At 43.2% G+C, this 72,089-nt stretch overlaps 3 protein-coding genes across 4 annotated transcripts; 2 read left to right on the top strand and 1 right to left on the bottom strand.

Moving 5' to 3' along the window:
• Window positions 1-24,643: 24,643 nt before the first annotated feature.
• Window positions 24,644-40,388, top strand: gpr171 (G protein-coupled receptor 171). Its single transcript, XM_034078988.2, has 6 exons — window positions 24,644-24,765; window positions 28,011-28,253; window positions 28,368-28,372; window positions 32,744-32,953; window positions 35,524-35,652; window positions 39,377-40,388. Exons 2-6 carry the CDS (start codon window positions 28,100-28,102, stop codon window positions 39,917-39,919), a joined length of 1,041 nt encoding a protein of 346 aa, XP_033934879.1. The 5' UTR covers window positions 24,644-24,765; window positions 28,011-28,099; the 3' UTR covers window positions 39,920-40,388.
• A 1,696-nt stretch (window positions 40,389-42,084) lies between these two features.
• Window positions 42,085-53,717, bottom strand: LOC117443041 (P2Y purinoceptor 14). 2 transcript variants are annotated; one of them, XM_034078986.2, is made up of 3 exons: window positions 53,618-53,717; window positions 44,117-44,522; window positions 42,085-43,638 (listed from the first exon to the last, which is right to left on the bottom strand). In XM_034078986.2, the coding sequence occupies exons 2-3, from the start codon at window positions 44,518-44,520 to the stop codon at window positions 42,984-42,986; spliced, it is 1,059 nt and encodes a 352-aa protein (XP_033934877.1). In that variant the 5' UTR covers window positions 44,521-44,522; window positions 53,618-53,717; the 3' UTR covers window positions 42,085-42,983. The 2 variants fall into 2 exon arrangements, with proteins under 2 accessions (XP_033934877.1, XP_033934878.1); XM_034078987.2 differs by lacking the exon at window positions 53,618-53,717 and adding an exon at window positions 53,146-53,227.
• A 9,584-nt stretch (window positions 53,718-63,301) lies between these two features.
• LOC117443040 (SH3KBP1-binding protein 1-like) lies at window positions 63,302-71,889 on the top strand (the record flags this gene model as incomplete). Its single annotated transcript, XM_034078985.1, has 6 exons — window positions 63,302-63,484; window positions 67,661-67,714; window positions 68,587-68,632; window positions 69,747-69,879; window positions 70,524-70,604; window positions 71,719-71,889. Coding segments are annotated over exons 1-6 (541 nt in total), but the record flags the coding sequence as incomplete, so codon positions are not given.
• Window positions 71,890-72,089: the final 200 nt, after the last annotated feature.

The following is a 72,089-nucleotide window of genomic DNA, read 5'->3' as shown; positions in this document are numbered from 1 at the left end:
GAGCCGCGAGCCGATTGGCTGCGAGGAAATCAGACGGTGTTTAAACGCTTGGCCCGTGGCTAATAATCCCATGTGATCACAGAGAGACACGACGAGTCATACACTTGATGTTCCTCTTTGAACTTTCAGGCGCCAAACTCTGCTGACACCGAGGGACTCTTTAAAGTAGAGACACTACGTACTGATATACACCTGAACATCAGCAGGAGAGGACTCTTTAAAGTAGAGACACTACGTACTGATATACACCTGAACATCAGCAGGAGAGGACTCTTTAAAGTAGAGACACTACGTACTGATATACACCTGAACATCAGCAGGAGAGGACTCTTTAAAGTAGAGACACTACGTACTGATATACACCTGAACATCAGCAGGAGAGGACTCTTTAAAGTAGAGACAATACGTACTGATATACACCTGAACATCAGCAGGAGAGGACTCTTTAAAGTAGAGACACTACGTACTGATATACACCTGAACATCAGCAGGAGAGGACTCTTTAAAGTAGAGACACTACGTACTGATATACACCTGAACATCAGCAGGAGAGGACTCTTTAAAGTAGAGACACTACATACTGATATACACCTGAACATCAGCAGGAGAGGACTCTTTAAAGTAGAGACACTACATACTGATATACACCTGAACATCAGCAGGAGAGGACTCTTTAAAGTAGAGACAATACATACTGATATACACCTGAACATCAGCAGGAGAGGACTCTTTAAAGTAGAGACAATACATACTGATATACACCTGAACATCAGCAGGAGAGGACTCTTTAAAGTAGAGACACTACATACTGATATACACCTGAACATCAGCTGGAGAGGACTCTTTAAAGTAGAGACACTGCATACTGATATACACCTGAACATCAGCAAAGAGGACTCTTTAAAGTAGAGACACTACATACTGATATACACCTGGACATCAGCAGGAGAGGACTCTTTAAAGTATAGACACTACATACTGATATACACCTGAACATCAGCAAAGAGGACTCTTTAAAGTAGAGACACTACATACTGATATACACCTGAACATCAGCAGGAGAGGACTCTTTAAAGTAGAGACACTACATACTGATATACACCTGAACATCAGCAGGAGAGGACTCTTTAAAGTAGAGACACCACATACTGATATACACCTGAACATCAGCAGGAGAGGACTCTTTAAAGTAGAGACACCACATACTGATATACACCTGAACATCAGCAGGTGAGGACTCTTTAAAGTAGAGACACCACATACTGATATACACCTGAACATCAGCAGGAGAGGACTCTTTAAAGTAGAGACACTTCATACTGATATACACCTGAACATCAGCCAGAGAGGACTCTTTAAAGTAGAGACACTACACACTGATATACACCTGAACATCAGCAGGAGAGGACTCTTTAAAGTAGAGACACTACATACTGATATACACCTGAACATCAGCAGGAGAGGACTCTTTAAAGTAGAGACACTACATACTGATATACACCTGAACATCAGCAGGAGAGGACTCTTTAAAGTAGAGACACTACATACTGATATACACCTGAACATCAGCAGGAGCGAACTCTTTAAAGTAGAGACACTACATACTGATATACACCTGAACATCAGCAGGAGAGGACTCTTTAAAGTAGAGACACTACATACTGATATACACCTGAACATCAGCAGGAGAGGACTCTTTAAAGTAGAGACACTACATACTGATATACACCTGAACATCAGCAGGAGAGGACTCTTTAAAGTAGAGACACTACATACTGATATACACCTGAACATCAGCAGGAGAGGACTCTTTAAAGTAGAGACACTACATACTGATATACACCTGAACATCAGCCAGAGAGGACTCTTTAAAGTAGAGACACTACACACTGATATACACCTGAACATCAGCAGGAGAGGACTCTTTAAAGTAGAGACACTACACACTGATATACACCTGAACATCATCAGGAGAGGACTCTTTAAAGTAGAGACACTACAGAGGACTCTTTAAAGTAGAGACACTACATACTGATGAATGCAATAAAGAACAGAGAGCATCTCAGTGAGGACACTTCGATGACTCAGTCCAGCAGATATCTGTCTCACCGAGGGTTAGTCACGGTGAAAGACGACAGACAGTCAGACTAAAGTATTTTCCATTTCAGCACTCTAATATTTCTCAGGCTCTTTATAGATAACAACACTGTGAACCACGCTCTTTCTTTCCATTCCTTTAAACTCCATCATCCTCTCTTTCTCCACATTTCCACTGTATTCTCTATCTTTAGCTCCATTTGATTTATTTCTGTCACCTAGGTTGCCTTATTTTAATGTCAAGCTCTCACGTCTGGCTGCTTTTCTGCCCATTTTGTTTGTCATTTCTCAAAATGTAATCCATCCGGACATTTTTTACATTTAAGACTTCTTGTCTTTTTCACAGTTTAAACCTATCATGCTATTTTTAGGCAATAGCATGGGTCTCAGATATATACACAAATATTAAAAACATATCTATGAAGTGTTTTGCTCCACCAAACAGATCATTCTAGCCACGCCTCATGTCCCTCTGTTTCACTTCCTGTTTCTAAAGTGCTGATTCTGGGTATAAACAGGTCTCTCTTGAGACCCTGTGTCTCAATGAGATTTTCACCTGGATAAATAAATGCTAATACAAATAAAAAAATAACGCTTTTCTTTTTTTTAACTGAAAAAAATAAGAGGGGGCGGAGCTTATGCCGGCTCATGCGGGACCTGGCAGATATTGTCTAAAATGCTGCGGTGATAAAACGCAAGGATTATTAGATCAAGGATTCTCTCTGAAACAGTCTGGAGCTCAAAGGCTTTCTCTCTTGCCAGTTAGACCACAAGGTGAGTCCCTTTTTACTTCCTGCTTCTTCACGCACATGCTCTCCAGCACAGGTTAGCTCTCAGTGTTAGCGATGCTAATGCAAACACCGACCATATTACGTCCAAAACAGTCGGGCATTGTTTCTGATAGCAACGTTTCTGATTGGGCCGTGGGTCCACATTTCAGATGTTACGTCATATCGGACGCAAATCTGGATCAGCTCCGTTGTTCCCCGTTTTTAGAGATGTGGGTACGGAGGAAAAGAGAGGGGGGTTATTTCCTGACGCTGCGTGAGTTCCCCGACACACCGGGGACACATCTTTATGTATAACAGACATCACAAAGTGCATTTTACATGATAGGCCCCCTTTAAGTTTCTTTGTGATGGTGTTACAGGTGAAGACAGATCTGATGGAGGCCAGTACGGTGGCCCTGAAGGTCAAAATACCTGAACATTTCACAAAACATGATTATTAAATTATTAAAAAATGACATTTCACAAAATGAAACTTCACAATAAGGCTTTTCACAAAACACAACATTTAAACAAAAAAACTAAACAATTCACCATACAACAATTTACAACAATAACAAATAAACTACACAAAAATATATAACTGTAATGTCTATTTCAACTTGACCCATTGATGGCTTAGCGTTCCAAAACGATATCTATTGATGCATTAAACATGATTTATTGTGTCCTTGTTCCAACTTTTAGCGACTGTGCTTTAAAATCCTGCTTTTATATATCAGAGTATAACAGTGGATTCATTGATTGTTTGATTGATTGATTCTGAAGGAACATTTCCAATGCAGGACAACAGTAACAGTACTCTCACTGAAGGATGAAAATACGTCCTCCAAACTAATCTGACACTGAAATCAAAATAAAAAGACGTCTCACAAAACGAAACTTCATTCAAAGCATTTCACAAAACATAAGAACATTTCTACTTAAACTTGACCCATTGGGGGTTAACCGCTCCAAAAAGAAAACCATTGATGCTTTAAACGTTATGTATTGTTTCCTTGATTCATGATAACATTTTGTAACTGTGCAGATACAAAATCCTGCTTTTACAATAGAGTATAACTATTATGTTGTACTTTTTAAATATGCTTTCTTGATTACTACAGACAACAACAGTAATAGTACTTTCACGAAAGGATCTAAAACATCAAATAAATAGTGTTTTATAATTATGTTTTATGTTTCCACCATGTATCCACCCTCTCTGTGTCTTTGAATATGCATTTTCTCCACACTAAGGCCACGTTTACACGGAGACGAAAACGAACGTAGTCGTTTTGCAAAAAAGTCTTCCGTCCACACGGAATCGGCTCAATAAACGCGTCCGTCCACACGAGAACGCTCGACCCGCTGGAAACGCTGTAGTACATATGCCCGGCCTGTAAGTGGCGCTGTACCACAAAATACACCAAAAGCAGCGAAGAAGACCCCCTGAGCATGGTTGCCATGGTTGCCCTTCTGGTTATTCTCCACGGGGGATTTAGCAACATGTAGTTCTTCATGTCCACTTGTTGCTGATGGTTGTGATCGAGGAGCTGTAGATTATGCACTAACATCTGTAGCATGGTCAGTAGCGTCTGGAGCACGAACGCAGCCCTGCGATCCGCCATTGTTGTTGTTGTTGTTGGCGAAACACATCAGCAATGACGCGGGGCTGAGCAGGAGAGGTGGGGAGAGGCGGGGCTATGGCGTCATCGTTATCAGGAAATGATCGTATAGGGCGTACACACGGAGCCGTTTGCCCCCCCAGAGCGTTTCGTCCGCAGATCTACCCACCTTGGGAGCCGTTATCGTGATCCACGTTTCCGTGTCGGCCTCGTGTGGCCGGACCGTCTATACCAGCGCCAGAGAGCATCATGGGAGGCGCAGCGTGAGAAGAAGAAAAACGAAACAGTGAAATCTAGCTGGTTAATTTCAGCTAACTTTATGCGAGCGGCAACATGCAGTGTGTGAAAAAGCACATGTCCGATCGTCCGGGACGTGTTATTTATAATATCGGACAAATACATATTTCCATTGATGTGTCCGACGGACAAGTGACGTTTTTCGCCCATAAATGTTAGTTTCGGTTCTGCTTGTCGATTCCTAAGGAAATGCATCTCACTGCTTTCTCTACTGTTAGACGGGGCGGGCGGGACATGTAGCGCAGCGGCAGGGCTGGGAAGCACAACTCGGTTTTTTGTCCGGTCCCGGTAATAATAAGAATTGTGAGGCCAGGAGGCGGAGCCCCGCGGACCGCAGCTCTCTCTCTCTCTCTCTCTCTCTCTCTCTCTCTCTCTCTCTCTCTCTCTCTCTCTCTCTTTCTACACCCAGCGGAGCCCCCGTTGAACAGCCTCATCTTTGTCAACCTTTCTTACGTTCTTTCTCTAACACATAATGAAGGTTATTAAGCGTTTTAGCAGGGTAAAGAAAGTCAATTATTCAAATGAAAATACTATGTATTTACATTTCCAAACAGTGAGCAGCTGCAGCTGTGTGTTGCAGGACATGTGCTGGACAGACAGAGTGTGGTCGGACTCTGTCTCGCAGGCAGTGTAACATCAGAGGAGACTGGGACTCAGCACGATAGATTCAAACACACACAGAGACGAGAGAGAGAAACAGTCAAAAAAGAGAAAGGTAGAAAGCGAAAACAGAGCATTTAATGACATGTTCTCTTCCTGGACCTCTTTGAAATGCAATTAAATACCCCTGTATTATAGCAACATCTACAACAACAATAATAATAGCAATAATAATTAGGAGGGGGCGCGGCTGTTCCCTCTCTGAGGGGAGAACCTTCCCACACTTTGAAGACCCCTGGTCTATAGATAGAGAGCTAACAGATACAACCCGTGTCGTCTCCGTGTAAACGTGGCCTACATCATCACAGCTCTCCACTTTAAACACAGTATATAGTATTTGTCATATTTTATTATATTAGACTGTACCCAGTTTCTCACATAATAATCTTTTTGTAAATATTGTTAATTTGTTATAATAGTCTTCAAATTGTTTTTTTAAAATAGCTGTCACAACAGTCCACTTGTATTTTGTCTTCCTACACATTCTTATTTCTGTGTCTTTGTATGCAGGCAACATATATATATATATATATATATATATATGTGTAAACTTGACATTAAACCTCTTCTGATTCTAAATACGTCCTCCAGACACCGTGATCTCTAAAGTATTCCACGTTTCAAATAAAAATACTGACAAATGATGAGTATCTTGAGAAATGCTTGATATGCTGTCATGGAACACAATGATGTAGAAAAGAGAGGAATATATTTCGTAAAATGGAGGAGGAGAGGGCAGACACCGAGGAGAAAGGAGACAGAAGTCGAAAGCAGTTTTTTCAGTTATTTTTTTAGCGCTGTTCCCACGACACCGGATGACCTCCATCTTCCTCTCTCTCGCTCTCTATAAATGGCCCGTCTGGTGGCATGTCGCGGACCCGTCAGACTTAAAAAGGACCGAAAATAACGGAGAAAGGGAGGGGAGACTGACGGGGAGAAAACAAGAAGAATTCAAAGAAATGGCGAGGAGGAGAGGAGGAGAGGAGGAGGAGAAACTGTTTTTGGAGCTTTTCTTTCTGACATGTTCTGATCTATATATGGTTTACATATGTCTGGGTTTCACTGCAGGTTAGCCTAGCTTAGCATAGTGACTGCTAACAGAGCGAAACAGCTAGCCTGTAACTACGTCCATTTATTTTACGTTTCTAAGGTACTTCACATGAGTTTTTCTACTGTAGCCTTCCTTATACTGTTCACCCTGCACTATCAGACAGTTGAACGTTTAGATACTTTGCAGATTGAGATTAAGTTTAATAATACTGAACTGCCAACAGAGCACTTATATACTAATAAAGGACTGGCTTATCTAAAGCCAGTTAAGTAGCACTTGAAATGTTTGGCTCTATGAAACCTGATGTACTTTATGATTCTGTTTTCTTCAAGGTTGTGTCTTCCTGGTCGAATGCACTTATTGTAAGTCGCTTTGGATAAAAGCGTCAGCTAAATGCAATGCAATGTAATGTAATACACATTATAAAGTATTTGTTCATGTATTATTTCAGGTTAAGATAAAACTGCATTGGTTCCTTCGTGCAATTCTGGCAGAATTTGAAGTGAAAAGGACCAAATAGCTGTTTTATATTATGTATCAGTGCACAGACTCCTCTAGTGGCACAGTTTGGTAAAGGGAAACAATTAGAGGAAGCATAATGTAATGGGTAAATAAGTTGGAGATGAACAGAATTAAAGACCTCCTCTATTTATGGACTTGATCTACAACGTTGGTTAAACTTCTTCTTTTTGTACACCCTGCGCACAAACTCCTTATTTCTACCAGGAATAGACATTTTTGACTATAAAAATGTTTTCTTGAGCATTTATTGATGAAATATGATTGGAAAGGCAATGACTGTCATGTATTTGATGTCATAGTCTTTATTAAACAAGGACCACGCATCAAAAACATTAATTCTAAAAGAGAAATGCCAGATTTAGCTAAAACTAATTTCCATCTGCAGCCACTGATATAAATCCATGTAGACGCAGGAAAGGGGATTACATATGAAATATGTCCAAAGAGAGCTTAACAAAAACATGTATTTGGATACACTTTATTACTTTATATCCCTCAAAGCTAATAACTGTAAATAAAAGTGATTATTAACCCTAACCCTATCCTTCTGCTAACATGTACAATATCACAAGCACCCATGAAACTATTGGAGGCATTCAGTTTAAACTGCATGTCTCCTGTATGAGGGTGAAAGACTGAAACAACGCTGACTCACTCTGAGCTAATATCAGAGTCAGGATCTAATTTTAGAGTTTTTTTATTGCAAAACCAACGCTGAGTGCACACACACACACACACACACACCACCACACACACACACACACACACACACACACACACACACACACACACACACACACACACACACACACACACACACACACACACACACACACACAGTCCAGATGTTTCATATTGAATGAACAGCTCACACACAACAGACAGCATCGTGATTCTTTAAAGATGTTTTACAAATAGTTTGGTTGTCGTTAACAAATATTATATGTTCAATGTTTTATTATGTGAAACAATAAACTGTAAATAGAAACTGTAGTAACGTAATCAAAAGTTAATATGTATTGTCTCCTGTCAGATGCCATACACACATATATGTATTTATGATAAGATTATGGAACAATTACAAAATAAAGCTTAACTTGTAATTCATAAAAACATATTAATCATCATCTAATTATTTGTTCATTTTGTTGTAAAATATGAAACACTGATCTCTGCTGCCACCTGCTGGTGAAACACAGACACGCGCACTGAGCTCCTTTTAATATTCATTTAATATATTAGGGATAAGGTGAGAGGTTCGGTCATCAGGGAGGGACTCGGAGTGGAGCCGCTCCTCCTTCGCGTCGAAAGGAGCCAGTTGAGGTGGTTCGGGTACCTAGTTAGGATGCCACCTGGGCGCCTCCCTAGGGAGGTGTTCCAGGCACGTCCAGCTGGGAAGAGACCAAGGGGTAGACCTAGGACCAGCTGGAGGGATTATATCTCTTCGCTGGCCTGGGAGCGCCTTGGGATCCCCCAGTCAGAGCTGGTTGATGAGGGAAAGGAAAGTTGGGGCTCTCTGCTGGAACTGCTACCCCCGAGACCCGACCACGGATAAGCGGGAGAAGATGGATGGATGGATGGATATCTGTGTTTGAATGAATCCTATACAAAAATACAGACAGTCTAAATATATGGAGGCATGTGGCGCAGTGGACTAGTGGACTAGTGCTTCACCCCAGATTGCTCCTGTGAGGATTGTCCACAGTATTGAGTATGTAAGTCGCTTTGGATAAAAGCGTCTAACAAGTGTCATGTGATGTCATGTGATGTGATGTCACGTGATGTCATGTGATGTCATGTGATGTGATGTCATGTGATGTCATGTGATGTAATATACAGATGAACTCTTGCAGAATTGGGTTGCTCTCATGAATCCAAGTCATTTGGTGCATTAAAAACATCTTAAAACGTGTTTTAGGAGACGTTGAAAGGCATTATTGTAGGTTTTCAGTCTCTCTAGCATAGTATCTCTTAATGAAATCAAAACAAAATGAATACCAACAACACCTATTCTAAAAGTAGAGCAGGAACGACTTAAAAAAATGTCTCGGGTGTTAAATAGTTTAAATTAAGTCTTCAAAATTCATTTTTAAACAATCAAAAATAAAATATAGAATGTTCTGTTATATCTTTACTGCTCTCTGGTGGTCACTGTGTGTATCGCATGATCAATTTAAACACGTGTGTAATTACAATAAAACAATAAAAACATGGCGTACAAAACAGCACAGAAACTTTCAAAAATAAAACTATAATGCAAATAAATTAATAAAAATGATTTATTATGTTCTTAATTTTTAAAAAATCAATAGAAATAAATAAAACTATGTTTATAAATTGAACAGAACATGTTAATCTTTCCTGCATCCACTTTGCATACATGGAAACAGCTGTGTGTGGTGTGTGGTGTGGTGTGGTGTGGTGTGTGTGTGTGTGTGTGTGTGGTGTGGTGTGTGGTGTGTGTGTGTGTGTGGTTGTGTGTGTGTGTGTGTGTGTGTGTGTGTGTGTGTGGTGTGTGTCCTGGGCCGGTAAGCAGAAGTCCAGCAGGTTGTTCTCATTAGCAGGAATCTCACAGCGACAGGTGAGTGCTGCAGGTATTTCTGCTCTGTGTACTTGTATGACAGACAGTAATACATGTAACCTTTATTATACTGTATAAATGTTATTTACATGTATAATCACAAACATAGGAGTTGTGTGTGTGTGTGTGTGTGTGTGTGTGTGTGTGGTGTGTTGTGTGTGTGTGTGTGTGTGGTGTGGTGTGTGTGTGTGTGTGTGTGTGTGTGTGTGTGTGGTGTCTATCTGCTGTGTTTACACCCATGTGGAAGTGTACAGATATTTTACTGAAGTATTTATACAGCAATGGAAATATACGACAAAACACTCAGAATAGTTCAATAAAATAAGTATTGTTGTGGAAAGGATTGAGAGGTAGCTTGTGTACACATGTGCACATCATTTGGAGGGTTGTGCAGAACAATACGTAAATGAAATAAATAAGTGTTTGCATCGTGTGCGTAAAGGGTTAAGTACCTAACGCAAGTACAGTCCTAAAAGTACCTCTTCACTCTTTACGTGATAGTGACACTAAGAAAAACATATACAATAAAGAAACATAAAGACTTAATAAGAACATTTAGAAGGAGATGTCTTGAATACAATTGTTAAATAAACAATATAAATATAAACCTCAATATAAAAATAAATAATAAATATATATAATAAAATAAAGTAATAACGTAAAAACTTAAGAATAATTGTAATACATGTTAATAATACACAAAACAATAGACACCATTTAAAAAGAGAGTGTTGCTAATACAACTGTTAAAAAACACAAGTGAAATATAAACCTATAATTAAATAAAACATTACAAAGACTAGCGTGACCTGGCGGAGCGTTTAATAGCGTCTGCGTGCACTGGGGTTTCCATACTTCCCTTATCAGCTCTCACCAGTTCCTGCATGGCATTTGAATAACTTCTCAGCACACGTTGTGTCCGTGTCTGTGACCCAGAAGCATGAGCGACCAGCTGAGAGCGGCCTTCAACCAGAGCTCAGGGAACGAGTCGACTGCCTGCGAGCCGGGGGACACGTCGGCACGCCTCTTCTTCCTGCTGGGACACAGCCTGGTGTTCCTGGTGAGTCCCTTTCCAAGTCTCATGTCATCCTTATTAGAAGACAGTAATATTCAATCAATCAATCAGTTTATTTATAGCCCAATATCACACATGTTACATTTGTCTCAGTGGACAGTGTGTGCAGAATATCAGTATGACAATATTGTCACGATTCTTGTGTGATGTCACGTTTTCTAGTTGTGTCTGTCTGGTAGTGGGTGTTTTGCTGTCATGTTGTCCTCCTCGTGTATCGTCCTGGTCCTTCTCCCTGTGTTTCCCTCCCTGCCGTTAGTTTACCTGGTGTGTCTGATTGTCTGATTGTGTTCACCTGTTGCCCTGTGTGTCTCCTGTGCTCATCAGTGTCAGCTGATTGTCCCCACCTGTGTCCCCCAGTGTTCACTGTCAGTTCGGCTTGCCTCTTGCGATGGTCAAGTCTATCGAGGTAGATCTTTTCTACTTCATGCTATCTGCACGATATCTGCACGCACGACATGTCACATGAAAGCTGAGATTCCACAGATTCTATTGTTATAAGCCTCATCACTGAGGCCTGAGAAATAGACCCAGGGCTTAACGGGGAGACGTCGTTGGGGTTTTTAAAGGTTTTTAAGAATAGTCGTTGGGTTTTGAAATAGTCGTTGGGTTTAGCGAAATGTCGTTGGGTTTTTTAGAAATATCGTTGGGTTTTGAGAATAGTCGTTGGGTTTTGCGAAATGTCGTTGATTTTGAGAATAGTCGTTGAGTTTTAAGAAATGTCGTTGGGTTTTGCGAAATGTCGTTGGGTTTTGCGAAATGTCGTTGGGTTTTGAGAATAGTCGTTGGGGTTAGCGAAATGTCGTTGGGTTTTGCGAAATGTCGGTGAGTTTTAAGAAATGTCGTTGGGTTTTGAGAATAGTCGTTGGGTTTTGCGAAATGTCGTTGGATTTTGAGACTAGTCGTTGAGTTTTAAGAAATGTCGTTGGGTTTTGCGAAATGTCGTTGGGTTTTGCGAAATGTCGTTGGGTTTTGAGAATAGTCGTTGGGTTTAGCGAAATGTCGTTGGGTTTTGAGAATAGTCGTTGGGTTTAGCGAAATGTCGTTGGGTTTTTTAGAAATATCGTTGGGTTTTGAGAATAGTCGTTGGGTTTTGTGAAATGTCGTTGGATTTTGAGAATAGTCGTTGAGTTTTAAGAAATGTCGTTGGGTTTTGCGAAATGTCGTTGGGTTTTGCGAAATGTCGTTGGGTTTTGAGAATAGTCGTTGGGTTTAGCGAAATGTCGTTGGGTTTTGCGAAATGTCGTTGAGTTTTAAGAAATGTCGTTGGGTTTTGAGAATAGTCGTTGGGTTTTGCGAAATGTCGTTGGATTTTGAGAATAGTCGTTGAGTTTTAAGAAATGTCGTTGGGTTTTGCGAAATGTCGTTGGGTTTTGCGAAATGTCGTTGGGTTTTGAGAATAGTCGTTGGGTTTAGCGAAATGTCGTTGGGTTTTGCGAAATGTCGTTGGGTTTTGCGAAATGTCGTTGGGTTTTGCGATGTTTTTGAGTTTGTGAAATGTGCAGTTTAGTTTTGTAGTTTTTGAATGTTGACATTTTGGGAAATCTCATGTTCTCTGAAATGTTCTCTTTCGCAAAATGTAATTTCTCTTTAGTGAAATGTCATGATATCGTGCACACATCGAGCGTTTCCCCCGCTCTCCTGCAGGTGGGGCTGCTCCTGAACGGCTTCACGCTGAAGGTGTATCTCTGCGCGCAGCAGCAGCAGTCCAGCAGCGTCACCGTCTACCTGAAGAACCTGGTGGCCGCAGACTTCCTGATCAGCCTCTGCCTGCCGCTCCGGATCCTGAACTACTCCAGCACCTCGGTCCACATCCACTTGGTCTACTGCAAGTTCGGGGCGTCCGCCTTCTACCTCAACATGTACGCCAGCATCCTGTTCATGGGCTACATCGCAGCCAACAGGTACGACTCAGCTTAGGGGCGTCACAATTATTTTAGTTCAGGTCCACATACAGACAAAGATGATGTACTGTTCGAATAAAGACGGTTCCAGCACCTCTCAATCTCACTAATGCCAGTTTTAAATGTCAGTGTGTTTCAGAATAAAAGTCGTTTGACCTACAGCTGAAGCACCGTAGTCATAACCAGGTGTTAAAGATATGTAAACGTTTCATCAAAGTAAAGAAGTGAACAGCACGTGGTTGGATGAGCTCTGCATGATATTGAGGTCAGGATACCACAGAGGTTATTCTGCCAGAACGACTGCTCTACTTTAGTTTAGCTGCTTCCTGATGTTGTCACTAAAACACTTTTGTCGTCAAAACAGTTCACGTAACAGAGGTTGAAGAAGCACTCTAATCCTTCACAGTCTCCATTACAGACAGTTACTCAAGTACTGAAGTCTTATCTCAAATAGCCCAGACTCTCACTTCTGTCTGGTGTGAAAGAAGACACGATAAAACTGATCCGAGACACTGACAGATTAGACTATAAAAAGGTGGTCTCGACAGCTGCACTGCGCATGCTTTGTTCATTATAAGGATGTAGGAGATGTATTTTTTAAGCTTCAGGATGTGGTTTTCTAAAGAAGACTATACATGCTACAGGAAGGAGATGCTTCGTTTAGCAGCCTGCAGTTTAAAGTCTGAGTCAGAGTTTCTCAGAGAAAGAGTTGTGCTAGTGCACGGTCACATGACTTCACGTCAGCACCGCTAAGCTAAAGGTGGCTAATGTTGGGCTATAAGGGAACTACAGCACGGTCACATGACTTCACGTCACCACCGCTAAGCTAAAGGTGGCTAATGTTGGGCTATAAAGGAACTAGAGCACGGTCACATGACTTCACGTCACCACCGCTAAGCTAAAGGTGGCTAATGTTGGGCTATAAGGGAACTACAGCACGGTCACATGACTTCACGTCACCACCGCTAAGCTAAAGGTGGCTAATGTTGGGCTATAAAGGAACTAGAGCACGGTCACATGACTTCACGTCACCACCGCTAAGCTAAAGGTGGCTAATGTTGGGCTATAAGGGAACTACAGCACGGTCACATGACTTCACGTCACCACCGCTAAGCTAAAGGTGGCTAATGTTGGGCTATAAAGGAACTACAGCACGGTCACATGACTTCACGCCACCACCGCTAAGCTAAAGGCGGCTAATGTTGGGCTATAAAGGAACTACAGCACGGTCACATGACTTCACGTCACCACCGCTAAGCTAAAGGTGGCTAATGTTGGGCTATAAGGGAACTACAACACGGTCACATGACTTCACGTCACCACCGCTAAGCTAAAGGTGGCTAATGTTGGGCTATAAAGGAACTACAGCACGGTCACATGACTTCACGTCACCACCGCTAAGCTAAAGGTGGCTAATGTTGGGCTATAAAGGAACTACAGCACGGTCACATGATTTCACGTCACCACCGCTAAGATAAAGGCGGCTAATGTTGGGCTATAAAGGAACTACAGCACGGTCACATGACTTCACGTCACCACCGCTAAGATAAAGGCGGCTAATGTTGGGCTATAAAGGAACTACAGCACGGTCACATGACTTCACGTCACCACCGCTAAGATAAAGGCGGCTAATGTTGGGCGTGATGACGTTTAGTCGTCTCATTTAGACACCTGTTAGCACCCACAGTTCACTTCCTGACGGACAGCAAAAAAGCCGGAGATTATATAATTAAACAAATAAATAAAAAGGATAACAGTGTGTTATTTATAAAAGAATAACAAATTAGTTTAATGTGAGAATGTTTTGGTTAAATTCACCTTGTGTCTCCAGGAATCTGAAGATCGTCCGTTCGTTGGGCGGTATTTACTGACGTGTTTTATCCTGAGAACTAAACGTTTAATCTAATGCTGTCAAAATTATCGCGTTAACGGCGGTAATTAATTTTTTGAATGAATTGCGTTAAAATATTTAACGCATTTAACGCATGTGCAGAATGGCCCGACCCATACGTGCCACCAGTGGCAGCGCCAGGGTATGGCTGGGGTAGGCTACACCCATACCAAGAAATGGCTTAGCCCCACCATGACACATGATGTTAAAGTAAGCAACATAAACTCTGCCAACTCGCGCGGAGTAAATCACACAGACAGCAGTTAGTAAGATTGATTTCAGTAGCCACGGTTTTGAAAACTTTTGTCACGTAGTGATCGTCTTCTCAATAGAACATCTTTGATAACGGCGTGGTGTTGTTGCAGGAAGTCCCGACGGAGAATACTCTTGCTGTAGTACAGGGGTGCACATAACTGGTACGCAGGTTATGTGCGTAATCTGAAATGCGTACCGTCACTTGTGTCACAAAGCGCATTTGCGTACCGACGTACTTGTGAAGCTTTTCCAGAAGGCGGTTAGATCACCGGACGACAGAGTCGGTCTCCGTGTGCACAGACAGGGCTGCTGTTAACGTCGGTCTGTATAACGGACTTGTGCCAAAACTACGCCAACCGGCTGCGGAGGGAGACCCCCCCCTTCACTGGAGAACTGCGCTAAAACAGCTGATCACAACGTTCACACTCTGTGGTCACGAAGTACTCCACTAGCCCCCCCCTCTGTCGACTTTCCTGAAGTACTCCCCGTTGATAGAAATCAACACGTAATGAATTCAGACCCCACGGTTTGATGATTGATAGGTGTGTGGGCTGTCTTTCATTTTGACACAGAGAGACGCAGAGATACATAGATACTGTATGTTAATGGATATATCCGCCTTCTTTCATTTATCTTTCCATTCCAACAATATACATAAATAAATGGCATATTTTGGACATAGTTCGAATGGTGATTAATCATGATTAATACATTTTTAAGCTGTGATTAATCTGATTAAAAATGTTAATCGTTTGACAGCCCTAGTTTAATCATCTTGTGTTAACCACAGACCTTATTTAAGGCTTCCAACCGAAGTACTCAAATACTGACTCCTGTCATGGCTTTAAAGTGTATTTATATGTGTTGTGTACAAGAAAGAAGCAAAAGTCCTTTAAGTTGACAAAACGGCTTTGTTTCAATGAAATAGCGTCAAAATCCCAAAGTGCCTTCAAGAGTCATATTCTTAACGAAAATGTACCCACGCAAAATACTTCATTTTCTAGTTTTTAGCTTGTATCCATAAAAGTGTATCTTTCAGTAACTTTGAGAGAATTAATCTGTCAAATGTTCAAAACTGCATTAAAAACACAAACTGCCAACAATGAAACGCTTCATATTCTACCAGTTGTAAAGTGTTGTATTAAAGTGTATTTATAAGTGTCGTGGACAAGAACGAAGCAAGCATCCTTTAAGACGTGTTGCTGCACTCTACATTGTTGGTTTTACGTGAGGATGTTTTGTGAAAGATTCATCTCGTGTCTCCAGGTATCTGAAGATCGTCCACCCGTTAGGAACCCACATCCTTCAGACGGTGCGCGCCGCCCGCATCGTCTCCACGCTCACCTGGCTCTTCCTCCTGGCCACGGTGATCGCCTACGCCACCCTCTCTCTCCTCAGCCGGGAACCCTCGTCCCCCGCCCCTCTGAGCCGGAGCTGCGACGCCCTGCACGGCCAACTGCTCAGCACCGTCTACAAGGTCATCCACTCCTGCTCCGTGGTGGTCTTCCTGCTCGTCCTCGTCTCGCTGGTCTTCTTCTACCACAGCACCTCCCGCCGTTTGTCTGAGGCGCAGAAGAGACAGCCGGCGTCCTCCAGGTAGAAGTGGGAAGTAGTGGAGTACAAACAGCCTCTGATCCATGTGTCTGGGATCCTCTCTGAAGGAAGGAGTCATCACATACAGAGACTAGTTCATGAGCAGTGTCCTTCACATGCTGATATCCAAGAGAGGGAGTCATCACATACAGAGACTAGTTCCTGAGCAGTGTCCTTCACATGCTGATATCCAAGAGAGGGAGTCATCACATACAGAGACTAGTTCCTGAGCAGTGTCCTTCACATGCTGATATCCAAGAGAGGGAGTCATCACATACAGAGACTAGTTCCTGAGCAGTGTCCTTCACATGCTGATATCCAAGAGAGGGAGTCATCACATACAGAGACTAGTTCCTGAGCAGTGTCCTTCACATGCTGATATCCAAGAGAGGGAGTCATCACATACAGAGACTAGTTCCTGAGCAGTGTCCTTCACATGCTGATATCCAAGAGAGGGAGTCATCACATACAGAGACTAGTTCCTGAGCAGTGTCCTTCACATGCTGATATCCAAGAGAGGGAGTCATCACATACAGAGACTAGTTCCTGAGCAGTGTCCTTCACATGCTGATATCAAGAGAGGCAGTCACACAGTCTCAAGATGGAGGAACAGAAAGCAGTATTCAATGTTTACTTCAGATTAGCTCCACGTCAGAAATGAGCATGCTTGATGTCTCTCTCCATAGAGGCTGAGTCATCATGTTCATCACATAGCTATCATCTGCCTCAAGCAGTCCTGATGCTCTTCTGGGTCATCACACATCCTGTCATGTTCACAGCTGCAGTTGATACCTTGTTAGCATGCTACTCTCAGGTTGTTGCCGTTGTTCAGCATGGAAACATTCATTAGCTAACGATGACATTATTGTTCTATTAATATAAAGGGAGGTCAGGTACTCTTTAAAACAGCTGCTAGTTATAGTACTTTTCACTTAAGTACACTTCAAAGCCTCTTTAGTTTCACTTGAGTAAAGACGTTTTGTCAGTACTTCTACTTTCACCATTTTTAAACACGAGTATGTACTTCTACTTGAGTAAAGGATGTGTGTGCTTTTGCCATCTCTGCCTCCAGCTCCAAGAAGCTGGCTAAGTCTCGCAGAAACATGCTGGTTCTGGTGAGCGTGTTCTGCGTCTGCTTCGTCCCGTACCACCTCGTGCGTCTTCCCTACGCCTTCCTGAGGAAGCGCTGCTCCTGGAGCCAGACCTTCTTCTACCTGAAGGAGGTGACCGTCCTGCTGTCGGTGCTCAACGTCTGCTTGGATCCGCTCATCTACTTCATCTTCTGCAAGGCCTTCAGGGCGCGGCTGAACCTGAAGAGGGCGTTCACCCTGACTCAGGCCCCGCCCAGAGGAGAAAACACCGGGAGGAGGAGCAGCAGATTCAACAGGAAGACGTCGCTCACAACCAGCACCAGGCAGAACAGCGTGCTGTAGCTTTCACCAGGGGTTCCCAAAAGGCCCAAGGCACCAAAGGACAAGTACACATCTCAAGGCACACCTGTTGTGCAAAACAGCCCTTATCACTCACTTATCGATGCTCTTATCTTTTGCTGTCCTGGCTCCAAGATGGTGGAATGAGCTCCCATTGACATCAGGACGGCAGAAAGCTCACACACCTTCCAGACTGAAACTCATCTCCTTCGACTCCACCTCGAGCGATAGAATTACTATCAGACCACTTATATACTAATAAAGGACTGGCTTATCTAAAGCCAGTTGAGTAGCACTTGAAATGCTTGGCTCTATGAAGCCTGATGTACTTTATGATTCTGTTTTCTTCAAGGTTGTGTCTTCCTGGTCGAATGCACTTATTGCTTTGGATAAAAGCCTCAGCTAAATGTAATGTAATGTAATGTTATGTTATGTTATCACTCATATCATGTAAAATATCTGTAAATGTGCATAATTATTTACTAATGCCAAATAAAATGTGACAAAGACAACTATATTACAAATTAATTTGAAACGTTATCAAATTAGGCTTCATCAAAGCAGCTCACACTCATTTAAACCAGACAGGTCACACAATAAAAAAGAGGCAAAGGAAACTCAGCCCAGAGAACTGTCAATGCAAGGAAGCTGCAGTCCATGGTCCTGAACTACAAATTATAAATGTAACATTTCAGTAATCAGCATTGAAACATGTGCTATTGTAAATATTTGTGCCGCCTTACAAATGAGTGAGATACATGTGCCTGTCGGGGCGCGTAGAATGTTGTCATCCTTGGTGGCACTGAGGAGAGGGCCACTCGCAAGGCCTGTTCAACAGAGAGCCGTGGCCTCCTGCTGCTCTTCATGTAAATCAGAGTAGAGAACGCCAACTCCAGAGATGGGGTCGTTACTAAAAAAAAGTTATATATTATACTACTTCGTTACTATCTACATAAAGTAACTCGTTACTTTACTCGCCGAGCACGTACGAACTGCGCATGCGTGACTGGCAATAACTCTCCTTACCAGCAGGCGGCGGTAGTGTGTATTTGTCATTCAAAACAGGCAACAACCGGAAAACAGAGAAGAAGAACAGACTGTGATATAAACAAACAACAGATGGCGTGTGCGGTAGCTCCACCTCAGCATGTGTTCTTTGCAGGTGCGTGTTGAGGTTTGACGTGGTGTTTACAGCGGTGGATAACAGCTTCTGGCCTGGACACAGTTTGCACCTCACCGTCACTTCCTGTCTATTCTTCGGACAAACTCAAAATAACGGGCATACCTCCACCCCTCGAGAGTTATCGCTGACTCAGCCATGTTTATGCAGCACTGCACGTGGAGATGTGGACGCGCAAGTCGCGCAGATTACGTACATATAAACCTACAAAGTACTGATATAGTAAATTAAATAATAATTATTGTTGTGTAGTTGTATATTGCAATGATAACGTATGGTTGTCACAAAATCCCACGGCACACCCGGACTTGCCTCACGGCACACCGTTTGGGAACCACTGGCTTACACCCACTAATGGCGCGTTTCCACTGCAGGCCTCGCTCGGTTTGGTTTGGCCTTATTAGGCCCGGCTCACTCTAATGCTGCGCTTCCATTACAGTTTATGAACTGGGGTAGTTACTATAGTAACGCAGTGTAGGGGGAGCCGTGACGTCATCTTCAACGAGAGCCCCATTAAAACAACACAGCCGTTAGCCCTCAGAGCTCACAGCTCCTCATATCTGTTCAGAAACTAGACACAAGTGAAACAAGTCCAAACCACAGACTGCCTGTGTCATGGAGAATACAGTCGCTGCTTTATTTATGTCTGGAGGCCGTTGTTGTGAGTGTGGACGGTCGGAGCATATATAGCGTTAGCTTAGCCGATCTCCATTCAGAAAACACGCATTTTAAAAGGTGTTTCTCTGCCGTCTGTCTGCAGACTCAAAGCATTAATTCATGGTTTTTACTAACCGGTATCAGTGTGTTGTTACTTCGGCATCATTTAGAAACGTGTATTACAATTTAATCACGGTCCAATATGTTCATCTTGTTGTAGTTGTAGCCCCCTGGCCAGCGATTCTCTCTCTAGTTCAGCATACTCAGCCCGACTCAGCCTGGTTGTTCCTGCCCTAGAACCACGATTTAATCGGGCCAGAAAAAAGGTGAAAAAGTAACCCCAGGCCAAAACTAGGCCAAGTGGAAACGCAACCAAAAACGGGCCCCGCACGGCTCGGCACGCTTAAAGCGAGCTACCCGCTGCCGTGGAAACACTCAGTGGTGGTTCTAGATCGATTTCACTGGTGGGGTCATTTTATTTAGTGAGATGGGCCTCAATGGACTCAATGCGGGACAAAAGACACAAAGGCAGTGTTATTGTCACAAACTTCAAACACAAGGTAGGACTCAAATGCACGACTCCAGGAGACTTAGTGTTAAAGTATGAGACAAATACTTTATTTAAACAAAGCCAAAAACAAGGATCAACGCTCTTGAAAAATACAAAAGAAGGAAGCTATCAACAAGTATCAACAGAAATGCACTCAGTGTAAGGATTTAAACTAACTATCAGAAAATTATAAGAGATACGTTTTTCAAAAGTATCAACAGAAAGTCACTCTGAACGAGGAACAGGAAACGAGAGGATAAACGCTGGTACGCTGGCGACTGACACGAAGACAGGACGAGACGAACTGGCACGAGACAAGGGGACATGGAGAATTTAAACACGAGGTAACTGGGAACAGGTGGAACCAATCCGGGGCTGGCGAGGGCAGCCACACGAGGACAGCCACACGAGGACAGCCACACGAGGGCAGCCACACGAGGACAGCCACACGAGGGCAGCCACACGAGGACAGCCACACGAGGGCAGCCACACGAGGGCAGCCACACGAGGACAGCCACACGAGGACAGCCACACGAGGACAGCCACACGAGGGCAGCCACACGAGGGCAGGACAGCCACACGAGGACAGCCACACGAGGGCAGCCACACGAGGGCAGCCACACGAGGGCAGCCACACGAGGGCAGCCACACGAGGACAGCCACACGAGGACAGCCACACGAGGGCAGCCACACGAGGGCAGCCACACGAGGACAGCCACACGAGGGCAGCCACACGAGGACAGCCACACGAGGGCAGCCACACGAGGACAGCCACACGAGGACAGCCACACGAGGGCAGCCACACGAGGGCAGCCACACGAGGGCAGCCACACGAGGACAGGGAGTCATTTTGACGAGACACAACAGTTATGCCAAGCGCACAAAAAGTAAATAACTAACATTAACTAAATTATTGGTGTTTCTTTTAAAAACATAAATTGTTTCAGTAGTTAAAATGTTATTTACACAGACTAACAGATTTCACTTGGGGGGGGGGGGGGCAGTTATTTAATGAGAGGGGCACAATCAATGCGGGACAAAAGAGACAAAGACAATGCTCAAAAGTATTAGTTTTTGTATAAAGTCAAAGCGCACAGAAACATGACATATCACTAGAAAATGCTCTGTCCTTAGACCCTCTGTCCTTAGACCCTCTGTCCTCAGACCCTCTGTCCTCAGACCCTCTGTCCTTAGACCCTCTGTCCTCAGATCCTCTGTCCTTAGACCCTCTGTCCTTAGACCCTCTGTCCTCAGACCCTCTGTCCTTAGACCCTCTGTCCTCAGACCCTCTGTCCTTAGACCCTCTGTCCTCAGACCCTCTGTCCTTAGACCCTCTGTCCTTAGACCCTCTGTCCTCAGACCCTCTGTCCTTAGACCCTCTGTCCTCAGATCCTCTGTCCTCAGACCCTCTGTCCTTAGACCCTCTGTCCTCAGATCCTCTGTCCTCAGACCCTCTGTCCTCAGATCCTCTGTCCTCAGACCCTCTGTCCTCAGACCCTCTGTCCTTAGACCCTCTGTCCTCAGACCCTCTGTCCTCAGACCCTCTGTCCTTAGACCCGCTGTCCTCAGACCCTCTGTCCTTAGACCCTCTGTCCTCAGACCCTCTGTCCTCAGACCCTCTGTCCTCAGACCCTCTGTCCTTAGACCCTCTGTCCTCAGACCCTCTGTCCTTAGACCCTCTGTCCTCAGACCCTCTGTCCTCAGACCCTCTGTCCTTAGACCCTCTGTCCTCAGAGCCTCTGTCCTCAGACCCTCAGGGAGAGCAGCAGAGGAGGGATCCCTCTCCCAGGACGGACAGACTGCAGTAGATGCCGTGTGTCTTCTTCGCTCTCTGTTTCTCAAACATACGCTCGGCTGAGGGAAAGGGCTCAGCGGCTCCTTTGTAAAGACACAGAGCGGCTGTTCGATGCCTTCTGGGGACGATGCAGGTCATAAACCAGAGCCACGGTTTGAGACCTGCTCGTCAGTCATCTCAGAGTCGCATTGACAAGAGGTCTCTAAGACGTGGTTTCCGTGTCGATGTTACAACAGAGGCTAGTCCCTCCGGCTTTTCACGTGAAAACCGTCTTCTTGTTTATCTTCTCAGAGATCCGAACAGTGCCGAGGCGCCTGCGCGGCAGTCTGCTCACAGCCCTGAAGTCTCCTCTACATATGTGAAGAAGAAGTCGTGTGTTGTTTGACCTTTTATATTTCAAAAAAAGATATCATGTTACAAAGTTTTAGTTTGAGCAAGATGATGAGTTATTAACCGGGCTAGAAAGGACCTTTATTTATGTTAGTGTTGTATAGAAACCTGGCTTTTCACTTCACCATCTGTTGGAGCTATATATCCCTTTATATTATTTAATAGTTTAACATGTATTTTCTTGCTGTTTATAGTGTTTATTATTATTATTATTTATATATGCATTCTTAGCGTCATAAGTTAAAGTAGTTTCTATGCTTTTATTTTGAAGGCATGTTTTGGGCACCGGGTGGTTAGAGCACCTGGTGTAATGGTATATATTGGAGACAGGTGGAGGTGGGAGCCAGAGCACGAGGAGGCAAACGGTTTGTTACCAGGGTGTTTCAAGCTACACGAGGGAAAGGCTTAAGGAACGAGATATAGGAAACCTGTTGTATTTTGTTATAGGAATAAAAAGCACAACGGAGAATCTTGTCTGGACCTGGATCATCGCCCTGCGTAAGATCCGCTAGCTCGTGCCTCAGCGGCTGTTCAGTTATCTGTTTTAGTTCTATATGCTGTTGGCCGCTACACCATCTGTCGTGGTTATTCGTTGCATTTATTAAAAAACATGTTGGCATTTGTAGTTTTATTGACCTTTTACTTGTTTGTTAATCTCTTGATGTCGTGCTGTGTCTCACACGCGGGTGCTTTGTTTCCCCTCACTCCCCACGCGGGAACTCAAGTTTAATACATCTCTGCTTTGAAAGTTCCCCCTCTGCGTCAATAATCATTCTGAAACTGACTTTATTAATCGCTTTAATCCTGCTGTGTGCACCTTTTGGAAAACACCTTTTATTAAGGTCTACGTGTGAGCCAGGCCCGGTTCCAGAACAAAATGACTCAGGGTGCATCTGAGATTAGAGAGGGTGCAGTAGTAAAGTGCTATTTTTATAAGTGGGGAGTGGACCTAACACCCTCTAGGGGGTCCTCATCTCCTCTAGGAGGGTCCTCACCTCCTCTAGGGGGGTCCGGGGCATGCTCCCCCGGGAAGACTTTTTTTTAAATATTGAAGTTAAAAGCAGCAATCTGGTGCACTTTGAGAGCAAAATGAAGAGATCTATGGATCTAAGTGCTCTTTGCTTGATTCATGCCTTCCCAGTCCCTCATCACGTACAAGAGCATGGCGCCAGTTGTTGCAGCCAGTTGTGGTGAAGGCATATATTCCAGACAATCTCTGTTTTGAAACCATGAGCTGCAAAATGAGTAGCCTACAGGCGAGTTGGGCACTTTTTTTAAATATACCTGGGCAGGCTCTGTTTTGCCGAGGTCCTCTGGCACTTGCGGGCCGCTGAGGGGTGGCGGTGTTTGGGGCAACAAAGACGGCTGCGGCTGCTCCGCCTCTGTGGGCGAGGCGGGCAAAGCCGGCGAGTCGGGCGTTAGTGTCCATGACAGTGGCCGCGGGTAACGTAATGTCCCCATGATCTGAACTGTTATTACCTGCAGTAGATGCAGTGTTACTGCTGGCGATTAGGGCTGGTTGTTTTAACCATTTTCTGATGTCCATCACTGACACTGATAGCTTTGTAAGAACCTTGCAGATGACGAACGCGCAGCGGCACAGGTCACACGCACCTGACATAATAACGTTACTTAACGTTTAAATTGACCAAATAAATGCAGCAATGTTATTTAACCACAATTCCAATTTATTTTATTTCAAATAAATTCTTCTTCTTATTATTCTTCTTATTATTACTACTATTATTATTATTATATATATAATATTTTTCACTTTTAAATTTTTTTTTTTTCACTTTTCATTTTTCAAATGAGGGTGCATAACGACTCAACTGAGGGGGCAATGTACCCTTATGCACCCCCGTAGAACCGGGCCTGGTGTGAGCCTTCATCTAGTCGAGTGTCAGCACGTCCATAAAGCTATTTATCCATCATTAGAAAGCACTCATTTAGGGCATTGCTCCCCCAATGACCTCATACATACTGCCTTTTGATAATAAATAAGAAGTTATTCTGCATTAATTAGGAGCCTTGCCATGTCTGACACGTGTAAGGTGGCACGAGAAAAGGGTGTCATTCTCCTTTCAGTCATAGTTTATTAACAACATGCTGAATAAACAGAGTCCTCTTTCCCCCTCATTCCAACACATGATAAACATGCTTTCAGTAACCAAACAACGTCACACAAGTACGTGTGTGTGTGTGTGTGTGTGCGTGTGTGTGTGTGTGTGTGTGTGTGTGTGTGTGGTGTGTGTGTGTGGTGTGTGTGTGGTTGATGCAGGGGGCGGGGGCTTGTGTGTTTGCAGAGTCAGAAACAGGAAAACAACCACACATCATCTACAGCTTCCTCGAGATCTGCACCAAAGCCTTGAATCAAACGCACCCTGAAGACCTGACTCAGTGGGTCAACACGTGGTCTGAGGACCTGTGAGGGGACGCCTGAAGGTAAATGCTCATTCAGGCTTTATTTCAGTGTAAGCTTGTTGAATATCAGACCGGATGCTGGTTCCTCCGTCACACTCACGACTAAGATAAGAAGAAGTGTTACTCACTGAATTCATCCTAAGCGTCTTCAAACTTTACATTTTAAAATCTGCTTTCTCAACATTGATATTTTAACTTCAGGTCACTCTGGCACACATCATCATATCTCAAGATGATTGGAGGTTTCTGGCTCAAATGCACTTTGGGAATTACCTTTCCCTTTAAATGTAAACATCTCAAACTGAAACCTTATGAGATTCTTTACAAATATTAAAAGCAAACAAATATTTCGTCCCGCAGATTAAACCTGGCGACTTTAGTGCTGATTGAAGCTGCTTTACATTTTAAACAAAAAAATAAATCATTAGATGAATCCTTAATGTTCAACTTTAGCCAATAAAATCCAGAGTTTACAAAAAGCATGTCTAATACATGATATACACTAACAATACTTTTCTGATGATAAAACGTGATAAATACTTTTAATCGTACAGATATGGAAGTATTAGTATGTTTACTGCGGTAAAGTCTGTCCTGTTGACATTTAGAAACTGTGCACTAAATCTATCTGCCTGTCCGGTGCCTGTCCCGCTGGAGCCTCATGCTATCCTGTTGCTAAGTGGTTTGTTTTCATTAGCATAGCCGATATTCGCAGGGTGTTTAAGGGGGACTCTGAAACATCTCCAGGAACTACACAGTAAAAATAGTTCTTGAATTGCATTTACTGCAACTTGTATTAATGTTAAATGTCCTAAAAAGGCTTGATGATACAATGAAGTTGATACACTTATATATACATAGGCAGTGTTGGGAAAGTTCACTTTCTACATGAACTAGTTCAGTTCACAGTTCACACATTTTAAAATGAACTAGTTCAGTTCATAGTTCATAATTCAAAATGTTGAACTAAAGTTCATGGTTTCAAAAATGAACTAATTTATAGTTCATAGTTATTTTTTCAATACGTTGCTGCGAGCTATTATTTGTCTCCTGTACGATGTTAATGGGCCATTTCAATTTTTACAATATCCTCAGAGGGCCGTACAAGTTATTGACCTCTGCAAAAAAAACTAAAATCACAGCCCATTCATTTCATTCTGTGCAAAGAAAAAGCAACCTCTTAATCCAGATATCTCACCATGACTCGCGTATGCATGCACGTGCAGGGTGTGGCGTGACCACCAAAACAGAAAGATATGGACACAAGATGTGTGCAAATGTATTTAGTTTCCTATCCATGTGAACATGATTTAAGTGGGGGGGGGACCTAACCTCCTCTAGGGGGATCCGGGGGGCATGCTCCCCTGGGAAGATTTTTTTAAATGTTGAAGTTAAAAGCATCAATCTGGTGCACTTTGAGAGCAACATTAGGAGATCTATGGACACATCTCTCAACACCCAAACACAACTGTAAGCAGATTTTCTTTTAATTTATGGATATTTGACAAATCACTCCCCTTTCAAACTGTATTCTTCTTTATTAATAACTGTCATATAGTATTTTATACCTGTTTACTTTATTCTCTTATTTTTTTTATAACTATAATGATCATATAAAGATGTGCCTTTACCTCACTGGTTGTAGACAAAGCTTCTTATATTCGTTAGCATAGCTAGCTAACCAGATGCTAATGATAACAACACAGTTATTGACTGTATGACAGATGAGCAGATCGCCACTGGGCTTTCAACTAAAGACACAGACACGCAGAAACTGCGGCATGTGTATGGACTTTCTGCCATTTCTGAAGTGCTGGAGTGGCGTTCTGGTGCTCTCCGTCAGAACTGCACCCCTGTCAGTCGAGACATATACCACGTGATGACACGTTCAGCTCGTGTTGTGTTCAAGGACCCTGATCTTGGCCAGGAAAAACAGGCACTTGCTTGTTTAATTATTTTGCGGTCTAGATTTCTTTCATTTTTTTATTTTTTGCGTGTGTTTATACATTACCTCGAGGGCCGTACCAAATTGTCTCGCGGGCCGTATACGGCCCGGAGGCCGGAGGTTCCCCACCCCTGCCGTAGAGTCTGACACTCTGAGCGAGTGCCGCTGCAGCTGCTCTCGGCTTCGTCCATACTAATTCATTCATTCATTCATTCAATGCTCGCCGGTTTCGCGGTTCCACATTGTTTGTTGTGAGGAGTCTGATATATTTAGTATATTTATATTTGAGTGCGACAGCCAGGGGTGACAGGCGCGTACGCGTCACAGGCAGCTTGCTGTTGCCAAATTGGGTGGTTTTCCGCATTATTTTGAAGCCTGTTTACGGTGTGTGTTTAACTGGGTTTTCGGCTGAAAGGCATATGAAATCTGGCACACTTTTGAACGCCGTTATAATACAGTGCTGAGAATGAACGCACTTTTGAACGCCGTTATACAGCGCTGAGAATGAACGCGTTCTCAATTACGTTCATCTAGCGGAAATACACTACGTTCAGTTCACGTTCGCCCAAAATATGAACGCGTTCATGAACGATCGTTCATTGAACGCGTTCAAGTACATCACTGTACATAGGCTATGCAAATATATATTTCACAGTAAATCTACCGCCCTCTAAGAAAGCAGATGTGGCGCTATTATGGTGATTTATGTTCTGGTTGAATGAGTCAACGTTTCCTGATTCACTACTTCCTGTCGCAGCAGAAGTTTCTTATGTGACCACAGATTTGCATTTGTGTCTGTCTCCTCCCGCCTGCTGTCTGCATGTCAGCTCCCACGCTAAACTAATCCAACGCACCTCAGTTCCTGTTTTGTTCACAGCCAATGTAGAAGTGACTTAAACCTGCATTCTCTCCAACACCCAGCAGGGGGGCGACTGGTTATTAAGATACATCAAAATGTGTAGAAGTCAATGAGAACATTCGCAGATTTCTAACTTGATTTATTCCCTCAGTAAACATTTTAAAATTAGTTTAATGAACATCAGGCTGTATTGCAGAAGACTTGAAACTGCAGATCAAAACCATGAACTCGGCAGGTAATTGTTTAAGTAATAAATCAAGTGAGAAGTATGGTCATTTCTGTATAGACTTCTACACAATCAGAGGCCCCCTGCTGGATATTAGAGGGAATGCAGGTTCAATGCACTACTGTCGGATTCTACATCAGGAAAAAACTAATGTTAATGTAGAAACCAATTTAGATTAAGAAACCCAATTAGGTCAAAGTTGTTCAAGCTCTTTAAAGTATGCTTTCTTCACACAGGCCTCTCCTTGTCTTCCACCTGAAACCCCAACGTCTTCCTCAGCTTTAATCATAAACCCTGAGCTCTGGGTGTGTCTGGGCTGCAGGCGATGGTGCCTCCTTCCTCCAACTCCAGTGATGGAGGAGAACAATGCATCGTGAACGACCAGATGGGACCCTTCACCGTCCTCTACACCCTCGTCTTCATCATCAGCGTGCCTGGAAACGTGCTGTCAGTGTGGATCTTCATCCGCAGGCCGCAGAGTCAAGGTACACTTAGGAATGGTCATGGAAAGGAGAACAGAGGCCTGACATGAGATCAGATGAACTTACAGGAAGACCCTTGTAGCTCCAGCGCCAATGGATTCCAGTGAGAAGCGAGCGTGGTGTCCGGACAATTAAGTTAAGTTAATTTATAGAGTGGTGCAGTGACGAGTCCTAAAACCAGGAAGTGAGTTAGCATTTCACCACTTCCTGTTCCCTCGTTTCATTTAATTTCAAACCAGATCATTGATCTCTTTTTTTCAAGGGAGACCTGCTCAAGTCGTTCCACATGAAACATAAAAGCATCAACAGAACAACAAAAAGACATCATCCAGCATCATTTACATAACTATCCACATGTGCAGGTACCAACAGCTTCTGATTGACTAGCATCCAACCGAGCTTTAAAAACATTTAGTGGCACCAGATTGTTCAGTTTCCATTTAATGTGCAGACTGTTCCAAGACAGAGGAGCTGCATCTAAAAGCTGCTTCCCTCAGACAGTCCTAGCAGTTGGCACATTTAATAAAACCACAGCATTCGATCTCAGGCAGTAGCCACTTACAATTCTCCGTGAGATCAGGGAGCAGATATAAGATGGAAGTTTCCCTAGCATGGCTTTGTATATAAGATGTACCAGTGACTGAGCCTCCGTACAGTTAGTGAAGCAGACCAGCCCTTGCATACAGGGTACAGTGATGGGTTAATGCTTTACAGTCAGTCACACATCTCAGAGCGCTGTGATACGCAGCATCTAACTGGACCAGGCAATTGGCAGGTGCATTCATATAGACCAGATCCCCATAGTCCAGCACAGGTCAAAGGTCACAGAGCCTTTTCCTGGCCTCAAGCGAGAAACAGGACTTGTTCCTGTAGAAGAACCCTAGCCTCACCCTCAGCTTTTTAACCGGGTTATTGACATGAAGTTTAAAAGAGAGACAATCATCAAGCCAGATACCAAGGTGTTTGTAACAGGCAACCACTTCAAGTGTTATTCCTTGCGTAGTTACAATATCTAAAACAGGCTCTGGTGTCTTTTTAGCTTTAGAAAAGAGCATTACCTTGGTTTGATCCACATCTAGAAGAAGCTTTAGTTCAGAGAGCTGAGTCTGAATAGTGTTAAAAACAGCCTGTAATTTAACACCAGCCTCCTGAATGAGGGACCTGCACAGAACATCACGGTATCATCCGCATAGACATGTAAAGTAGCTTCATCCACATTTTCACCTACGCTGTTAATATATATGGAGAATAAAAGTGGTCCTAAAACAGAACCTTGTGGTACACCATTAGAAATGTTTAAACCACTCAGAAGACAGCCCATCAAAGTGAACACATGGGACCTTTCAGAGAGGTAGTTCACAAACCACCCACTGCACGGCTGGATATGCCAATACTGGCTAGCCTCTGCTTTAAAATGCGATGATCGACGTGTCAAACGCTTTGGACAGGTCAACAAACAGAGCTGCTCAACTCTGCTTATTATCTAAGACAGTGGTTCCCAAACTTGTTGTGCCCAAGGCACACCAAAGGACAAGTACAAATCTCAAGGCTCACCTATTGTGCAAAACAGCCCTTATAACACGTGTTATCACTCATCATGTAAAATATCTGTACATGTGCATAATTATTTACTAATGCCAAATAAAATGTGACAAAGACAACTATATTACTCATGAAATATTTATTAACGAAATATTTCAGAAATTAATTTGAAACGTTATCAAATTAGGCTTCATCAAAGCAGCAACACACTCATTTAAACCAGACAGGTCACAACATTAAACATGAGACAAAGGAAACTCAGCACAGAGAACTGTCAATGCAAGGAAGCTGCATTGTCCACGGTCCTGAACTACAAATTATAAATGTAACATTTCAGCAGAGATGGGGTCGTTACTAAAAAAAAAGTAATATATTACATATTACTTTAAAAAAAAGTAATATATTACACTACTTCGTTACTCTCTACATAAAGTAACTCGTTACTTTACTCGTTACTTTAGTCGCAGGGCCGGCCCACCCCTCCCTGCAGGCAGATCACGCAGACTGCTAAAGTTTCAAATGTTCTCTTTAGTTCAGTTTCCATTGTCGCATAAGACGACTGATCCAGATCCTGAATGTTTTCCTATCTGACCGTGGCTGTCCTCTGTCTCCTGCTATCTGACCGTGGCTGTCCTCTGTCTCCTGCTATCTGACCGTGGCTGTCCTCTGTCTCCTGCTATCTGACCGTGGCTGTCCTCTGTCTCCTGCTATCTGACCGTGGCTGTCCTCTGTCTCCTGCTATCTGACCGTGGCTGTCCTCTGTCTCCTGCTATCTGACCGTGGCTGTCCTCTGTCTCCTGCTATCTGACCCGTGGCTGTCCTCTGTCGCCTGCTATCTGACTGTGGCTGTCCTCTGTCTCCTGCTATCTGACCGTGGCTGTCCTCTGTCTCCTGCTATCTGTATATTTTGCGCAGTCTATCTCTGCTCACGCTGTTGCGTCGGCGTGTTCTCCTGCGTGTTGGCCATGTGTTGCACTGGAACCAGACACCGCAAAGACTTCAGCCGAGCACGTACAATAACTCTCCTTACCAGCAGGCGGCGGGAGTGTGTATTCGTCATTCAAAACAGGCAACAACCGGAAGACAGAGAAGAAGAACAGACTGTGATATAAACAAACAACAAATGGCGTGTGCGGTAGCTCCACCTTAGCATGTGTTCTTTGCAGGTGCGTGTTGAGGTTTGACGTGGTGTTCACAGCAGTGGATAACAGCTTCTGGCCTGGACACAGTTTGCACCTCACCGTCACTTCCTGTCTATTCTTCGGATGAACTCAAAATAATGGGCATACCTCCACCCCTCGAGAGTTATCGCTGACTCAGCCATGTTTATGCAGCACTGCACGCGGAGATGTGGACGCGCAAGTCGCGCAGATTACGTACATATAAACCTACAAAGTACTGATATAGTAAATAAATAATAATTATTTCTGTGTAGTTGTATATTGCAATAATAACGTATGGTTGTCACAAAATCCCACGGCACACCCGGACTTGCCTCACGGCACACCGTTTGGGAACCACTGGTCTAAGATACTCTCCACATCGTTCACACGTTCATCGTGGCAGTGATGGTGCTGCGCTGCTTTCTGAAGCCTGACTGATGTTCAGACAGGATGTCATGTGTACATAAAACACCTTTACCTGTTCACTCACTGAGCGTTCAAGAGCCTGAGCCAGAACTGACCACTTAGAGATGGCCTATAGTTATTCAATAAGGTGGCCTCCCCTCCTTTCAGTAGAGGCAGGACAAACGCTGACTTCCACACTTTAGGAATTGTGTTCGTGCTGAGGGAGAGGTTACAAAGAGTAATGAGAAGCTCCATTGGCTCTCGTCTCAGAGCCAATGGGATCTCTCCGTAGGGTTTAGGAAAGTGAACTAAGGTCTGAGGTTGAGACGCGTTGAAGAGACGGATCACGTTTTGTTCTACGACATTAATCCATCAGCTGGTGATTTCTGAAGAGTTAACGTGTCTGAGAAACGATGGTCGTTACCGAGCGGCTGAACAGGACTACAGAAGTCGTGGAGGCCGTGTTACGTCATTACGCCGAACACGTGAACACTCCTCTGAGCTAGTTCCTGTTCTGCTTGAAAGCCAGTCCCTGCCTCCTGCAGAGTGTTCAGACAGACGCTTCAACTCGTTCCATCTAGAGTCTGTGTTTGAATCTGGATCTGAAGTCGGCGTGACGTTGAAGTCGTGCGGCTGGACTCGCTGTAGCTCCTTTGTAGCATCACGTTAGCATTTAGCTTCTGGACGTTAGAGTTATGATTAGAACGTTATGAAAGTAGACACGTGGAGATTATCCGGCTGAACGAAACGTGCGTTCATCAAACAGGTTCGTTTCCACAGACGTTATTCCAGCTGTTCCTAAACCCTGGAGAAATCCCGTTGCTTTGTGTCGAGGGACCGGCAGCTTCCTTCCTGGTACGTCCTCCCCGCTCGCCTGCTATGCCATGCAACTTCCTGTTTTATTCCTCGTTTCAGATCACTTCACTTCCTCTTGTCTTACCTTGTGTAAATATACAGTCTACGTCTCCCTTTGTTCCACTTCATCTTGTCTCGTGATGCTAAGTCTGCGGTCGGTCCATTTAGCATTTTCTGATCCTCGAGTTCTCAGCTTTTTATCCTCAAAGTCAGCGCAGTGTTGTTCATTTGAGTCCCGAGTCTTTTTTCAATCGTAACAGCGAGCGCACGCCGGCGGAAGCTGCCACCTCCAGAAAAACCGAAGTGTTTTTATTGCCTTCTTTTCGGCTCCTGGCTGAAAATAATTTGTACTTTTCAGAAAAGCGCTGGTTTATAATTGTTTGAAAAATCTCACTTGTCACCGGTTTGAGCTTCAACATCAACATCTCTGCTTATAATCCCCGAGTTGCCCTTTGTGTGGTTGTGTATTTAAAGGTGTGTGTGTGTGTGTGTGTGTGTGTGTGTGTGTGTGTGTGTGTGCAGCGGCGCAGCCTCAGTGTGTATCTTCTGAACCTGCTGCTCTCCGACCTCCTGCTGCTCCTCGCCCTCCCCTTTAAGATCCTGAAGGACGGGGGGGCAGCCCCGTGGAGCCTGAAGGTGTTTCACTGCCAGGCCAGCGCCGTCACGCTCTACATCAGCCTGTACGCCTCCATCGCCTTCCTCGCCTTCATCATCACCGACTGCTACCTGCAGGTAACATAAGACGTCTCTTGATGATGTTTCTCTGTCTCCCTGTTAGTGTACAAGAGTCAAATGTCATCTCATGGTCCTTTCTTAGTTTATGTACTAGAGAAGCAACACGTCTACATCCAGTTATAACAATACAGCCTCAATGTTTAAGTCTTTAAACGTTTTAAAGAGATACTATGGTACTAAAGCCTGGGTAAAAGAGTGCTTTCAGCAGAAGAGCAGATGTTGAGCGTCCACGTCCTCTCACGGAGGTAAGACTGATTCAACACATCTGCATCCAGTTATAACAAAACAGATTATATTTTAAAATCTATTCACAAGTAGTTCAAGAGCTACTGTGGCACTAACACCAGCCTGTACGCCTCCATCGCCTTCCTCGCCTTCCTCATCACCGACTGCTACCTGCCGGTATCACTGAGGCGCAGATCTGCATCAGTCACAGCAATGCAGCTGTACTTCAGTCTAGGGACAACTAACAAGTGCAAGAGCTCCTCTGTCACTTAAAGCAGGCTAAGAGAGAGGCACCTATGAATGTGGGTCCTTCACATCAGTTACTCAATCACAGGAAACCCTAGGAGAACCCTCGATGGTTATCTAATGACAATTCATGGTTACAAGAAATGTGTCCAATCTCCTCAATGCGATACGCAGCGCAGCCGTGCAGCTCGGTGGATGCAGCTGCTGGCCGGCGGCGCTGCATAAGCATGTTCCATTTCAGGCAATATCCTCTCCTACACTCTCAAACAGAGGCCTCGGCTCAACAAAGAAAACCAACGCAACAGTTTGCATCGATGTTTATTGAGTTAAGACGACTTCTAATGAAATTGTCTTAAAGCAACAAAGTTATTTGAGTTAGGGGAGAAGGCTGTTCCTCTGCAGTCAGAGGTGTTTCAATTACCACTCACTTCATAGTTGGAGCATAAACACAAGTTTTGAAGTTGAAGATTAAGTTGTTCCTACGAGTTTTACCGCATGATTTAAAAGGAATGTTAAGTTGTATGCACTTAATTACCCTCATCGTGAACACACGTCTTTAAGTTGACAACCATTTATAAATTAAGTTGCTCCAAATATATTGTATTCAATCGTTTTTTTTCTCTTAACTTTTTCATGTTTTTGCCTTTAAAGAAAGAAATTAATTGATTCCACAACAACAATATTAGGAAATTCACTTTTTATTTTGAACTGCAGTTGTTTATTTAAACACACGATGTTTCAATCAGGAGAGAATCCATTTAGTTTGAACATGTATGACACATGCCATACTGTATGATGAGGTGCATGAACACCTGAAGTCACAGCTGACTGCAGGAGAGAGGAGAACCATGTTATAGTGTGGCTGCAGCTCGCTGATTGGCTGCTGGAGAATGAGGTGACATGTGATAGGTTAAAAAGAATGCCTGTGATGAGCTGGTTGTATATATATAGTGAATGTATCACACCCCGTCTTCCTGAAAGAACTTGCGCTGAGCTTCATTTCAATCTTGAAAAAAAGATAAATAACATAAATTGAAATTGCCCCACAAATAATAAATAAACACATTAGCCGTATTACCACGGGACACGGGGACACAGCTGATACATGCTGCCATCACATCGAGGTGAGAGGCCTTTGCAGATTTAAAACCAGCGCCAAATATGTAAAGTCTTTGTAAAACCACAGAAACAAACTCTCAATGGCCGCCAGTCTGCAGATCTCACATCCCTTTGACAAAAGATGTAACAAAGATGTTCACACTGCCGACAGTCATTATTTCAAACAGTATGAACACATTTAACGCAGAATGCTCTTTCATTTGTTTCTCATTATGGCTGCCACCGTGTGGTCAGATCCTGGGTGGACCGGTCACTGATGAAGGCCATATGTATGGGCTCAGAACAGTCTCATAATACACACGTGCACACTGAAGGATCCACACTTGTGTGTTTCAAAGCACACACAAATGTGTTCCGTTTCATATTCATGTAAATAAAATCCAAATACAGAAAAAAGTTTTACATGTGTGTTTTAAATCCCCTGCACCTGCAACACAACCCGCTTCCTGTGCACGGATCGCTCTGCATTCGTGTGTGGGTTTTTTGAGACTCCCCTGACGCTCAGCCGATTCATACGATTTTTCTATCTATAGCCAATCGGATGTCTCCTCCAGTCTAAGCCAATCACATGAGCCCGCCCCCACGAGGGGAAGATTTCTTGCGTTCAGGACGTAGCGCTTCATGTACGCATTTTGCTGCCTTTAGTTCCACAACAAAGAGCCGAATGCATTTCAATTAACTCACTAATAATAATAATACATGTTATTTATAAAGGCACCTTTCAAGGCTCTCAAGGTCGACAGGTGCTCACAATGGGTAGAAGGCAAATTATTCATTAACCGCACGATAGAATTCTGGGTGAGAAAATGTACCCAAGATGTATGGCTTTGAATCTTTTGTTTAAGAGTTTAGAGTTTTGTTTAGTATTCTGTCAGTTTTTCTATAAATAAACTGCGATATCTGATCATTAATGTGGATGCGCGTTGATTTTTCTGACGGCTCATAACAATGCTATCTGATGGTCTCCCCCCCCTCAGGACTCCACCTCGCTGTGCTCCATGCGGCTGCAGGAGGTGGGCTTCTCCTGGCTGCTGTCTGTGGTGGTCTGGATGCTGCTGCTCCTCATCATGGTGCCAAACATGGCTCTGCCCATTCAGCACGTTCAGGTAACACTGCTGCAAAAACTGCATTAGCTACAGCTGCTCCTGCTACTGCTGCAAAGAAACACGAATGTTGGGCTATAGAGGAACTTCAGCACGGTCACATGACTTCACGTCACCACCGCTAAGCTAAAGGTGGCTAATGTTGGGCTATAAAGGAACTTCAGCACGGTCACATGACTTCACGTCACCATCGCTAAGCTAAAGGTGGCTAATGTTGGGCTATAAAGGAACTACAGCACGGTCACATGACTTCACGTCACCACCGCTAAGCTAAAAGAGGCTAATGTTGGGATATAAGGGAACTACAGCACGGTCACATGACTTCACGTCACCACCGCTAAGCTAAAGGTGGCTAATGTTGGGCTATAAAGGAACTTCAGCACGGTCACATGACTTCACGTCACCATCGCTAAGCTAAAGGTGGCTAATGTTGGGCTATAAAGGAACTACAGCACGGTCACATGACTTCACGTCACCACCGCTAAGCTAAAAGAGGCTAATGTTGGGATATAAGGGAACTACAGCACGGTCACATGACTTCACGTCACCACCGCTAAGCTAAAGTTTGCTAACGTTGGGCTATAAAGGAACCGCAGCACGGTCACATGACTTCACGTCACCACCGCTAAGCTAAAGGTGGCTAATGTTGGGCTATACGGGAACTACAGCACGGTCACATGACTTCACGTCACCACCGCTAAGCTAAAGGTGGCTAATGTTGGGCTATAAAGGAACTACAGCACGGTCACATGACTTCACGTCACCATCGCTAAGCTAAAGGCGGCTAATGTTGGGCTATAAAGGAACTTCAGCACGGTCACATGACTTCACGTCACCATCGCTAAGCTAAAGGTGGCTAATGTTGGGCTATAAAGGAACTACAGCACGGTCACATGACTTCACGTCACCACCGCTAAGCTAAAAGAGGCTAATGTTGGGATATAAGGGAACTACAGCACGGTCACATGACTTCACGTCACCACCGCTAAGCTAAAGTTTGCTAACGTTGGGCTATAAAGGAACCGCAGCACGGTCACATGACTTCACGTCACCACCGCTAAGCTAAAGGTGGCTAATGTTGGGCTATACGGGAACTACAGCACGGTCACATGACTTCACGTCACCACCGCTAAGCTAAAGGAGGCTAATGTTGGGCTATAAAGGAACTACAGCACGGTCACATGACTTCACGTCACCACCGGAAAGCTAAAGGCGGCTAATGTTGGGCTATAAAGGAACTACAGCACGGTCACATGACTTCACGTCACCACCGCTAAGATAAAGGAGGCTAATGTTGGGCTATAAAGGAACTACAGCACGGTCACATGACTTCACGTCACCACCGCTAAGATAAAGGAGGCTAATGTTGGGCTATAAAGGAACTACAGCACGGTCACATGACTTCACGTCACCACCGCTAAGCTAAAGGTGGCTAATGTTGGGCTATAAAGGAACTACAGCACGGTCACATGACTTCACGTCACCACCGCTAAGCTAAAGGTGGCTAATGTTGGGCTATAAAGGAACTACAGCACGGTCACATGACTTCACGTCACCACCGCTAAGCTAAAGGTGGCTAATGTTGGGCTATAAAGGAACTACAGCACGGTCACATGACTTCACGTCACCACCACCGCTAAGCTAAAGGAGGCTAATGTTGGGCTATAAAGGAACTACAGTACGGTCACATGACTTCACGTCACCACCGCTAAGCTAAAGGAGGCTAATGTTAGGCTATAAAGGAACTACAGCACGGTCACATGACTTCACGTCACCACCGCTAAGCTAAAGGTGGCTAATGTTGGGCTATAAAGGAACTACAGCACGGTCACATGACTTCACGTCACCACCACCGCTAAGCTAAAGGAGGCTAATGTTGGGCTATAAAGGAACTACAGCACGGTCACATGACTTCACGTCACCACCGCTAAGCTAAAGGAGGCTAATGTTAGGCTATAAAGGAACTACAGCACGGTCACATGACTTCACGTCACCACCGCTAAGCTAAAGGTGGCTAATGTTGGGCTATAAAGGAACTACAGCACGGTCACATGACTTCACGTCACCACCGCTAAGCTAAAGGAGGCTAATGTTAGGCTATAAAGGAACTACAGCACGGTCACATGACTTCACGTCACCACCGCTAAGCTAAAGGTGGCTAATGTTGGGCTATAAAGGAACTTCAGCACGGTCACATGACTTCACGTCACCACCGCTAAGCTAAAGGTGGCTAATGTTGGGCTATAAAGGAACTTCAGCACGGTCACATGACTTCACGTCACCACCGCTAAGCTAAAGGCGGCTAATGTTGGGCTATAGAGGAACTACAGCACGGTCACATGACTTCACGTCACCACCGCTAAGCTAAAGGCGGCTAATGTTGGGCTATAGAGGAACTACAGCACGGTCACATGACTTCACGTCACCACCGCTAAGCTAAAGGCGGCTAATGTTGGGCTATAGAGGAACTACAGCACGGTCACATGACTTCACGTCACCACCGCTATGCTAAAAGTGGCTAATGTTGGGATATAAAGGAACTACAGCACGGTCACATGACTTCACGTCACCACCGCTAAGCTAAAGGTGGCTAATGTTGGGCTATAAAGGAACTTCAGCACGGTCACATGACTTCACGTCACCACCGCTAAGCTAAAGGCGGCTAATGTTGGGCTATAGAGGAACTACAGCACGGTCACATGACTTCACGTCACCACCGCTAAGCTAAAAGAGGCTAATGTTGGGCTATAAAGGAACTACAGCACGGTCACATGACTTCACGTCACCACCGCTAAGCTAAAGGCGGCTAATGTTGGGCTATAGAGGAACTACAGCACGGTCACATGACTTCACGTCACCACCGCTATGCTAAAAGTGGCTAATGTTGGGATATAAAGGAACTACAGCACGGTCACATGACTTCACGTCACCACCGCTATGCTAAAAGTGGCTAATGATGGGCTATAAAGGAACTACAGCAGGGTCACATGACTTCACGTCACCACCGCTAAGCTAAAGGAGGCTAATGATGGGCTATAAAGGAACTACAGCAGGGTCACATGACTTCACGTCACCACCGCTAAGCTAAAGGTGGCTAATGTTGGGCTATAAAGGAACTTCAGCACGGTCACATGACTTCACGTCACCACCGCTAAGCTAAAGGCGGCTAATGTTGGGCTATAGAGGAACTACAGCACGGTCACATGACTTCACGTCACCACCGCTAAGCTAAAAGAGGCTAATGTTGGGCTATAAAGGAACTTCAGCACGGTCACATGACTTCACGTCACCACCGCTAAGCTAAAGTTTGCTAATGTTGGGATATAAAGGAACTTCAGCACGGTCACATGACTTCACGTCCCCACCGCTAAGCTAAAGTTTGCTAATGTTGGGATATAAAGGAACTTCAGCACGGTCACATGACTTCACGTCACCACCGCTAAGCTAAAGGCGGCTAATGTTGGGCGTGATGACGTTTAGTCGTCTCATTTAGACACTTGTTGGCAACCGCAATTTTTAAATTCACCAGTAGGGTATTTACTTACTTATTTAATAATGTAGAACAAATCGTTAACATTTCTTCAGCTTGTGTTAACTTCAGATCTTATTTCAGGATAACGTCCACACCATGGAGACAGGAAATGCTACAAATGCTAACTCATATCAGGGTTTCAGGACTCTTTCCTGCACCCTTGTAACTATGACTAATGCTTCTCTGTGTGTTTAGGAGCAGCGTTTCCTCAGCTGTGCGTCTCTGAAGAAGGGCACCAGCCTCCACTGGCACGCGTTGACCGTGGTCCTCTGCACGGCGCTGTTCCTGAACGCCTCGTTCTCCGTGCTGCTCTCCAGCTTCCTGGCTCTCCGGAGGCTCCTTGGCAACCGCAGAGACCCCCTGCTGAGGGCAGATGCCCGGCGGGCGGCGGTCAGCGTGACGGCCGTGGCGTTGGCGTACATCGTGGGCTTCGTTCCGTACCACGTGGTGCGAGCTCCGTACACTCTGACGCAGACTAAAGTCATCACTGAGTGCAGCGTCAGGAGGAAGCTGTTCCTGGGGAAGGAGGCCACGCTGCTGCTGAGCATCCTGCATCTCTGCTTCGACCCGCTCATCTTCTATTACCTCCATGAGCCTTTCAGACAGACGCTACGCAACATGATGCCCTGCTGGAGGAAGAAGAGGAGCGAGGAAGAGGAAGAGGGAAAGGCTGCAGAAGAAGAGGCTGCAGAGGGAAAGGCTGCAGTCGAGCAAGATCTTCAATCTACTTTGATTTGACTTAAAACATAATCTTTGTAGACGATATATTTGATCATATTTTTATATTGCGGTGCCTAAATGTTCCCATAAAGGAGTCTTTGTAAAGTATTGACTCTCGAATGGTGGCACCAAGTCTGGCTGCAGTTTTTATATTTCAGTTTGTACTGTACTCACCAAAGCACATGATTTAAAGGTCCCCTATTATAATGTTTTTCATCAATATATATCACAGCTCTCTGATGTGATACACTGATGTATTACAACTTTTACTTAAAATGTACTTCATGCACCACATATTTACTGTACTGTACTGCATTTTTACTACTTATACTTTACACTTCATAAATCAACTGCTTTTATTTAAATGAAGCTGATAATTAGTGTGTCCTTTATTGCTGGTACTACATGGAGATCATCGACTGATACTCACATTTAGAAAGCTCATATTTGAAAGTTGCTATGCTACTATGTCTGTTTTAAAACCTTCCAGTGGTCACAATGTTTTATTTTTAGAGTTTTATTTTCAAAGTTGGTGCTGTTTTGAACACAACAAATTGAGGCTTATAAATATGAGAAGACTGATCAATACCTCCATAATCTTCAGTGTGGCTATGAATCTTCCAAAACGTCCAAACACCTTGTCCTGGTTTCTACAGTATAAAGAATATATATATATATATATATATATATATATGAGTCGGCCCACACAAACTGCAGAACACCGGGGCTTTGGGAACACTCAAATTACTTAAAATGATTTAATTCCCATTTAACCTGTTAAGGGGCTTCCCCCCCCCCCCCGTTTTTTTCTCACGATTCTGTGTCTCAGGGCTTCTTAAAATGTAATAAACTATTCATCTGTCCTACACATTTAACGGGAAGAAACTCAGCGAACTGATGATATGAACCATGTTTACCGAAACAAAACACAAGTCTCACAAGCAGCGTCTAATCAATCGATATACTTATCGGATATGCACAAACAAGATTATAGAAATATAAGTGTCATCACTGAGCGATCAGAACTCGCGACAGGCGAAGCAAATACAGACATCACACGATGTAGCGTTAGGTAGCAAAACACGGAGATACCTTTTGCTGTTGTTCTGATCAAAAACGAGAACAACTCGGCTGAAGGTTAATCATTGATTATTGATTATCCATAATTCCATTTTTATGTCAAAAAAGGAGTTTTCCTAATAGCTGCTAATGATAGCTTCCAGATTGTATGACAGCTTCCTGTTTTGTCTCCTTGGATACGAGTCCAAACAACTCACAGATTGCACCGGGCGCTGACGTAGGCGCCCTGTGACCATCAGATTTGACGACGCTGATTGGCTGAAATCATGTTTCGGCGGCATAGTGTAGCAACAGTTGGCTTCTGCTGCACTTGCGGCTCTCTCGTCTGGGCGCTGTGCATAGCGCCCAGACGAGAGAGGGTAATGATACACGGGCACGGCCAGGCAGGAAACATGTGACTTATCAGTAACTTTAGACATCGTAACACAATTTTAAACAAGATTTTATTGTAGATTATACATTTGATACCAATTACATGATATTTACCTTGTTTATTAAAAATGAAAAATATATTTTTTAGATATATATATTTTTTTGTAATGTGGGAAGAGGGGGGGCGGCGCCCCTAGCGCCCCTATAGAGAGGCGAAGTCCCTCCCCTTCCGGTGGGACTCATGGGACCTTATTTCGGAAAAAGTTTGTATTGTAAACCAGGTCTGGAAAGAGCAAATAGAGCGAAATGAGGCATGGCTCAAATGCAGGATCTGTTTGGTATTTTGAAAACAGAAACGTATAAATATACCTTATGTCCCTACAATATATCATTTAAATATAGCATGATATGTGTCCTTTAAATAATCATTTCCGTGTCAAAAAAGTCACAGTTTGTCGTAAAACTGTTGAAATATAAGACTATGAAAAATACACAACTAGAAAGACTACAAATCCCAGAGTCCCGGTCCCGCATGCTGGCTCTCAGGAACCGACTGACTCCGCTTGTGTGTGTGCAGCTCTCAACGCGCCCAGACTTGCAGTGATGTTCACCTTGTTTAATTATTTCCGCCTCGTTCTGAAAGAAAGAAGTGAAATGTTCCAACGTGACGGCCGTCTTGGTGTGTGGTGCGAGGCGGGAGATGTAGTTCATTGAGCGGTTTCACACAAAACAAAAGTGTTACTTCACAGTTTTATTTTTTTTACTTGTAAAATGATCTTTTAAATGGACAAACATCATATGTGTAATTCGTGGCACAATCTTCCTCTCTCCATTGACTTCAATGCATAACTTTTCTGAAATAAGGTCCCATGGAGGAAGGGGAGGAGCTTCGCCTCTGACAGACAGTGTAATTATGAAGTTGTTCAAAGAAAGGCACATGGTTGCCCAGTCATCGCAATCCTCTTTCATTTCCTCACAGCACTTCCTTTATTCACTTTGCTTCTTCAACAATAAATACATCTGCCGTCTGCCTACGTACTATATACATGGCGTTTAAAAATATATACTTATTTACAATTATACATACATATTTCTGCATTTACATACATTTCTGATCTTATTGAAGCAACACATTTTTACTTTTGGACGTGTGAGGTAAAACATAGATTGCTTTCCGTGAAAATGTCTTCTTTATAAGATTCTATATTCTACAATATTTACATACAACTATAGTCTGGTTAAAATAAAGCGTCATTCCCTTTCCTTGTTTCCTCTGTTATTTCATCCTTGTCTCTCCTTTCCTTTGTTACCTCTCCTGTTTCCTCCTCTCCTTTCCCTCTATCTATGTATCTATCAAACTTACCTTAGCATCTAATAAGCTATCTGGCTAGCTGTGGCCAAAGCTGTAGCTCTCTTTTTGGATAAGTAATCACATATTGTCAATCGAAATAATCTGAACACACTTTTATAACTTAATAACAGTTCTTTAAAAAGCTTAAGAACAGTTTCTTTGGCAAGCGAAGGTTGATCGAGCTGGCGACGCGATGCAAAGTAATATTAAGTCAACGTGGAAGCGCCAAAGAGCGGACTAGGCATACGGTGAATAGCCTCCTATTCTTGTCTCCTTCCCTCACCTCCTCTCCTCTACCCCGCCTAGGTTAGTGACGGACTGTCCGGTGGTGAGCGACCCCCCCCTCCTCCTCCTCCTCCTCCTCCCCGACAGCTTCCTGAGCAGCGACTCCCTGAAGGTGCGGCACATCAGGAAGTAGATGACGGGGTCGAGGCAGACGTTGATGGCGGAGAGGAAGAGCGTGGCCTCCTTCAGCTGGAACAGCCAGAAGCGGGCGTCCTCACTGAAGCCCGACCCCGCCTTCTGGTTCAAAGTATACGGGACGCGAAGCACGTGGTACGGAACGAAGCAGACGAAAAACACCGCCAGGAGGCTGAAGATGCTGCGTTTGGACTTCCTGCAGGCGTCGCTTTGCTCGCGGCGAACACGTCGATACGAGCTGTACAGATGGCAGGCGATGGAGGCGTAGCAAAAGGACAGCAGGAACAACGTCAGCCAGAAGAGGGCGTTGTTGAAGTAGGCTAGGAAGTGATGCCACTGCAGGCCGAACTTCGTCTTCAGCTCCATGCAGCACCGCGCGTTGGTCTCGGTTGCAGGATTGCTGGTGAAGACCACGTTGGGCAGGACGGAAAGCAGCATGAAGACCCAGGTGAGCAGCGCCAGAACCCGAGCGAAGTCCACGCTCTGCAGGAGGTGCAGCTTGCACCACTTCGACCTGTAGGGAGGGAAAGAAGTATCCTGTAAGAGTCTACAAAGGATGTACTGAAGAAGCGTTGCAAAAGGTTTAAGCTAAAGAAGATGAAGTGGTGGAAAGAATGTAGATTTGGGTGTAATGACACACCTTGGCCTCTGGGTCCATGACAACCTTCAAGACCCAACTCAAAACCCGCCTGTTCAAACTGGCACTTTCTCTATAATCTGTACCCTGTGTCCTTTTGTGTCCTTTTGTGTCCTTCTGTGTCCTTCTGTGTCCTTCTGTAGTCAGTTTCCTGTTGTTTGTCTTGTCTTACCCCGGCTGATGCTTCACTAAATCCACCGTTTTAATTTGTAAGGTAAAATTGTAAATGTAAATTGCAAATCTGTAACCCTGTAAGGTGTCCTTGGGTGTTATGAAAGGCGCCCCCCAAAATAAATGTATTATTATTATTATTATTATTATTATAACACGAATGGTTGTAAATAAAGGAAGTTACCCGCAGGTGGAGGTGTTGGAGGACGTGTGTCGGACGATCTTGACGTAGCGCTCGAGGCTGATGAAGCCCATGAAGACCATGCCCACGTACATGGAGAAGTAGAAGAGCACGGCGGTGTAGCGGCAGGTGACCACGTGCATGCGCCACCCCCCCACCCCCAACTCGGCCGCCACCTTGAAGGGGAAGGTGGAGAGCATGAGGAAGTCGGCCACCACCATGTTCTTCAGGTACACCACCAGCCCCGAGTCGCTCGGCACCCGGAAGAAGATGCAGGCGGCGACTCCGTTCAGGACTCCGCCCACAAGACAGGTGAGCAGGTAGAGCGGAGGCAACACCTTCAGGATGAACACGCTTCTGAAATCTGATTGGTTCCCAGGGAGGTGGGTGGAGTTCTGGAGATCCATGTCTGAAAACACACAGGAAGACACACGTTAGGTTAGACATTGATATATGGGTGGGTAGGTAATACTAATACATTATATCTATGAAGGCGCCTTTCAAGGCTCTCAAGGTCGCCGTACAAGGTACACAAAAAACACAAGATAAAAGTACAAACAGACAATATAGTCAATCAATACAAACAGAAAAACAGGGAACTTGTGATGTGATCAGGGGTGGAAGTAAGATGGATAGATAGAGGGTAGATGGATAGAGAGATAGAGAGATAGATAGATAGATAGATAGCATGGATAGATAGAGCGGATAGATAGATAGATGATAATAGATGGATAGATGGATGGATCAGAGCGATAGAGAGATAGATAGATAGATAGATAGATAGAGAGATAGATAGATAGCTAGATAGATAGATAGTGATAGAGAGTATAGATAGCTAGATAGATAGATAGATAGAAGATAGATAGAATAGGCTACGATAAGCTAGATAGATAGATAGTAGATAGATAGATAGATAGATAGATAGATAGCTAGATAGAGAGATAGATAGATAGATAGATAGATAGAGATAGATAGATAGATAGATAGATGATAGATAGAGGATAGATAGATAGATAGATAGATAGATAGATGGATAGATAGATAGAGATAGATAGATAGATAGATAGATAGATAGATAGATAGATAGATAGATAGATAGATAGATAGATAGATAGATAGTAGATAGATAGATAGAGAGATAGATAGATAGATAGATAGATAGATAGATAGATAGATAGATAGATAGATAGATGAGATAGAAGAGATCGAGAGATGGATACAGTGGGGCAACAAAGTATTTAGTCAGCCACCAATTGTGCAGGTTCTCCCACTTAAAAGATGAGAGGTCTGTAATGATCATCCTAGGTTCACTTCAACTATGAGAGACAGAATGGGGGAAAGAATCCAGGAAATCACATTGTAGGATTTGTAATGAATGAATTGGTAAATAAGTATTTGGTCTCCTCCAAACAAACAAGATGTCTGGCTCTCACAGACCTGTACCTTCTCCTCTCAGAGCCTCCTCTGTCCTCCACTCGTTAACTGTATCAATGGAACCTGTTTGAACTCGTTATCAGAATAAAAGACACCTGTCCACAACCTCAAACAGTCACACTCCAAACTCCACTATGGCCAAGACCAAAGAGCTGTCAAAGGACTCCAGAAACACAATGGTAGACCTGCACCAGGCTGGGAAGACTGAATATGCAACAAGTAAGCAGCTTGGTGTGAAGAAATCAACTGTGGGAGCAATTATTAGAAAATGGAAGACATACAAGACCACTGAAAATCTCCCTCGATCTGGGGCTCCACGCAAGATCTCACCCCGTGGGGTCAAAGTGATCACAAGACCGGTGAGCAAAGATCCAGAACCACACGGGGGACCGAGTCCATGACCTGCAGAGAGCTGGGACCAGAGTAACAAAGGCTACCATCAGTAACACACGACGCCGCCAGGGACTCAAACCCTGCAGTGCCAGACGTGTCCCCCTGCTTAAGCCAGGACACGTCCAGGCCCGTCTGAAGTGTGCTAGAGAGCCTTTAGATGATCCAGAAGAGGATTGGGAGAATGTCATCTGGTCAGATGAAACCAAAATAGAACTGTTTGGTAAAAATTCAACGTGTTTGGAGGAGAAAGAATGCTGAGTCCAAAGACCACCTGCTGTGAAACATGGGGCTGGGACCATCATGCTTTGGGGCTTTCTGCAAAGGGACCAGGACGACTGATCCGTGTGAAGGAAAGAATGAATGGGGCCATGTATCGTGAGATTTTGAGTGACAACCTCCTTCCATCAGCAAGGGCATTGAAGATGAAACGTGGCGGGGTCTTTCAGCATGACGATGATCCCAAACACACCGCCCGGGCAACGGAGGAGTGGCTTCGTAAGAGGCATTTCAAGGTCCTGGAGTGGCCTAGCCAGTCTCCAGATCTCAACCCCATAGGAAATCTTTGGAGGGAGTTGAAAGTCCGTGTTGCCCAGCGACAGCCCCAAAGCATCACTGCTCTAGAGGAGGTCTGCATGGAGGAATGGGCCAACATGCCAGCAACAGGGAACACCTCGTGGAGACTACAGAAAACGTTTGACCTCTGTCGTTGCCAACAAAGGGTAAATAACAAAGTATTGAGATGAACTTTTGTTATTGACCAAATACTTATTTTCCACCATCATTTGCAAATAAATTCTTTAAAAATCCTACAATGTGATTTCCTGGATTCTTTCCCCCATTCTGTCTCTCATCGTTGAAGTGAACCTAGGATGAACATTACAGGCCTCTCATCTTTTTAAGTGGGAGAACCTGCACAATTGGTGGCTGACTAAATACTTTTTTGCCCCACTGTATATAGATAGATAGATAGATGGATAGATGGATGGATGGATGGATAGATAGAGAGAGAGAGAGATAGATAGATAGGTAGGTAGATAGATAGATGGATGGATAGATGGATGGATGGATAGATAGATTGAGAGATAGAGAGATAGATAGGTAGGTAGGTAGGTAGGTAGATAGATGGATGGATGGATAGATAGATAGAGAGAGGGAGAGAGAGATAGATAGGTAGGTAGGTAGATAGATGGATGGACAGAGAGATGGATAGATAGATAGATAGATGGATAGATGGATAGATAGGTAGGTAGATGGATGGATGGATGGATAGATAGATGGATAGATAGAGATATAGATGGATGGATGGATAGGTGGATGGATAGATAGAGAGATAGATAGATGGGATGGATAGATGGATGGATAGATAGATAGATAGATGGATAGCTGGATGGATAGATAGATAGATAGATAGATAGATGGATAGATGGATAGATAGGTAGGTAGATGGATGGATGGATGGATAGATAGATTGAACGTACAATCCTCTCCTTGTCTCGTCTTCTCGTCTCTATCCTTTCTCCTATATTATCACTCTTTTTGTTCTTGTTCCTCTCCTTTTCTCAATCTCTCTTCTGCCTGATCTCTTGCTTCCTCACATCATTGATGTATTCTGTTAAATGTTCCCTCAGGATCAGAGAGAGGCTGTATACTCCCTTCACCTGTACACACAAATACCCTGTGTGTTGAGTCAAGGCGTTCAAACTAGAAGGTTGCATTGAATGACTGACTACCAGTAAATATACTAAAACGATTCACCATCGATCTGTGAGTAGAATCAGACTCTCTGCTCCCTGCTCCTTTCCAGCATCGGCTACAGAAGAGAAATGCTTGAACTCTACATGTTGAGTGGATTACATCTATATTAATACACCCGAACAAAGCCGAGTGACAGAGGTGTGTTTCATTGAACTCCTCACAGAAGCCTTTTAAGTCCCTGAGCTGCACAGCGCTGTGTTTACACGGGACACGTGTACTAATAAAACCCTGCTGCGAACACACACACTTCCTTCCTCACAACACAACACAACACACACACACGCACACGCGCGCACACACACACACACACGCACACACTCGTCCTTCCTCGTGTCAACCGGATGTGGAACTTGCGACTGCTTCCACAAAATAATTCTCTTTTTAGGTTTGTTATTACAGACAACTCCTTCAGCCCTTGATCACTTTGAGGCTTCTGTATGTGTGTGTGTGTGTGTGTGTGTGTGTGTGTGTGTGGTGTGTGTGTGTGTGTGTGTGTGGTGTGTGTGTGTGTGTTCGTGTCTCTAAAGCCGTGATGTTTCATGACTTCCTGTGTTTACTTTGAGCTCATTATTCAACATGGAGCATGAATCCACGGATCATAACATTTATAAAAGCGCTCTGTACTGAAGCAGCTGCTCTTCATGCAGCGATCCCATCAGAAGGCAACACAGATTCATTTCACAAGACAAGGGCTGAGCTCCATGAAGCATGCATGGCTCCCATGAGCACCGTTTGGTAATAAAAAGGCTTTTCCTCACTTGCCCAAACGTTTAAATTCGTCAGTAAATGTAGGGTTATTTCCACAATATAAAATCAACAAAGATGATGTTTGGGGAGAGGCAGGAACCCAAAGAGAGAAGACACTAAATATCACTGATATCTCAATTGTGATGGCAAACAATCAATAATGTGATCGGATGATGTCGGTGCCATTTGTGTAGCTTCTCGGATGCATGCTAACAATGTTGAACATGGACGTTTAATATTCTGGGATGCTTCAATGGAGCCAAATAAAACATTTCCATGTCTTTATGGAAATATCACAATGAATAAATGGTGGTATTAAATCATCTTCATGTCAAAGCATGTCGGGAAGGGATGTGGAGAAAGCTGACTTTTCAAAATGAAACAGATCACTTTAATTAATTGTGCTTGTTGACTTTTTGTGATTTTTTGTTGATTTCTTTTTATGATTTTCTTCAGTTCACTTTTGTCTATAATTTATTTTTATTTATTTCACTTTTTAAAATAATTTTGTTGTGTGTTTATGTTTTTTAATGTTTTAAAACCAATATATCAATATATTTGTGTGTTAAATGTCTAAGTCTTTTTTGAGTAATTCACTGACTATTTTTAAATGTTTTAATATTTTGTATTTCTTAATTTAAAAAAAAAATGTATCAGTGTATTTTAAACCTTTTTGGTTACAAACAAATATTTTAGTGCTTTTTTTTAATGTTTGAGTGTTTCGTGAAATGCTGTGTTAATATAGATGAGAGTAACACCTAAGTCACTTCCTGGTGAAAATTACGGCCCGCCCACTTTTGGGGGAAAACAAAGCTGTTACAAATTCTGAAGTTTTTGCCAATACGATCAAAAATGTTTGAAAACCGTGGATTTTATGATCTTCACCCGATTACGATGGCCGGACAGGCAAACAATTCAACCCGGTATCACGGCAAGACGTGAACATGTGACGATTTTACCACGCTGGGAGACGTGAAGATGTCACGATTTCGTCCCTTCAAACGTGACAGTTACACGGTATTGTTAACCAGTGGAGAAATACCCGGAAATGCCAAGCAAATGCTCCCCGACGGCCGGTTGTTATTGTCAATATTAATATAATAATGATTTATTTTGTAATAGTCACACTCGATTACGCCGATGTTCTTGTTGCCCCAGCTGGTCGACTCCTCTTTGAGCAGAAACAAAGGCTACATTAATGTATTAAATCGATGTTAATCCATGCGTGTGGATGTGGAATTAACGGACGTGACGTTGTGCGATTGCGTTGCCAGGCAACAGCTTCGGTTCATGTTAATTTACCGTAGTTTATAGAAGGCCTCACAAAATACTTTAATGCAAATTTAAATTTAAGTGTGAATGAATGTGTGTATAACAAAATATATCTGTGATAAACGAAACCGGAAACAGATGTAGACAAGATCTTCAGCTCGATGATTGGATGGTTTGGCCGCAATGCATGCTGGGATTTGGTGTTTATGTGATGTGAAATCTGAAAACATTTTTAAAAAATAAAATAATACTTTATTCCGAGTGTGCTTGCTTTTCTCTTTGAAAGTCATCACATAACGGCATTGTAATACACGGTTCGGCTGCATTAAATATTACATATCTGCCGTAGTTCTCTATTTATAGAGCCCTGATGAGAAGACTTCGAGACAAACATGAAGAACTGCCGCCAACACTGAAAACGTGACGTGGATCATAAATATATCAGCCATTAAACAACATCTTACATTTCTTTTCACACAATGCGTCTCCTTGCAGTATCAACACTAATTCGGCTGACTTTTATATTTGATCCAATTGGTAGATAGGCTGTATTTACACCATAACGGTGCACAGCTGATATAAAGGGACACCTAGTGGCTAAAGCATGTTATTGAATTGAATTATTTGTATTATTAGATATTAATAGGAGGACAGAGAAGACCTGTCTGCTGCCCCAGAACGCCTCGCTGGACATTTATCTTTCTCCATTGTTTACTTCCTGGGTTCTGTGACGTAACGTAACGTAGGAGCCGTTACGCTTGGACCAATCCGCGGACTTCCTCACACACACACACTCGGCGGGACGTTGTGAGGCTCGCTGGTGTGGTGCTGGGCACACACACAAACTCCCAGCCAGGCTGCGGGTGTGTGTGTGTTTCGGGCTGGGTTTCGCTGTCTCGCAGACGGCCACTGGGCTCACTGGGAGGGGGGGGGCGGAGCTCCAACAAGCCGTGTAGGACAGAGAGAGAATACACAGACTCTGCAGAGATGCTGTGAGAAACCAATGTGAGTTTGGAACATTGCACGATATACATTTATTCTAGTCGACCTCAACAATGGAAATATGATCAGTAGAGATGGACACGGGACCTTTAAAAAAGAGTTCCGTGTTTCTGAACTTCCTCTCAGAAGAAAGGACAGTAAAAGAAGAGCTCTGTGGCTTCAGGCTCGATCGCCATTCAAATGACAGCGTTGGTTTCCCCAAAGGTGGGCGGGGCCGTAGTTTTCGCCCGGAAGTGCCGTAGGTGTTGCTCTCATCTATGCACATCGACCGCCTACTGCTATATTTAACCAAATATCGAGCCGGCTCGTCGATTTCTAATGATTTAATGTGATTGTTCGCCTGTCTGGCCATCGCGACCGGGCTCTCTGACGATCAGACAATCCACGGGTTTCTAAAACTTCAGAACTTGTATTGACCGCCATTCAGATGACAGCTTTGTTTTCCCTCAAAAGTGGGCGGGGCCGTAATTTTCGTCCGGAAGTGACGCATGTGTTACTCTCATGTATGCCGTCCGTGGTTTTGACCTTCAGGGCCACCGTACGTGAGAATCAGGAATATTAATAGACAGCTGAGGAATTTCCAAACCGTCTCTTTGTTCCTTTATTCAAAGCTCGTGTTTTCTGATGGAGCAGAGAGCTGCTGACGGGCGGCAGAAGCACTTCCTGTTTCCTCGGCCCTGGAGACCGGGAGCGACGCTCATCAGGTGTGTGAGTGTGTGGTGTGTGTGTGTGTGTGTGTGTGTGTGTGTGTGTGTGTGTGTGTGTGTGTGTGTGTGTGTGTGTGTGTGTGTGTGTGTGTGTCTTTTAGCTGGAAACTCATCCAGAAATCACAGCTGTGACTGGAAGTTTCAGAATGAATGTGAAATGAAAACATATTTAAGGGTCAGCAGACGTCTTAAAGTAACACAAGTGAAAGTACTTATTGTGCAGAATATAATATAATAATATATCTTAGTGTGTATAATATGTAGAGAATGTATTTCTTATGTGTCTTTGTATCATTTGTTGACCACCTTTATAATGTTGATATTTATATATATTAACAATTCTTTCTTACCTTCAGCGTGACACATGTATACAATATCTGTCTGTCAGTATATCTGTGTGTGTGTGTGTGTGTGTGTGTGGTGTGTGTGTGTGTGTGTGTGTGTGTGTGTGTGTGTGTGTGTGTGTGTGTGTGTGTGTGTGTGTGTGGGTGTGTGGTGTGTGTGTGTGTGTGTGTGTGGTGTGTGTGTGTGTGTGAGTGTGTGGTGTGTGTGTATGTATATGTGTGTGTATTTGTGTGTATATATGTGTGTGTGTGTGTGTGTGTGTGTGTGTGTGTGTGTGTGTATGTGTGTGTGTTTATATATGTGTGTGTGTGTGTGTGTGTGTGGTGTGTGTGTGTGTGTGTGTGTGTGTGGTGTGTGTGTGTGTGTGTGTGTGTGTGTGTGGTGTGTATGTGTATGTGTGTGTGTGTGTGTGTGTGTGTGTGTGTGTGTGTGTGTGTGTGTGTGTGTGTGTGTGTGTGTGTGTGTGTGTGTGTGTGTGTGTGTGTGTGTGTGTGGTTGTGTGTGTGTGTGTGTGTGTGTGTGTGTGTGTGTGTGTGTGTGTGTGTGTGTGTGTGTGTGTGTGTCTGTGTCTGTGTGTGTGTGTGTGTGTGTGTGTGTGTGTGTGTGTGTGTGTGTGTGTGTGTGTGTGTGTGTGTGTGAAATGAAAACATGTTTAGGGTCAGCAGACGTCTTTAAAGTACCAAAAGTAAAAGTACTCATTGCGCAGAGTCACATATATCTTAGTGTGTATAATATGTAGAGAATGTATTTCTTATTTGTGTTTTGAATTATTTGTTGAATATTTTACTCGATGTTCACACATTTGTGTTCATATCTGATACAACGTGTGGATTGTGTGGCCTGGTTCTTCTCCCTCTCGCTCCCGGGTGTGGCCTGTAGAATAAACCCTATAGATTTGAAGATTTTAAAGGTGTAGTATTTGAGATATATTACCCATAGTATTTGTATATATTACCCATAGTATTTAAGATATATCTGATCAATATTTATTTAGGGTTCTTTTATAGATATTTAACACATTGCAGTTTGATATTATTTAGATGTTTGGACAGGTGGAGCTCACTTGAAGTGTTTTATGATTTTGTTTTAATTAACATTTGTGCTTTGCTTGAGTATTTCTACTTCCTGTTTATATTTCATCTCAGAAGCAACTTCTCTTTTTGTTGAGATAATAAATATTTTCTTCTTGTGGTAATGATCATCTTCCGGGAGAGTGTGTGTGTGTGTGTGTGTGTGTGTGTGTGTGTGTGTGTGTGTGTGTGTGTGTGTGTGTGTGTGTGTGTGTGTGTGTGGGTGTGTGTGTGTGTGTGTGTGTGTGTGTGTGTGTGTGTGTGTGTGTGTGTGTGTGTGTGTGGGTGTGGGGGGGCGAGGTGTTACTTCTTTCTGCATTAGCTGTGCTTCCTCTTGCCTTTCCAGTGTTGCCGTTAGGTCTCTCGCGTTCAGGTTGTTACTAAATATCTGACATCAGGACGAAGGAGATAAAACATAAACGTGAGGTCATCAAAATATAAAATGTTTCTTTAACTTTAATTACTTTAACATGGCTTTGAAGCTGTTCCAGAGCACAGCGGAGCAGCGCTGCATGTGGACTGTGTCCTTGAGCGAGACCCTAAATAACTCCCACTCTGTCCACAGTAGTCCATGTACGGATGGCCCGTCTGAAATGTGTCGCGTAACGAAGCTTTTGTAAAAGCGCTAAAGTATCACAGCCTCGTAGAGATGTGGAAGGACAGCAGGCTGCCTCCACCTCTCGCGCAGCAGGACGTGCAGCCCGTCCCCTGCTGGCGGGCTGCCTCGGACAGATGTGTGGTGTGAACACAGATGTTGAGTAAAAGCAGTTTGCACTCACCGGAGGAACGGGCGCTCCTTCAGGACGAGACGAGACTCAGAGAGGAGTCTGTTGAAGTGAGACTCCTCAGCTCTGCAGCCTCTGAGGACAATTCCTCCCTCCCTCTCTGATCGCCTCTCTCTCTGATAGCCTCTCTCTCTCTCTGATCGCCCCTCCCTCTCCGTCTCCCTTTCAAATACGAATACAAAGATGCTTTATGAGCATGAGCACATTTTAAACATAGTATTGCCAAAGCATTAAGGCGTTATAACATTATTATAGACCTATCATGCAAAACGCACTTTGTGCTTCTCTACATCACCATGTGTCCCCGGTGTGTCGGGGAACTCACGCAGCGTCAGGAAATAAAACCCTCTCTCTTTTCCTCCGTACCCAAATCTCTAAAAACGGGGAACAACGGAGCTGATCCAGATTTGCGTCCGATATGACGTAACATCTGAAATGTGGACCCACGGGCCAATCAGAAACGTTGCTATCAGAAACAATGGCCGACTGTTTTGGACGTAATATGGTCGGTGTTTACATTAGCATGCTAACACTCAGAGCTAACCTGTACTGGAGAGCATGTGTGTGAAGAAGCAGGAAGTAGAAAGGAACTCACCTTGTGGTGTAACCGGGAGAGAGGAAGCCTTTGAGCTCCAGACTGTTTCAGATCCTTGATAATCCATGATATGGAGTTTCATCACGGCAGCATCTAGTTTAGACGGTAGCTGCCGGGTCCCGCATGAGCCGACATAAGCTCCGCCCCCTCTTATATATTTGTTTCACTTTTTAAAAAAATAAGCTTTTTTAAATGTATTTAGCTTTTATTTATCCAGGTGAAATCTCATTGAGACACAGGGTCTCAAGAGAGACCTGTTTGTACCCAGAATCAGCACTTTGGAAACAGGAAGTGGAACAGAGGGACATGAGGCGTGGCTAGAATGATCTGTTTGGTGTTTGGACCAAAACACTTCATAGACATGTTTTTCATATATATATTTATATATCTGAGACCTGCTATTGCCTAAAGATAGCATGATAGGTGAGCTTTAAGATGATCTGTGGAGACGCATCAATCTGTCACACTTTAGAAACAGGCTGATTTCACGAAAACCAAGCAATTCAAACTATTATTATTATTAAAAAGGTAAACAATAAGGCTCCTCTACGTCAATACATGTAAGAGCTGCAGCATTTTCTCAACAATGTATAATTAAAAATGTTCATCTTCCTCAGACGTCACTCATTGGCTGACAGCCCAACGATGATTTGGACTTTATTGATCCCCAGAAACACGAGCCTCAGCTTTGTGTTTATATCCTACATTGGATTTTTAAGCATATCGTGCTTCTCCGAACACAGGAGGGCGCTGTCACAAATACAGACGGCTCATTTGTGTTCTCCCCAAATATATTGAGGCTGAACCTGAACTTCGGGCTTGGGGGCCCCCTAGTGGCCGTGGGGGCCCCCTAGTGGCCGCGGGGGCATCCGCACAGTCCGCCTATAGAACCGGCCCTGGATAACCCTCTTGAGATGAACGCTCTCGTTTTCAAATGGACCCTAACAGCAAGACAGTACAAAACAAACAAACCCAAATCAAGTCACAATACAAAGACAACAAGTAAACATTAAACATAAATGTAAACAACACATGTCACAACAGAACAAATACTGTATATGCCAACAACGTGCACATCCCTTATGTCAGATAGACTGTCTTTACTATCCACTTTTATAACGTTGATATTTATATTAACCATTATTAGTGAAACAGAACTCTCTGCGTCCCCCGAGTCACTTTGAGCTGCATCATATATATCTTATCATGTATGTATAATATGTCATTTCTTATGTGTCTTTGTATAATTTATTGAATACTTATTTTTGCATATTTTAGTAGATTTGTACACGTTTTTGTTAATATTTTACTGATATGTTTTATGAATGTGAAAACACAGATTTAATGTTTCACTTTAAATATGTTACAGCGTTTAGGGTCAGCAGACATCTTAAAAGTACTAAAAGTAAATGTACTTATTGTGCAGAATCTAATATAAAGGGAGGTCAGGTACTCTTTAAAGCAGCTGCTAGCTATGGGTACTTTTTACTGAAGTACACTTCAAAGCCTCTTTACTTTCACTTGAGTAAAGAAGTTTAGTCAGTACTTCTACTTTCACCAGAGTACTTTTAAACACGAGTATCTGTACTTCTACTTTTACTCAAGTAGAAGATCTGAGTACTTCTACTGAGTACTTCTACTTTTACTCAAGTAGAAGATCTGAGTACTTCTACTTTGACTTGAGTAGCATGTTTGTTCTAAATGTCTTTGTTCTTAGATCTGGTCGTGTTGTCATCCACTTTCTTTCCGTTGTATCTGTACTTCTACTTGAGTAAAGGATGTGTGAACTTTTGACATCTCTGCAGAACTATCTGATGATCTATCTTTCTCTCTTTTGGGTGTCGTCTTTCGGACTCCTCTTCCTCCCCAGAATAAAGCAGGAGAAACACACTTATCCTTGAAAAGTGAAAGTACAAAAATATACTTAAGGAAGTGTTATGACGTTGGCCTCAACAGAAACACCAGGAGAGACGCTCAAAGTTTCCAATAATCTCGGCTCTTTATTCGGCAACACCAAAACCAGCAGCTGGTGGACGAGGGGAGAGGATCCCGGTGAGTCCCTCCGCAGCATGCTTGGAGAGAGTCATGACGGGCGGGTGACTCCGGGCAGCTGGGCTTGAGTAGCACCTCCGGCCAGGTGTCCCTGATCGCTGATTGGCCTCTTCAGCTCCCCCCCATCGCAGGACCTGCAGCACGCACACACTCCCAGGCCCAGGCTCTGGGGCCCAGGCTCTGGGGCACAGGCTCTGGGGCCCAGGCTCTGGGGCCCAGGCTCTGGGGCCCAGGCTCTGGGGCCCAGGCTCTGGGGCACAGGCTCTGGGGCCCAGGCTCTGGGGCCCAGGCTCTGGGGCCCAGGCTCTGGGGCCCAGGCTCTGGGGCACAGGCTCTGGGGCCGCACAGAAGCAAGAAATAAAGTCCTCTTTTTGCAGGATTTCAGAACAATACAGACTTCAACACACAACACCTCCAGAGAAATGATGTATGCACATGTGCAGGGAAGTAGAGTGTGTTATGCACCTGTCATGGGAGAGAGGTACACGACATGCAAACTACACACACTAACATGCGTCTGTGTTGGTGCAGAGTCTCCTCAGAATGAAAGCACCCGGCTACTCCCACATAAAGACAGAAGCATATTTAACAACATGAAGAACAACATCAGGTACACACACACACACACACACACACACACACACACACACACACACACACACACACACACACACACACACACACACACACACACACACACACACACACACACACACACACACACTCTCACACACACACACACACACACAGATATAGTATTCAACAAATTATACAAAGACACATAAGAATTTACATTCTCTACATATTATACATACATAATAAGATACATTATGATTCTGCACAATAAGTACTTTCACTTGTGTTACTTTAAGACGTCTGCTGACCCTAAATGTGTTTTCATTTCACATTCATTCTGAAACTTCCAGTCACAGCTGTGATTTCTGGATGAGTTTCCAGCTGAAAGTGACTCGGGTGACTCAGAGAGTTCTGTTTCACTAATAATGTGTTCATTTATAAAAATATCAACATTATGAAAGTGGATAGTTATAGAGCATCTTTAAAATAGACAATATAAAATATAAAGACATCTGTTATAATGATAAGAATAATGATCACGCACCAAACACACATTCAAAATAAAGGAACCAGCTGTTTGGACAATGTGAGAAGTAGAAAGTACAGGTATTTGAGTTCAACATGTGAGAAGTAGAAAGTACAAGTATTTGAGTTCAACATGTGAGAAGTAGAAAGTACAGGTATTTGAGTTCAACATGAGAGAAGTAGAAAGTACAGGTATTTGAGTTCAACATGTGAGAAGTAGAAAGTACAGGTATTTGAGTTCAACATGTAAGAAGTAGAAAGTACAGGTATTTGAGTTCAACATGAGAGAAGTAGAAAGTACAGGTATTTGAGTTCAACATGTAAGAAGTAGAAAGTACAGGTATTTGAGTTCAACATGTGAGAAGTAGAAAGTACAGGTATTTGGGTTCAACATGTAAGAAGTAGAAAGTACAGGTATTTGAGTTCAACATGTGAGAAGTAGAAAGTACAGGTATTTCAGTTCAACATGTAAGAAGTAGAAAGTACAGGTATTTGAGTTCAACATGTAAGAAGTAGAAAGTACAGGTATTTGAGTTCAACATGTAAGAAGTAGAAAGTACAGGTATTTGAGTTCAACATGTGAGAAGTAGAAAGTACAGGTATTTGAGTTCAACATGTGAGAAGTAGAAAGTACAGGTATTTGAGTTCAACATGTGAGAAGTAGAAAGTACAGGTATTTGAGTTCAACATGTAAGAAGTAGAAAGTACAGGTATTTGAGTTCAACATGTGAGAAGTAGAAAGTACAGGTATTTGAGTTCAACATGTGAGAAGTAGAAAGTACAGGTATTTGAGTTCAACATGTGAGAAGTAGAAAGTACAGGTATTTGAGTTCAACATGTGAGAAGTAGAAAGTACAGGTATTTGTGTTCAACATGTAAGAAGTAGAAAGTACAGGTATTTGTGTTCAACATGTAAGAAGTAGAAAGTACAGGTATTTGAGTTCAACATGAGAGAAGTAGAAAGTACAGGTGCAGACCCGTCGGCAGACATACGTCTCTGGGCGGGCATTTGATGTACCAGGGCGGGCCCACCCCGAAACTTACATTTCCCGGGAAAACTGAATTGTGAAAGAGCTGACATGCTGAAAACCCAACCCCTGCAGGGGGGTCTGGGGGGATTCTCCCCCAGGAGATTTTTTGAAATACTAACATAAAATACACATTCTGGTCTTCTCTTGAGAAGAAAAATAAATAAATCTATTACTACACAACATATTTTAAAAAATGAATGCCATTTCAGTTTTTTGTTACTTTGTTCTGAAAGCTGAACCTGCTGCTCCTCACAGAGAGAAGAGGAGAGGCTGTGAATTACTTTACATTGTGGATAAGGGTGGATAGCCCCCATTGTTCTGCGTGTCAAAATGAAAGACAGCCCACACATCAATCATCAAACCGTGGGGTCTTATTTCATTACGTGTTGATTTCTATCAACACGTAATGTTGTATCGATGTATATAGAGATGTCCGACAGCAAAAATATTCTCCGTCGGGACTTCCTGCAACAACACCACGTCGTTATCTTGATTCTGATTGGCCAGAAGACATTATCAAAGATGTTCTAATGAGAAGATGATCACTACGTGACAAAAGTTTTCAAACCGTTTCTAGTCTTCGGTATTTCCAGACAAGTGACTGCTGAAATCAATCTTACGAACTGCTGTCTGTGCAATTTACTCCGAGCGAGTTGGCGGACTTTATTTAGCTTACTTTAAAGCCATGTATTGGTATGGCTGGAGCCTACCCAAGTATACCCTGGCGCCTACCCAAGTATACCCTGGCGCCGCCACTGAACATAATAATAAAACAATTAAAATGTTGTATTCAGCCCTGATTAAAACAGCGGGCCCAAATCCTGGATGGGCGGGCCCGGCCCCATGGGGCCCGCCCATGACGCCGGGTCTGTACAGGTATTTGAGTTCAACATGTGAGAAGTAGAAAGTACAGGTATTTGTGTTCAACATGTAAGAAGTAGAAAGTACAGGTATTTGAGTTCAAATGTGAGAAGTAGAAAGTACAGGTATTTGAGTTCAACATGTGAGAAGTAGAAAGTACAGGTATTTGAGTTCAACATGTAAGAAGTAGAAAGTACAGGTATTTGAGTTCAACATGTGAGAAGTAGAAAGTACAGGTATTTGAGTTCAACATGTAAGAAGTAGAAAGTACAGGTATTTGAGTTCAACATGAGAGAAGTAGAAAGTACAGGTATTTGAGTTCAACATGTAAGAAGTAGAAAGTACAGGTATTTGGGTTCAACATGAGAGAAGTAGAAAGTACAGGTATTTGTGTTCAAAATGTGAGAAGTAGAAAGTACAGGTATTTGGGTTCAACGTGTGAGAAGTAGAAAGTACAGGTATTTGAGTTCAACATGTAAGAAGTAGAAAGTACAGGTATTTGAGTTCAACATGTGAGAAGTAGAAAGTACAGGTATTTGAGTTCAACATGTGAGAAGTAGAAAGTACAGGTATTTGGGTTCAACATGTGAGAAGTAGAAAGTACAGGTATTTGAGTTCAACATGTGAGAAGTAGAAAGTACAGGTATTTGGGTTCAACATGTAAGAAGTAGAAAGTACAGGTATTTGGGTTCAACATGTAAGAAGTAGAAAGTACAGGTATTTGGGTTCAATATGTAAGAAGTAGAAAGTACAGGTATTTGATTTCAACATGTGAGAAGTAGAAAGTACAGGTATTTGGGTTCAACATGTGAGAAGTAGAAAGTACAGGTATTTGTGTTCAACATGTAAGAAGTAGAAAGTACAGGTATTTGTGTTCAACATGTGAGAAGTAGAAAGTACAGGTATTTGAGTTCAACATGTAAGAAGTAGAAAGTACAGGTATTTGGGTTCAACATGTAAGAAGTAGAAAGTACAGGTATTTGAGTTCAACATGTACGAAGTAGAAAGTACAGGTATTTGAGTTCAACATGTAAGAAGTAGAAAGTACAGGTATTTGAGTTCAACATGTAAGAAGTAGAAAGTACAGGTATTTGTGTTCAAAATGTGAGAAGTAGAAAGTACAGGTATTTGTGTTCAAAATGTGAGAAGTAGAAAGTACAGGTATTTGTGTTCAACATGTGAGAAGTAGAAAGTACAGGTATTTGAGTTCAACATGTAAGAAGTAGAAAGTACAGGTATTTGAGTTCAACATGTGAGAAGTAGAAAGTACAGGTATTTGAATTCAACATGTGAGAAGTAGAAAGTACAGGTATTTGAGTTCAACATGTAAGAAGTAGAAAGTACAGGTATTTGAGTTCAACATGTGAGAAGTAGAAAGTACAGGTATTTGAGTTCAACATGTGAGAAGTAGAAAGTACAGGTATTTGGGTTCAACATGTGAGAAGTAGAAAGTACAGGTATTTGAGTTCAACATGTGAGAAGTAGAAAGTACAGGTATTTGGGTTCAACATGTAAGAAGTAGAAAGTACAGGTATTTGGGTTCAACATGTAAGAAGTAGAAAGTACAGGTATTTGGGTTCAATATGTAAGAAGTAGAAAGTACAGGTATTTGAGTTCAACATGTGAGAAGTAGAAAGTACAAGTATTTGGGTTCAACATGTGAGAAGTAGAAAGTACAGGTATTTGTGTTCAACATGTAAGAAGTAGAAAGTACAGGTATTTGTGTTCAACATGTGAGAAGTAGAAAGTACAGGTATTTGAGTTCAACATGTAAGAAGTAGAAAGTACAGGTATTTGGGTTCAACATGTAAGAAGTAGAAAGTACAGGTATTTGAGTTCAACATGTACGAAGTAGAAAGTACAGGTATTTGAGTTCAACATGTAAGAAGTAGAAAGTACAGGTATTTGAGTTCAACATGTAAGAAGTAGAAAGTACAGGTATTTGTGTTCAAAATGTGAGAAGTAGAAAGTACAGGTATTTGTGTTCAAAATGTGAGAAGTAGAAAGTACAGGTATTTGTGTTCAAAATGTGAGAAGTAGAAAGTACAGGTATTTGTGTTCAAAATGTGAGAAGTAGAAAGTACAGGTATTTGTGTTCAACATGTGAGAAGTAGAAAGTACAGGTATTTGTGTTCAACATGTAAGAAGTAGAAAGTACAGGTATTTGTGTTCAACATGTGAGAAGTAGAAAGTACAGGTATTTGAATTCAATATGTAAAAAGTCAAAGTAAAAAGTGGTCAGAAGATAAAATAAGTTTTGGAGTAAAGTACTGATATCAGAAACATGTACTTAACTACAGTAACAAAGTATTTGTACTCCACTACTTCCAACCTCTGTAATTCTGATATTGAAGTTGACCTTTAAGTTTTTAATGCCGACTCATTGATTCACTTATATAGTGAATATAGTGAAACGCTTCTCGCACCAAATATTGCCTCATTGGGATTACATAGACGAATGATCTAGTCGTTCTCAGCCCTAATTAAAACATCAGCTCTGTTTCAGCAGGCTTTGGATATTTGAGGTGCTGCACATGTTCCGGTGTGTTTCTTCCCCCCGTGGCGCTTTATTCTGGGGGAGAATGGGAGGAAGAGGAGTCCAGGGGGAGGAAGAGGAGGAAGGAGGAAGATATCGGACACGAGGGGAGGAAGTGGAGCATCTCTGATCGTCTCGCTGAAACAACACATCTGCTCAGCGGCCGGTGTTGATCTTTCTTTGTGTAAATGTAACCAAATAAAAACAATTAAAATGCATGAAATAAAAGCGTGGACGACCGGGGAATACTGCGATGATGGAAATAAAACGTGTTTGATGATAAAAATACGGGGATATTCTTTTATTTGACCAGTTTATAAACAGGTTTGTTGCCAGGTTACACATCCGAGGAACTGTCTGTATTTGGTGCGTAAACACAGTTAAAGAAGATAAAGTGTAAAAAAGGACTATTTTAAGGAAACTATTACAACATAGCAATAGTTACGTGGAATATAGATGAAATATAGATCGTAAAACATAAAAAATGATCATTTAAACTAGATGTGATGTACAATGAGAATATAGCTGAAGATAAAGGATGACACTGCGGGGGTTGAACCTCAGACCGATGCATGAAAGACCAACACTTAGACCTCTCTTTCACATGTATGAAACCGGACAGCATGAACACAAAGGCTTGATATGTCATTGTAAAACGTACAGCACCATGCAAGCTGGTATACGGACTGAGAATGGCTGTTTAACCCTCGCAGTGGGGTTAAATCCACCTTGAGTCTTTCTCCATATTTTCACAGATAAACAATATGGGGATTGAACCCGCAACCTTCCGACTGAAAGACGATACCTCTCAGCCGCATTATAGTGTATTCAGAAGTTATAAGAGTCATGGACTTAACTGTTAATGTTTGAGTTTCTGCTTGTAAAGCCCGGGAGGAGAGCAGGTATTCAATTAATCAAAAACTGAGTCAAGCCATGGCGGTTGGGTATGACATTAGTTTGAAAGGTATTTGTTTATAAATCAAAGTTTCCAAAGTGATACAATTCATCCTGAGGGGATAATGGTTCCTGGTTTTACATTTCATGGCAATCTCTCACATTCTTGGTGAGATATTTCACTCAGACCAAAGTGACCAGAAACTAAAAGTGTCTGTAACCATTCGCTGTTTCTGTTTCCTCAACTCTCAGTCTTTTGAACTCTCTTGAAACATTATATATATATATTATATATATCGTATCGTATCATACATATCGTATATATATAGTTTCCGAGTTCAAACTTATTTATACAACATACATTATTAACCATGCTAATTGTTCCCTGACCCAGGAGGACCTGCTTAGCTTCTAAACTCAGATGCCATTGGGACTGTTGAGCCAACACCAAGTCAGATTACTCGTATGTGTTAACTTGGTAACACAACCTGTTTCTGTTCCTGATTCTGAGTTCTGAGCCCCTGCTTCCGTAAATGTGGATGTTCAGTCCGGTTCCGGTCTCAGACTCCGCTCCGGGGTTTCCCCCCCCCCTCCCGGCTCCACTGATCCAGCCCGGGTTTCTCCTCTCTCCGCCTCGCCGTGCGACCGGATGAAAACAAGAGCGGAAACTGAATTGATCCTTTTAAAAAAATGGATTAAAATTGAAACTGTTTGTTGTTGTGTGTGAAGGAGCAGATGATGTCTACCTCCAGGAGCGGGGACATCATCCACCTGAACGTCGGGGGGAAGAGGTGAGGATCCGGGGGACTTTATTTAGGGAGAGTCGGTCAGCTAGCACCAAAGTAAACACGTTTTAAATTAGTTTAAATCACCAGAAATCAGTCACAAAGTTTCCTGAGTCTTTAACAAACAGTCCAGTAATCAAAGAAACCCCACGTGATCCAGTTCTGAGGTTTCTGTCCTGTTTAAGACGTTTCCTTAGGCTCTCCTTCACACTGATTACGGTTAGCTTAATGCTAACAAGTACGTGCTATAATCACTGGTGTAAAGTAACTAAGTACATTTACTAAAGTACTGTCCTTTTGAGGTACTACTCCTCTACAGTTCAGTGGTACATGGTGTACTTTTCCTCCACTACATGTATTTAATACCTTTAGTTACTTCACAGATGAATGATGTGAAATATAATCAAGTGTTGAATCAGACTTTAGTTCCACCTGGAGTAAATCCACCAGCTACCCTGCAGTCTACAAAGTACTTCAGACTAGCTGCACCTCCACCAGCTACCCTGCAGTCTACAAAGTACTTCAGACTAGCTGCACCTTCACCAGCTACCCTGCAGTCTACAAAGTACTTCAGACTAGCTGCACCTTCACCAGCTACCCTGCAGTCTACAAAGTACTTCAGACTAGCTGCACCTCCACCAGCTACCCTGCAGTCTACAAAGTACTTCAGACTAGCTGCACCTTCACCAGCTACCCTGCAGTCTACAAAGTACTTCAGACTAGCTGCACCTTCACCAGCTACCCTACAGTCTACAAAGTACTTCAGACTAGCTGCACCTTCACCAGCTCTGAGAACACTTTCATGATCAATCATTATAAAACATATATATATATTATTCTGAAATGGACCAATCTGCACAACGACTACTTTCACTGTCTTTCACTATATTTTGAGGATAATACTTTCACTTGAGGAACATTTTGAATGCAGGACTTTCACTGTAACAGAGTATTCCTACACTCTGGTACTTCTACTTTTACTACAAGATCTGAGTACTTCTACTTTTACTCAAGTACAAGATCTGAGTACTTCTACTTTTACTCAAGTACAAGTTCTGAGTACTTCTACTTTTACTCAAGTACAAGTTCTGAGTACTTCTACTTTTACTCAAGAACAAGATCTGAGTACTTCTACTTTTACTCAAGAACAAGATCTGAGTACTTCTACTTTTACTCAAGTACAAGATCTGAGTACTTCTACTTTTACTCAAGTACAAGATCTGAGTACTTCTACTTTTACTCAAGTACAAGTTCTGAGTACTTCTACTTTTACTCAAGAACAAGATCTGAGTACTTCTACTTTTACTCAAGTACAAGATCTGAGTACTTCTACTTTTACTCAAGTACAAGATCTGAGTACTTCTACTTTTACTCAAGTACAAGTTCTGAGTACTTCTACTTTTACTCAAGGACAAGATCTGAGTACTTCTACTTTTACTCAAGTACAAGATCTGAGTACTTCTACTTTTACTCAAGTACAAGATCTGAGTACTTCTACTTTTACTCAAGTACAAGATCTGAGTACTTCTACTTTTACTCAAGTACAAGATCTGAGTACTTCTACTTTTACTCAAGAACAAGATCTGTGTACTTCTACTTTTACTCAAGTACAAGATCTGAGTACTTCTACTTTTACTCAAGTACAAGATCTGAGTACTTCTACGTTTACTCAAGTACAATACCTGAGTACTTCTACTTTTACTCAAGTACAATATCTGAGTACTTCTACTTTTACTCAAGGACAAGATCTGAGTACTTCTACTTTTACTCAAGTACAAGATCTGAGTACTTCTACTTTTACTCAAGTACAAGATCTGAGTACTTCTACTTTTACTCAAGTACAAGATCTGAGTACTTCTACTTTTACTCAAGAACAAGATCTGTGTACTTCTACTTTTACTCAAGTACAAGATCTGAGTACTTCTACTTTTACTCAAGTACAAGATCTGAGTACTTCTACTTTTACTCAAGTACAAGTTCTGAGTACTTCTACTTTTACTCAAGTACAAGTTCTGAGTACTTCTACTTTTACTCAAGAACAAGATCTGAGTACTTCTACTTTTACTCAAGAACAAGATCTGAGTACTTCTACTTTTACTCAAGTACAAGATCTGAGTACTTCTACTTTTACTCAAGTACAAGATCTGAGTACTTCTACTTTTACTCAAGTACAAGTTCTGAGTACTTCTACTTTTACTCAAGAACAAGATCTGAGTACTTCTACTTTTACTCAAGTACAAGATCTGAGTACTTCTACTTTTACTCAAGTACAAGATCTGAGTACTTCTACTTTTACTCAAGTACAAGTTCTGAGTACTTCTACTTTTACTCAAGGACAAGATCTGAGTACTTCTACTTTTACTCAAGTACAAGATCTGAGTACTTCTACTTTTACTCAAGTACAAGATCTGAGTACTTCTACTTTTACTCAAGTACAAGATCTGAGTACTTCTACTTTTACTCAAGTACAAGATCTGAGTACTTCTACTTTTACTCAAGAACAAGATCTGTGTACTTCTACTTTTACTCAAGTACAAGATCTGAGTACTTCTACTTTTACTCAAGTACAAGATCTGAGTACTTCTACGTTTACTCAAGTACAATATCTGAGTACTTCTACTTTTACTCAAGTACAATATCTGAGTACTTCTACTTTTACTCAAGGACAAGATCTGAGTACTTCTACTTTTACTCAAGTACAAGATCTGAGTACTTCTACTTTTACTCAAGTACAAGATCTGAGTACTTCTACTTTTACTCAAGTACAAGATCTGAGTACTTCTACTTTTACTCAAGTACAAGATCTGAGTACTTCTACTTTTACTCAAGTACAAGATCTGAGTACTTCTACTTTTACTCAAGTACAAGATCTGAGTACTTCTACTTTTACTCAAGAACAAGATCTGTGTACTTCTACTTTTACTCAAGTACAAGATCTGAGTACTTCTACTTTTACTCAAGTACAAGATCTGAGTACTTCTACGTTTACTCAAGTACAATATCTGAGTACTTCTACTTTTACTCAAGTACAATATCTGAGTACTTCTACTTTTACTCAAGGACAAGATCTGAGTACTTCTACTTTTACTCAAGTACAAGATCTGAGTACTTCTACTTTTACTCAAGTACAAGATCTGAGTACTTCTACTTTTACTCAAGTACAAGATCTGAGTACTTCTACTTTTACTCAAGAACAAGATCTGTGTACTTCTACTTTTACTCAAGTACAAGATCTGAGTACTTCTACTTTTACTCAAGTACAAGATCTGAGTACTTCTACTTTTACTCAAGGACAAGATCTGAGTACTTCTACTTTTACTCAAGTACAAGATCTGAGTACTTCTACGTTTACTCAAGTACAATATCTGAGTACTTCTACTTTTACTCAAGTACAATATCTGAGTACTTCTACTTTTACTCAAGGACAAGATCTGAGTACTTCTACTTTTACTCAAGTACAATATCTGAGTACTTCTACTTTTACTCAAGTACAAGATCCGAGTACTTCTACTTTTACTCAAGTACAAGATCCGAGTACTTCTACGTTTACTCAAGTACAAGATCTGAGTACTTCTACGTTTACTCAAGTACAAGATCTGAGTACTTCTACTTTTACTCAAGTACAAGATCTGAGTACTTCTACTTTTACTCAAGTACAATATCTGAGTACTTCTACTTTTACTCAAGAACAAGATCCGAGTACTTCTCTCTGCCAGTACGCACTTTAATATAATGATTGTTTTGTCAGGCAGTCAGTGTTGGACGAAGTACTCGGATCCTTTACTTCAGTAAAAGTACAAATACTATGGTCTTAAAATACTCCACTACAAGTAAAAGTCCTGATTACAAAATGTTATTTAGGTAAAAGTACAGAAGTATAAGCATAACGATGGGTTTAAAGTACAAGAAGCCAAAGTACTCATTCAGCACAATGACCCATCTCAGTGTTCTGGGAGGGATCGAGGACTCTGTACTCCGTGGCCTTTTGGGTGAATTTAAACATGTTGGCGACTTAAAACTGCCATATTCGATCCTCGATGTGTCAGAGCGTGGACTCGGAGTCCTCGATCAACTCCACAATGGTCCAAATCAACCAGACTCGTACATGTCTATGACGACACGTGGGGTTCAACGTCTCCAGGTGCTGGTGGACTCCTTCTAAGAGAAGTGACTGTGTTTCAGGTTCAGCTCCTCCCGGCAGACGCTCACCTGGGTCCCCGACTCCTTCTTCTCCAGGTGAGAGACATTGGGAATCGTTGGGGCGGTTTTGGCGCAGTGGTTAGAGCGTTGATCATCAGATCAGGGGGCGTTGGTGAAGCCCGGTTCGAAACCCGCGTCGGGCCGTGGTGTCCTTGGGCAAGACTCTCTACCCGCAGTACTGGGTACTGTCCACAGGAGTGACTCTGACATGTCTCATATGTGTAATTGTGAAGCGCTTTGAGCAGCTGTGAAAGCGCTCTAATTAAAAATGTAATCCATTATTATTATTATTAGAAACACCAACTGCTCGATTATGGCAACAATCATAATCTCGATTATTTGGGTCAATAATTGATATCACGATTATTAAAAACGGTTACCCTGAACTCTAAGTATAATTCAACTGAAACACCGATACAAAATAAATAATAATAATTCATAAATAAAACATTTATTAAAATAAATAAATAATCGTTTTATTTCGATTATGTTGTTTTCATAATCGTAATTGCGATTTAAAATACGATGAATTGAGCAGCCCTACACCGAACTAACGAATGCAGACGACCGTTTAAAATGCTGTTTAATAAAACACGTGGTTCTGCACTTAACGGTTCTTCACCCTGAGTTTCTTTGCTCTAACAGTCTATACCTCGAGCACTTTAAGAAGTATTTAGTACTGAGTGAATATATGACCGATCCTAGTGTCAGGAGGAGTGTAGCGGTGCCTTGCTCAGCGACACCTAGGTAGCACTTGGTCTTTCCGGGACTTGAACCGGCCCCAAGTCCCGGTGGACTTCGCCACCAGCAACGATGCAACACTAAACTAGTGACACTCGTTCCCTCGGGTGTTCTGAAGCAAATGTTCCTGAAAGCAGCTGCAGTTTGAAGTGACTTTTGTTTTCCAGTCTTCTGAGCGGCCGCATCTCCACGCTGAAGGACGAGACCGGAGCTGTGAGTAGCGCCGCACTTATTCGCTTATTAGAGAATGGATGTCTTATGAGCTTTCTTGTTTTCGTTATCACCATTTAGTTTAGTTTAGTAATACATGGGATGCTTTAAGTTAACAGTTTTATGCTTTGATTTTGAAGGCAGTTTTGCGCACTGGGGATACTGTATGTATATTTAGTAGGGATGCCAGCGATTATTCGATTATTCGCTACAGTCTCCATAATCGAATATTACTTTTAAAAATCGATTTTATTTATTTATTTATTTTTTTTCTGGATTAGTTTCAACCAAAATATATATAAATATAAATATGCTAATAATAGTAATAGTATTAATAATTGTAAATGGTCATTGGTCACACCACCAGTTTGTTTTACTGTAAACTTGGAGGAAGCCTGCGCAGAGCAGACTGCTGCTGCAGCTGCTACACACCGACCCCACCGCCCCCGCCCCCCTCCTCCCTCCACACCGAACCCCGCCCCTCTCCCTCACACCGCCATGCCCCCCCTCTCCCTCACACCCCCCCCCCTCTCTCCCTCACACCCCCCCCCCCCCTCTCCCTCACAAACCCGCCCCCGCCCCCCCTCTTCCCTCCCACCGCCCCCCCCCCCCTCTCCCTCACAACCGACCCCTGCCCCCCCTCTCCCTCACACCGCCCCCGCCCCCTCTCCCTCTCCCTCACACCGCCCCCCCCCCCCCCCTCTCCCTCACACCGCCCCCGCCCCCCCTCTCCCTCACACCGCCCCCCCCCCCTCTCCCTCACACCGACCCCGCTCCCCTCTCCCTCCATGCGAGAGTGGCCGCCCCCCCCCCCCTCCTCTCCCTCACACCACCGCCCCCCCTCTCCCTACACACAGCCATCCGGCCCCCCCCCCTCTCCCTCACACCGCCCCCCCTCTCCCTCACACCGCCCCCGCCTCCCCCCCTCTCCCTCAGGCTAATGGTTTGTTACCACGGTGAAAGAAGGAAAGCAGCAGGAAGTAATGTAAAACCTCTTTGTATTGGAATGAAATGCACAAAGGGATATTCTTGGTTTATCTTCCGGTTCCTTTTTGAGTTAATCTTCAGTTTTACTTCCTGCTAACCGTGTGACACTCATCTCAACGTCTCCCTGCAGATCTTCATCGACAGAGACCCGTCTCTGTTCGCCACCATCCTCAACTTCCTGCGCACCAAAGAGCTGTACCCGCGCTCCATCAACGTGCACATGCTCATGCACGAGGCCGAGTTCTACGGCATCACGCCGCTGGGTGAGAGTGGAGACGTTGGAAATGCAACGTGAACTTTAAAACGACATCTGGGAAGATAAAACCCACGGAAATAAGATCTTAAAAGTCAAATGTTAAATGTGTCAAAGTCCCACGGCTCACAAACCGTAATACGTGAGAACACAGTGAAGCGTAACGTCTGGGTGTAGCTGGTGGATTAAAGGCAAATACAGGAAATGCAGATTTAACCAGAAAGCGGTCGTGTTTGTGCCGTAGGTGGGCGGGGCTTAAGATGAGATCAAAGTACTTTATGAATCCAATTTGGGGATTTCTGTTGTTTCAGCAGCAGAGAACACAAGGCATTGCACATGAGGACACGTTCAAGGAGTAGAAATAAATTGAAATAGAAATAAACCAGCCTTAGAGAGAAAGATACATCTCTAAACCGTAAAAAATAAAAACACTATTGAAGAATTTCAGGTAATTTTTGTATTTTGTGGGACTCAGAACTGCCATATTTGGATTCAACATCCTCCTAACCCCCACACCCCTCTGCGTGCTGGGACCGGACTCTACACTAGTAGCTGTGGGTAATCAGCGTGGCCAGGTTCACGGCAGCCAGACTCTCTTTGTGGATATCTTGCTCTGTGTTGTCGTCTCTGATGAAGCGTCTCTTTGTGTTGAAGTGCGTAAGCTGCAGCTGTGTGACGAGCTGGACAGATCGTCCTGTGGAAACGTGCTGTTCAACGGCTACCTGCCTCCCCCAGGTGCGCCGCCGTCGCTCACTTTCATCTGTGGTTTGACGTGTAATGCTCCTGCTGGGCTGAAGAGGAGCGGAACACACACCTTTGGTTTCCGTACACACATCGCCAAAGAAAAGCACTGTTGGGATACTTAAGATAACATTTAATAAAATAGAATACAAATGAAATAATTAACTAAACAATAATAATATAAAAATATGTATACACACATGGAGAACTTAAAGTAAAGAAGTGGACAGTGTTGTACAATGTAAAACAATAACTAAAAATATGTATATTACAATATGAGTGTAATAATACTAATGCTGAAAATAATTAACTATCCTCTACTTTGTCCTCACTTCCTGTCTGTGTCCTCACTTCCTGTCCGTGTCCTCACTTCCTGTCCGTGCCCTCACTTCCTGTCTGTACCCTCACTTCCTGTCTGTGTCCTCACTTCCTGTCTGTGCCCTCACTTCCCGTCCGTGCCCTCACTTCCTGTCTGTGCCCTCACTTCCTGTCTGTGCCCTCACTTCCCGTCCGTGCCCTCACTTCCCGTCTGTGTCCTCACTTCCCGTCCGTGTCCTCACTTCCTGTCCGTGTCCTCACTTCCTGTCTGTGCCCTCACTTCCTGTCTGGACCCTCACTTCCTGTCCGTGCCCTCACTTCCTCTCTGTGTCCTCACTTCCCATCCGTGCCCTCACTTCCTGTCCGTGCCCTCACTTCCTGTCCGTGCCCTCACTTCCTGTCTGTGCCCTCACTTCCCGTCCGTGCCCTCACTTCCTGTCTGTGCCCTCACTTCCTGTCTGTGCCTTCACTTCCTGTCTGTGCCCTCACTTCCTGTCCGTGCCCTCACTTCCTGTCCGTGCCCTCACTTCCTGTCTGTGCCCTCACTTCCCGTCCGTGCCCTCACTTCCTGTCTGTACCCTCACTTCCTGTCTGGACCCTCACTTCCTGTCCGTGCCCTCACTTCCTCTCTGTGTCCTCACTTCCCGTCCGTGCCCTCACTTCCTGTCCGTGCCCTCACTTCCTGTCCGTGCCCTCACTTCCTGTCCGTGCCCTCACTTCCTCTCTGTGCCCTCACTTCCTGTCTGTGCCCTCACTTCCTGTCTGTGCCTTCACTTCCTGTCTGCCTCAGTGTACCCAGCGAAGCGGCGTAACCGTCACAGCGTGGCCGGCTCTCAGTTCATGGCGGGTCGAGCGGCGTCGGCAGAGCGAGCGCCGGTGAGACGAAGCAACACCATGCCTCCAAACCTGGGGAACTCTGGCATCCTGGGGAGGGTCAGCACCGAGGAGCGGACCCCCGGAGGTACCAGAACACACCACACCGTAACATACCATAATATAATATACTATACTGTACCGTACAATAAGCTGCCATGCCTTAACATGCCATACTATGCCATCATACACCATACTGTACCATGATACACGCGACCATATGATACAGCCGCCAGTCATATCCTCACGGTGAATACTTATTGACAGAAAATTGAGATTTTAATTGAC

This window comes from Pseudochaenichthys georgianus, unplaced genomic scaffold (assembly GCF_902827115.2).
Source record: "Pseudochaenichthys georgianus unplaced genomic scaffold, fPseGeo1.2 scaffold_525_arrow_ctg1, whole genome shotgun sequence".
Taxonomy (NCBI): Eukaryota; Metazoa; Chordata; class Actinopteri; order Perciformes; family Channichthyidae; genus Pseudochaenichthys; species Pseudochaenichthys georgianus.
The sequence above is the reverse complement of the archived record's forward strand: the minus strand, read 5'-3'. Positions and strand labels throughout refer to the sequence as shown.

Coding starts and splice junctions, on each gene's coding strand:
- LOC117443041 (XM_034078986.2), bottom strand. CDS start 44,520: ATGGATCTCCAGAACTCCACCCACCTCCCTGGGAACCAATCAGATTTC. Junction 43,639..44,116: donor TCCAACACCTCCACCTGCGG/GTAACTTCCTTT, acceptor CCCTCCCTACAG/GTCGAAGTGGTGCAAGCTGC.
- gpr171 (XM_034078988.2), top strand. CDS start 28,100: ATGGTGCCTCCTTCCTCCAACTCCAGTGATGGAGGAGAACAATGCATC. Junction 32,954..35,523: donor TCACCGACTGCTACCTGCAG/GTAACATAAGAC, acceptor CCCCCCCCTCAG/GACTCCACCTCGCTGTGCTC. Junction 35,653..39,376: donor TGCCCATTCAGCACGTTCAG/GTAACACTGCTG, acceptor CTGTGTGTTTAG/GAGCAGCGTTTCCTCAGCTG.